We start from the raw sequence: 72,089 nt of genomic DNA, 5'->3' as shown, positions 1-72,089 counted from the left end.
GTGGACATTCGCCACCAGGGCAGCAACCTCTTGTTCTAACCGGACTAAACCTCCACAGTTCAGGCAGCGTGCCGTGAGTTCCGACCGGCCAAACGGATCCTACAGAAGCCCCAGATCTCCTACTTGCTAGCGTATCTGGCAAAACTGCAGATAAAAGAAGGCACAAAGACTCTCACTTTTCCTGCTAACTCCCAAGTTGCTGTAGCTGAAAACCATAGTGACAATGACTGACTTATACTTTGAGCCTTATCTCTGTATCCTTTAAATTGTTTATTCTTTTGGTCTACTGTTACCCTCTTTTGTGTGGCTGCTATTTGCATATCATGAGGCCGTTGCTCTGGCTCCTTTACAGCCCTCTTAGGTTTTTACAGTTTCTCTGGGCTTTTTATTGTGAAATATTCAAACTGGGCATACAGTTATGGTGTTTTTGTAATCTTTTTGTTTTGGGCGTCTGCCTGTGCCACTGGCTTGGCCACCCTGTCTTCCCGACAGGGGTGTACGCTGGGCGACGCCATGCCTCCACGGGATGATTCCCACTTTGGACATTGACTTTTCTCTTCCTAGTTGTGGGCCCCTGGGGGCTGAGGGCGGTATCTCAACCTGATTGAGGGGTTGGTGTTGGTGGTGGGTGGGGGGTTGGTTTTCAGGATTTGCTGACTCCTTCGGAGGCGTGTTTGTTTTTGTTGGAACCTACTGTTTTTTATTTGGCTATTTCATTGACATTTTGCTTGCATCACAACACCCTCACGCACAGTCTCCGCACTTCCACAGTGCTTCACTTAGCGCATTGTCCTGGGATCATCCTCTAGTGAATGACACGTATTGCCGTTCCCCCCTCCTTTGATCTGTGCTCCCCTCGTACAGCTGCGCCACTTACCTGGCTGGCCCTCTTCCTTCCTCTACGCTGCTGTATTGCTTGCTCTCATTTCCGTTGGCTTGCCCCACCACACACATTGACTCAAGAGCCCTGGACATACTTCCTGCACTGCACTTCACTCCTCCCCACACTTTAAAGACATGACAGACATGACAGACACAGTACTCTGGACATGGAACGTCTGTGGTCTTGATGACCACCGAAAAGATTGGCTAATACACGCACACTTCCTCCGGCACAAAGTGGGCATCTGTTTGTTACAAGAGACCCACCTGCTACCTGAATCGGCCGCCAGACTGCATCCCCGAATTTGGGGGGAATCTCACTCCTCTTTTTACTCCAACTACTCTTGGGGTGTCTATTCTAATACGTAGGGGACTCCCTTGGCAAACTACCCAGGTGATCATCAGCCCTGATGGGCGCTGTTTCATCCTCCATGGCACCCTTCAGATCCAACCGATAACGATAGAGGCAATATACTGTTCTCATATCAATGACCCAGATTTTTTTATCAAATTTGGCATCACATGGCAACCCTAGGCCCTGCCGCGCTCCTCTGAGTTGGGGACTTCAATGTGACACTTTCTAAAGTCTTGGACCACTCCGGTCCCTGTGTCGCCCACCCACGCTCTGCGGCGCTCCTTCGCTCCATTCTTGCTGACAACTCTCTATACGATGCTTGGCGCCACACGTGGCCGGATGCCCGCGAGGTCACTTGCGTCACCGGGACACATGGTTGTTGGTCTCGGCTGGATCTTTGGATCACCTCTCCTGATATCCTATCCTGGCTTACCTCTGTCAACCATATGACGCACACTCTGACGGACCACGCGCCGGTGCAGCTTAATCTTCGTCTTCCTCTGTCCCCTCAGCGTGCTTTTACCTGGCGACTCCCCCCCGAATGCATTGCGAGACACCGTTTTTTGTGACGAGATCCGGACCGCGATCACAAACTATTTTGAGCTCAATGAGGGCTCTGTTGACACTATGGGAGGGATTCAAGGTTGTTGTTCGTGGTGAATGCATCTCTAAACAATCCGGGGTCTTACTTTCCATTCGCAGTACTCTTGACAAAGTTGAGTCAGAAATTAAATCCTTGAACTCCCTCTATTCTCTTCTCCCCAGCTCTGATACACTTGCTCGCCTTTGCGAGAAACACACTGAATTTGCAGAGGAGGGTGCCAGAGAGATCTAATTTCTTGGCAGGGAAGCTCCCGGCACGCCACTTCGGTGAGGGTGATCGGCCTGGTAAAACCCTGGCCAATTTACTTCACCCACCCTGTGCCGCATCCTATATCACAGCGCTTCAATATGGTGGTCCGACTCGTACTACCTCCCCTGACAAAATCAAGGCACGCTTTACGGAGTACTATGTGCAATTATACACTGCGGGTTCCTCCCCCTCGCGCAAGGTCTTTACCCAGTACTTTGATACACTCGAGCTCTTATGGCTCAAAAACTATCACTGAAAATTCCTCGACGAGCCTTTCTCGAAAGAGGAAATACTTGCCGCCATTAATGGCATGCCTGGCGATAAAGCCCCTGGTTCGGACGGCTTGCCTGTCTCTTGCTACAAAATATTTGCTCCAATTTTGGTACCGCACCTGGCTGCCATGTATAATGATTCTTTCGAGAGCTGTAACCTCACACGGTCACTACGCACGGCTATGCTGACTCTTCTTCTCAAGCTGGACAAGGATCCTGAATATCGCGATTCCTACCGTTCTCTGTCCCTTATTAATACGGACAATAAAATATTTGCAACGCTCATTGCTTTGTGGCTCCTTCTTCTCATGCCACTTATTACTCGTCCTGATCAGTCTGGCTTCATTCCTGGCCGCACTACTTCACATAATCTTCGGACCATCTTTTCTATCCTCCATCAAATGAATCCAGCTCTCCCCACAGTAGCCACCCTTCTTGACACCACTAAAGCATTTGATACCCTTGAGTGGCCCTTCTTGTTTTGTCTCCTTCCATGTCTCGGTTTCAGTCCACTATTTATATGCACCATCTCACTCATATACACTTTAACTTTAACCACCCGTCCTTGTTTTAATGGACTAATATCTGATCCCATTTCTATCAGCCGCAGTACCCGCCAGGTGTGCTCGCTCTCAACCATGCTCTTTGCCATCGCAATGGAGCCACTGGCAGCCAGACTCCGGCAATACGACACCAGAGGGGCATTGGCTTCGCAGCCCGTGCCCTCTTAGTCTCCATGTATGCGGACGATAATACGCTTTATGTCCACCATCCCCAGTAATATCTTGGTCCTCTGGTATGCGAGATCATACGGTTCAGAGGCTACTCTGGAATCCAGGTGAACTGGAGTAAGTCAGTCCTCTTTCCTCTCACCGAAGCCACCACGCCCTTCACTCCAGACTTCCCTTTTGTGTGGGCTTCCGTCCCTACTCACTATTTGGGAATCTGGCTCAGCAGGGACATTGATGACCTCTGGAGGGCTAACTTTGGCCGTGCGGTGGACTAGCTCGAATCTAATATTCCCCAATGGAGCCGGCTACCCTTGTCGTTGGTCAGTAGCATAGCTATTGCCAAGATGGTGGTCCTCACTACATTTTTATATCTCTTTTTGAATATCCCTGTTCCCCTCACTGCCCTCTTTTGTTGTAGGATTCGCTCGCTGATTATTTATTTAATCTGGGCCGGTAGGAAATCCAGGATTGTGTATGACACTCTTACTCTCCCGATGTTGTGTGGTGGCCTCAGTGCCCCAACTTTAAGCTTTATGCATTGTGTGCTCTGGCCAGTTTTTTGCACTTTTGGATTCATCCTACTCTGTTCCAGCTGCACATAGCGGTCCAGGCAGACCTCGCTACCTGTGGCCGCTTGCCACCTCCCTGTTTGCCCCTGCCAAACCCCCACGCTCCGAAATAGAACGATTGAGACCTTGCGCTGGGCCTGGGATGGTCTATGCCTCCTGTCTGGTGCTCCAGCGCTTTCAGCAAATAGGATGCCAATTGTTCAGCATCCGGCTTTTCCTCCTCTTCAGCCCTCCGGTATGGCTAAACATGCCACTCACCTGACTACATTTGACGGATCTTTACCCGGAGAACACATTGTATTCTCCCGCTGACGATTCTGGTCCCATGAACACTCTACTTTTTTATCAACTACGGGTTGTCTGCACGGAGCTGCACCCTTCGTTCCCCCCACCTCTACCCTCGATGACCACTCTTGACTTTTTGTTTTCATCTCCTTCCCCCCGGAAGTTGGTTACCCATCTGTACGCCCTTACACTGGCCGCCACCTCTTTCTCTACTGATCGGGCTTGAGTGGCATGGGCCGAGGATCTCGGTGTTTATATCTCCCAAGCTGACTGGCTTCATTGTTGCAACTAGATGAAGCGATTATCCCCGAATTATCGCCTGCGCCTAATTCATTTTAAATATTTGCACAGGCTTTACCGCACCCCCGTTCAGTTATATAAGCTGGGACTTACTTCCAGCGACAGATGCCTGCGCTGTTCTGCTCCTGTGGCGGATTTCTCCCATCTCGCCTGGTTTTGCCCAAAGGTCTCTGACTATTGGTGTGAGGTCTCTACTTCTTCACCGGTTCTGCACGACCCCCCGCTTGGCCTCTTAGGCTTTGTTAAAAATTGCTCAGAAGCCTCCCGTCACCTGATTGATATGCTGCTTGTCCTCGCGCGGCATAGGGTGTCCATGTACTGGGGGTTCAAACCTGCACCTAAGTTCGCCCAATGGCTCGATGATGCCTCACAATGCCAAAACCTCTTATCTGAATTCTGGGACCTTATGCCAGCCAGGTCTTGTCCACTTTAAATATGGGGCCCCTAGTGTCATACCTTCACGCTCATACCCCCACAGCCAGACTGCCTCTCCCATGCTCCCCGCGGGCACTCTGCCCACAGCGACCGCCGGTGAAGGTCAGTAACCACCCTCTGTCCCGTTCTTACTCCCTCTCCGATCCGGCCCGCTCCCTCTCCCACAATTTGTCAGATGTGTATCCACAGTTGTTCACTGTCCTGATGTGCATAAGTAGTATCTACTTCAGTCAGTGCACTCTGCTGGTCTGTGTTACTGACATTTCTTTATATCCTCAATCGTGGCTCTGTATACGGTGCTCTGATTTAATGCAATGTTGTAATGTGTAGAAGCTATTTTGTCAATACAGGTTTTTGAAGAAAAAAAAAGTAGCAGCTACTGCTGTTAAACAGCCAGGCAATGCTGCAGCCACTGAATCCAAAGTAGCAGAAAAGTATGCCACTGGACGTCTTAACAATCCATGTCTCTGGGTTAACATTGAAAGTGCACATCTTTCCATTTCACAACAGAAAAAGGCAAATTATTTCGTATAGCTTGGCTTTCCCAATGCAGGCACTTGACACAAACAGTCTTTCAATTTTATGAATGCTTCCGTACTCTCATCATCCCACTCAATTGGATCTATCACATCTTTTCGTATCAATCTCTGTAAAGGCTTTGCAATCAGTGAGAAACCACTAATCCACTGGTGACAGTATCCAACACCACCCAAAAACATTTGCACTTCTTTCTTAGTTTTAGGCAGGCTCATTTGTCTAATCACTTTTATTCTTTCTGGTGTCACTTTTCTGACTCCCTTTTCTATTTTGTGTCCCAAATATTGGACTTCTTGTTAACAAAACTGTAATTTTTCTGGTGACACTTCATGTCCTCCTGCCAAATGGTTCAGTAAATCAATTGTAAGAGTGACACAAGCTTTTCGTGTTTTTGATGCCACCTATAGGTCATCAATATGCTGACCCAAAACTGAATGTCCTGGCATAACCAATGTCTCCAAACACTTTTTCAGAACTGTATGAAATTCGAGGAGCTTTCTGTGAATGGTTCGCACAAATCAATCACTGTATACCAATGTGTATCCCAAGGTATCTGATAAAGGATTATAGCTGGATTTGGTACTACTGGACAACAGGGCACTACTATCTTATTAATCTTCCTCAAATATTGCACTATTCTATACTTGCCACTAGGCTTTTTAAGTCCCATGATTGGCGAGTTACAAGGTCTATTCATTATTTCCTTCAAAACTGTTCAATCATTTGATCACTTACCGGAGCAACTCTGGACTTTACTGCAGGACTCATTTTGTATTAAGGTATGTTCAGATAAGTCACACCCTTTTTCACAATGATTTTAATTGGGTCTACTTTCACCATCAAACCAATTTCTTTTCCTGAAAAGTCCCACACATCCGATCTCACTGTGTTTTTCAGGTCATCCGGCATATTGTTTTCTTTAAGAAGTGAAAACATCTCATCTACTTCTGTCCCTCGCTTCGCTAGCATCATCTTAAAATCAACATCCTCATCAGGTATTTGAAAAGCAATACCATCAGGTGTACAGTAAATAGTGCAATTCATCTTGCACAACAAATCTCTTCCTAACAGATTTACTGGACTTGTGCCACATACCATAAAGCTATGCATGTCTCTGAAATTTTGGATATTTACTTCAATTGGTTTTGTGACTGGGGTCTTCATGTGCTACAACTTGGATAGTTTCTCCGAAGAGGAGTAGGTTTGGAATTTCTGCTGCTCTCACAGTAGAATCGGTAGCACCAGTGCCCACTAGGAAAGTGATGTCATTACCTTCCACTTTTCCATCAACAAATGGACCTGATTGATCTACCGCCAAGGATACGCCTATCACCCACTCATCCTACCCCCTCAGGCACCGTCATTGACATGAATCTGATTCACTCTCACTACTTTGCAGCCAATATTGTGGAACCGTTTGTGTATTCTTACCACTCTCTCCTTGAAATCCAACATTTGCCCTTTATATCTGCATCTGAGTGTTCACATAGTTTGGCATAGGGGATTGTGGCACCTGTAATTGAGGAGTAACTACCTGCTGCTGTTGCTGTTGGTTCACAACCACCTCATTCTTCATCTGTGGATGTAAAGTTTGATTTACCCCATTATTCTGTTGAATAGATCTACACTCATTCTTCCAATGTCCATGCTTTGCACACGCGTGACAAGGGTATTTCTTTTTCGCTTCCTCTCTATTCATGTCAAGGCGATGCTCACGAGGTTCCTGTTGTCTCCTTCTTGGCGACGCAAGTTCCCAACTCCCTCGTGAACTAATCAATTAGCAAGATTTTTAGAAACTCTTAACCAATTGACTAATCCTCAAGGGGAAGGGGAAGTGGACAGAGAAAACAATGCACACACTGGATCTCTTCTAGAGATGGCAGCGAAATTCTCTCTCTTGAAGTGTTCAGGGCCTCTTCTTCTGGACTCTTATGTTGTCACTGTATTACATACAATCACTTTTTAAATATATACCTTTTACCAATAAGAGTGACATCAAATATCAAAGATTACTTGACACGTACCATTCAAGAAATGGCCCTTTCGGACACTTGCTACAATTGACAGGGGGTTTCTAAATGCTTCAAATCTTTTAAACAAATACAAGATATCATCAGTTCAAGAATTATTGGAATAGTATGAAATAGCATTAACTTAGGTTAATTATTAGTGATTAGTTAGTAAACGTGACACTATCACACTTGTCTTACCTTGTCAATGTAAGATGAAATCTTTAAAAAGGGATTCTGTATTTTAAAATAAGAAGAAAAAAAAAGAACATACAAACTCCTAATTCAAGGAATTTTCTATATACACTCTGTATCTTTCAAGAATACAATTCCAAATACTAGGCTTTGTGAAACCCTCATACAAACTTGTACATCAACATGCACATTTGCCAATGATGGTCTCTATAATGTCTCAGAAATCGTAAGCTGCAGTTTCCTATCACTGCTCTTAATTTGATTTGTCTTTGCCAGTGCTTTTTAGTTCGAATTGTCTTTATCAATGTTCTTTAAAAGCATCTAATAGATACGAACAATTGTCTTTGCCCAATTCTCCTTAAATACGCTGAGAACTGAACCTAAAAAACGTACTGTTTTACCAATGTTTGTGTGTTGTTATCTTCGTTGCTTAGTTACTAAGAACGATCTTACTTTTGTCTTGCAGGACGGACACCGGAAGCCACTGGGAGGAAGCTGGGCCTGGAGCCGATGCGGGGAACAGTGCCGGTGAGAAGACTGGAATCGAAGCACGAAACCGGACGAACACCGAAAACTCAGCAGAGGTCACGATGCAGGTAGGGTAAAAACACGAAGAAGGAAGGGAGAGGTTCCAGGTAGCCGGGGGATGGATCGGGAGGCAGGCGGGATCTTCAGAAGACTCGGGAGGTAGGCGGGAGGCAGGCGGGAACTTCAGAACTCAATTCAGGAACTCTCGCTGAGACGCTGAAAACGACGAAGCGAAGCGTCTTGGCAGGGAGCGAGGACGCTTTTATAGTCTATGAGCAGGGCGTTGGTTTCTCAAGACACGTGTAGGTTGAACACAGTTAGAAACGTGCGCTAAAGGTTATGCCCAACGTGACTGAAGACTTAACATGTGTTAACATGAGAATCAACAAGCATTGGCTTCAGAATTACCTGAAAGCAACAAGCATTGCCACAACCAAATCACACTATACTTTTACAATGTTTCAAATGAATATTACTCCAATTCTACACATGCGATTGTACCTATAGTAACACAGATCATGTTGTCACAAGTGAATTCTTGACAATTCAATCATCTTTTTACTTTAGTTCCATTCAATACCTGACCATTCTTATTCTGACCTTTTATCTGGTTATCATTTTAGAACCAGAGTTTGCCACTTGTTGCTCTGTCATCTTCAGTTTTGCCAACGTCATTTTCTCTTTCAGCTTTCTGTGCTTGGCATCAATATCATCACTACAATACTTTGCATACATTAAAATATCATCTATGGTTTTGCTCTGCCTCCAGAGCATGTGTTGCTGAATCATCTGACTAATTTCTGGTCTCAATCCATACACAAACCTATATACAAAATGTCCCATATCCTTATCTCCGATATTTAGAAATCCACACTACTGTTTGAACACCTGCAATAACCTTTCATAATACATGTGCACTGACTCCTTTGGTTCCTGAGTTATTCTGTCTATTTTAACCCAATCTGTTTCTTTAGGGGGAACTTTTGCCTTCAAGAAAGTGATCACCTGTTGATATTTTTTCATCAAATCCTCTGAAGGCGCACTGTTTTTTGCGTCTCTAGGATACTCTTCAGTCAGCCAATCAACAGTAATTTTACACTCGTTCCATAGATCAGCTGGTACCACTATGTCAAACAGACCATCCAAATCTATCAGTAGAACCTATGAAACGTTTGCAAACTTCTCTACCTACTTGTACCACTCAACCTGTTTCTCTCGAAATCTAGGAAAATCATTTGTAAAGGATAAAATATCCTGTCTAGTTCAAGGAACATGAACATATCCACCACCAGGAACTTCTCTCATTGGACATACTCTCTAAACTTGTTCTGTCTCTCTCACTGGAAATGTAGATGCTTCCTTTGCAGCTGCTTCATTCTGCTTTCTTGTCCACCTACCTCTCCATCGGTCTTCATCTCCCCACCTCTACAAAATATACATTAATTCTTTTATCTTTAATATTCTTCATGATGCATTCAAACTTTCCAAATCCTTCTCAGTAAATTCTAATCTGTATGTTTTTTGCAATAGTTTGGACTTTTCTACATCTATTCCAAACTTTGAAGCTACCTCTACTATTTTCTTGTGAAGATTCTTTGGTCTCCATGTTATACTTTTGCACAAAAACAACAATTCCTCTTCTCCATAAGAACCCAATCTGTCTGAATGTATTGTGTCAATAATCATTTACTCCAAATCCACTCTCAACTTGCAAACATCTAGATTTTGGGTTGGGTTTTTTTCTTTTCTATTCCTCTTGCACACTCCTCTAGGTCTTCTGGTGAAAACCCCGTAGAACTCCCTGCCACTAGAGTGATAGTTGATTCTTTCCTCCTTGTGTCCACGGGTGAAATTCTCTTAGGGGTTTCAGTCACTGTCTCAAGATTTGGAAGATCTATTAACAAGACATGTGAATCACTTTCTCTACATTGATCATCTAACATCACTATTTCTTTTCTGTGAAACTGTGGGACTGTCACTGTTTGTAATTTCGATGTGTCTTGTTTATCACCATGCAATGGAATAACAGGACTGATTGTTACTGGTACTGTCAATGCTTCGGCATTCAAACCTAACTGATTTATTTTCTGAATGATTTCTTCTTTTGTCTTATTCAATGCATCCCTTTCTTTTTCTTGTAATACTCGGGTGACTGTTGGATCATAAAGAACCTGTGGAACTAGTAGAGTTCTCAGCATTGGTGCACTTAGAGTATCTCTGGCATTCTCTTGATAAGGTGGAGGTCTTTTAACCACAATGCCCTCCAATAACTCATCATCAGATTCATCACACCATGCTCTTGTCATACCTATGTGTTTAGTTTTTTCTTTACATTTACTTCATTTTTGATCCTCAGCCATTAACACTGGATACAAGCCCTCTCTTACGACAGCTCTTCTCCATCTTTTCATCTGAGTCTCTTCAGTTTCAAATGGATATCTGGGCAAAAATCCTCTATTAATTCTTCTACCCACTTTTTATTTCTCTCATTCAAATGCCTCAACCTCCCATTGTTCCCAAGCTTCATACTGTGTTAACCTAGGATTTGGTTCTAATGAATTCATCCGATTACCCAAATTCTGAAGAATCCTTACAATGAATGTATCATGCTCTGGAAAAGCTAGAACACCATCACCTTTCATATATTCTACCCAATTTTCCAACCATACACAGGTATGATATCCTCATTCCATCATCATAAAAGAAGTAGCGGTTTTAGGAGGAGGAATAGGAATTCCTTCCCTAGTTGTTACACGCTTGTCCTTCCTAAATACATTTTTTGATTTTATCAATTACCTTCATTTTCTCGACCCCGTGACTTAATTAATTCAGCAGACAAAATCCAGAAACTCTTCCGTATTCTCACATATTCTATTCACTAACACTCGTCCTATACCAACGCGACTCACACCAACAGTTCAATTAGAGCTTACTACATATTTTCTTCCACAACCAATAACAGCGTGGTTCTTGTCCACTGTCCAATCAGACCTTATAGCACACCAATTTGTCTGACCAATGCCAGCTCGGTTCTTTGTGACGTCATTAATACTCCTACCATATCAGCGTGGCTCTTTGTGCAGTCAGTATAACTCCTGCTACTGACCCTCCCTTCACAAGGTAATATGGGATTTTTTTTTCTAACTTTTCTTTATCAATTTCTGTTAGTAACAACGTAAAAACAGTGCTACTCCTTCTGCTCCGCTAAACCAAAGATAGTTTTCTTCACTTCTTCAAAGAGAGTTTTTTCTACGAGTAAAAACCACTGTTTACCCTTCAATCAAGCTCGTGATGACCTATTACTCTTCTGGGGATGAGACCATAGTTTTGCAAGCGGACTTTTTTGGCGTTAAAAAGAAGTCTTGGAACTCCTCTGGGATAAGGCCAAAGGTTCACAGGCGGACCCTTCGCTATCACTCACACGCTATTCTTATATGATATAGGCTTCAATATAACACCAACAGCCCTCCGTAGCTTTTAGGTATTATTACAACAGGCGAGTAACCTTCTGCAGTTTCATTTCCTTACCACACTCTTCTAAATTCCTATCCTGGGAACACGACAATAACTCTTAATGTTAAACATATAGTTGATAATCAATAATTATCACTAAACTTATCAATAATAACCATAACTCTGCTACCAGAAAAACTGATCCAGCGGGTGTGCCAAGGATAAAATACTTCATACAATTCAATAAGGCCCATACACATTTACCCACATTTCCAACTCTTTTCTCTGGTACCCGCCGGGAGTCAAGTTTTATAGTTCACTCAGATGCCGATTAGTTACTTTCCTGTAGTCTTGAATTTTTCAAAAACAAAATATATAGCCTAACTAATCTTTCACGAATCAACACTCTTTTCTCTGGTCGATGGACCATTAGTTGAGATAGTTGATGGTGATATTAACAAGCTTCTAACTAATTCATATATTTTAGTGAAATACCCACAGACTCTGGGTACGAATTATAAGTTTATCTAAATTTCAGTCATAAAGGTGAACGCTCTTTAAATTCAAATTCACAGTGCAAACGCCATCATTCTCATAAGGGAGAGATAAAACATTTAGCCGATACAGCCAATGACACAAACTCATTCAATAGATAAATGCAAAAGACTGGATAAATGAAGAGACAAAAGAGTTCAGAGGCAAAAATACATTAGCCTCATCATCATTCAACACCATTTTCTCTCCCTGTTATATGCGAAACAGGCCCATATGCACACTATTGATAAAAGAATCATAAACAGGTGTTATTTTCTCAAATATATAATTTACACTGTTCACCACCCGCATTTACTCTATCCCATGTTATTATTTTTTTTGTGGGCAAAAGCATTAACTTCAACTTCTTTTCTTTTAGTTCAGGCAAGCAGATGCCGGGCATGCAGTTCTGCAAGACCACATGTTAGTCCTTCTTGCGCATGCACAAATGTTTTCCTCCAAAATCGAGTTAGTTATGTTATCTCTACGTAATTCTAGCTTGCTCATGCACAAATAATTTTTACAAATTAAAAGTAGTTTAGTCGCGTCACACTTTATTCCACATTAATTAAGCATGCTTAAGCTTTCCTTTCCCCGTGTCGGTGTTTGGTGTATATTAGTTCCGTCTCATTAACAAACGTTTACGGTTAGTAAAGTTAATAGAGGGTTTGTTTTGAGCAAGTTTTGTTTTCTTGAATCCTTGCTCCATCACATGTGTTGTCAATTGTGGCAGTTCATATCAATGAAGTGAACAATGTGTGTGCAGATTCATTGAGTTGGTGTTTCACTCAGGAGATGACCTTGTATCTTCTGGGTAATCGTCAGGAATTTCTGTTGACCTTAGACAGTTCTCTTTGCTTTGTACGTCAGTGCTCAGCCTCTCAGATTCATGTCATAAACTTTTCAGGAGAGGATTTGTGGGGTAGATGCGCTGACCTGCCCTTGGCCAGATCACCAGCTTAAGCATTTGATCCACTTCCATTGATTTCCAGACTTCTATCCAGGCTTTTATCTAGGGACAGGAAGATGGTTGTTCCTTTCTGTCCCAGGAGATATTGGTTTCTGTTCCTGAAATTTCTCTCACTCCAGGATTATTGACTCATTAGTTACTTTCCATCACCTCTTAGGTTCCCTCCCATGTTTCTGTCCTGCAGCTTACACATTTCGGTGTGAAGGTTGAAAGGAGGGGCTTGCAAAACAAGGGATTAATGCCAACCCATTTATCATTGGATATTCAGCAGTCCCCGAAACCCCCTGCCTTAAAGTTGTGTGATAGACAGTAGGGGAGATTTCAAAGGGGGTGTTCTCTTCATGATCTCTCTGCTGTGGATTGTCACCTTAATGCCATTTTGCAATTCCTTTGGGAGAGGTATAAAAATCGCCTCACTGTATCCACTATAGGCTCTCAATGCACTGCAATTGGGGATTTCAAAAGCCATTGGGTTAATCGCTCATATATAGAGGATTCACTATCTTGTTTATAGAAGAGTTTTTCCCTGGCCAGACCAATGGTCAAACCCCTTTTTATTTTGTGGAACTTACCATTGGTTGTGAGGGCTTTAACTTCATCTTCCTTTGAACCATTGTCCATTGCGAATATTACGTTTTTGACTGTCAAGGTTGTTTTCCAGATAGCTGTTACTTTTGCCAGGAGTATTGGAAGCTCTTATTGCTAGAGAATCTTTTCTTTCTTTTTCCTTTCTTTCTTTCTTTCTGTCTTTCTTTCTTTCTTCTTTCTTTCTTTCTTTCTTTCTTTCTTTCTTTCTTTCTTTCTTTCTTGGATCATTCTTAAGTTGGAGTCTTCCTTTGTACCAAAGCTGGCTTCTTCTTTCCATGTGAATCAGGAAATTGTTCTTTCTTCGCTTAAGGAGGTGTCTGAATCTCCCCCTGAGAGTCTACTGCATATTTCAGATCTAAAGGTGGCTCTCAGGGTAATCTTTTGTTTATTTTTATCCTCATTCGCCACCAATCTCACTTCATTTTGCACCCAAGATGTCTATACCATACTCAGCAAGCTGGGAGAAGGTAGGCAATTGGAAATAGAGACCCGCCTACAGGTACCAGAAACTACATAGGTGCTGATGAAGAACCAGCTGAGATAACTCTTCCACCAATCTCCAGGAGCTAGGAGACCCTCACCGTGAAACTAGGGGTAAACGGCATAGCCTGAAGAGTATTAAGGTAGCATAATCATAGGACTCAGGAGAAAAAAGAATCATACAATTCCTGAGCCCAATCTAAGTTGCAACAAGTCCCAAAATGCCAACTTCTTCTTTCCACAAGCTCTAGCTAGGCCTAGCTTAGAAACCGCCACGACTGAGGACAGCCAATCTAAAAAGGTAGAAGAGAAAGATTCTGGTTATCTTTTGCAGATTTCTCTCCTGGCTAACAAGATAGCATAAAAAAGCAGTTATCTTGGAGGGCCCGATACCTCATCTGTAAAGCCGAAGATAATCAGGGGGAGGTCGATATGAATTGGACAGCCCAAGACACTTGTCAGGAAACTGCCGACTTAGTCCCAAAATATCTCCAAAGCGGGGCATTCTTTAAACATGTGAGTGTCAGAAGATGAGGCCAGCCCACAATTCTTGCAACACACCGGAGGGCCGGTAGAAATTTTAGAACCTTTTAGTGGGGAGAAATAGGCCCAATAAATAGTAAACAGGTGGTTTATTTTCAACCATGCAGGGTTTACTGTCTCATATAAGTTCTTACATGAAATCCGCCAAACTTGATTGCAATCTTGTGCAGGTAAGGACCCCCCACAGCTCCTCGGCCAGCTTAAATTTGCCATCTACAAATTCGATTATGGCTTGGTACCAAAATTAGACCTCCCTTTACCCCGGGGGTTTGGCCACCTGCTGATGTTCTAATAAACTGCCACTCCCTACCGAGTTCTTTTGTTTTCATTTTGATTGCGCCCAGCTTTTCAACCGGAGATGTTTAAACCTGGAGAGGTCTTCTCTGACTTTATCTTTAAGTTGATCCCATGAGATCAAAGTGCCATCGGGGACCAGGTCCCCCCAAACCACAAGACCCGCTTCTCTCAGGGGTACTGCAAACACGTCCCTTAGATACTTTGGGGCACCAGGGGAGTCCCAAAGAGGTGCCAGGCTGGAAAAGTAACTAAGTGCTGTCGCTCCCCTAAGTTTCACCCATGTTTTAGAAAATCCTTGTAGGACCTTCAACTTAATCTTTTAAAAAAATTCTGGTTCCCAAATTTAAACAAAAAACCCTCCTCAGAAAGATTGCTGCCTCTAAGCATAGCTAGAAACATAGCCCCTGCTCTGGTATTAACCAGCATTTTCAACAGCATACGCGAGTGCGTAAGTTGAAAGGCCCAAGCATAAACCTGGAAATCTGGCAGAGAAAGGCCACTCTTCTCTCTCCTCCACCTCAAATTTTTCCAAGCTATTCTTGGTGATTTCTATGCCCAGACAAATGAGTTTATAGCTCACTGTAATTTATCAATAGCAGATTTTTAAAAATGAAGGGGAATACAGTGAAAAAGAAAAGTTACCTTAGGGAGTATTGAAATCTTAACCAGGTTAACCCTACCTAGAATGGATAAAAGAAGTATGGCCCAGGATTTCAACAGCCTCTGACACTCCTTGTCCACCCCGGCCAAGTTGGTCTTGGCAATCTTAGTGATGTTTTGCCGACGTTGACCCCAAATATCTCATTTTAGAGCCAATCTGATGCTGGTGCTGTGCCCCCCCCCCCCCAAGATTCCAAATCATAATTTCTGTCTGTCTTTGAAGCATTGATTTCATAGCCTGAGACCAGACCAAACTCCTGTGCCTGGCTAATCACTGCTGGGAAAGCTGTTAAAAAATGAGCATACAGAATTAAAATATCATCAGCGTACAGGGCAACCTTCCTCTCCCACTCTCCAAATTTAAACTACTGGATGTTGGGATCATCCCTGAGCCATTGAGCAAATGGCTCAATATATAAGTCAAAAATGAGAGGGGAGAGTGGGCAGCCATGACTTGTGCCCTTTGAGATTTTAAAAGGCTCAGTGGTGTTACCATTCACGAAGAGTCTAGCCATTGGGTTCTGGTAGATCAACTGGACTGTTCAACAGAACTTTGGCCCTAAGTTGAATTTCCCCAAAACTTCGACCGGGTAAATACAGGTCAACAATCGAAAGCTTTGGTAGTGTCGAGGGTCAGGGCTACTAATGGGAGAGAATATGTGGATGCCAAGTCAATGGCCCCCATAAAGTCATAAGTGAGGTCCGATAATTGCTGTCCCCTGACAAAGCCCTTCTGATCCAGGTGGAGAATGTAGCCCGCCACACGTGCCAACCTGGCAGCCAAGATTGAAGCTAAGATTTTATAGTCCGCATTCAAGAGTGAAATTAGCCTATATGGCCCACAACATGAGGGAACTTTCCCAGGTTTCAGAATCAGAATTATTGTGGCGTTGTTCCACGAAGCAGGGAGCTTTAACCCCTCTTGTAGTATCTGGTTGAAGAGCGTTGTCAGGGTAGGGACAATCGTATCTCTCATTGATCTATAAATCTCTGCTGGGAGCCCATCAGGACCCGCAGCTTTCCCGGTCTTACAGCTTACTATAGTTTCCCTAACCTCCGTTTGGGTGACTTCCCTGTCTAATTGTTGCTGCTGTTCAAAATTCAAGGAAAGAAGAGGGATATCCTCAAGCCAGCTCTGGACATTTGAGTTAGCCACCCTTTTGTCCTCACAATAGATATTTTGAAAAAAGATCTGAAAAGCCTCACCAATTTCTCATCCGAGGAAAGAGTAGTACCCCCGCTAACAATGTATTTGATGTGGTTCCTAACCCGATCTAATTTGGTTTTACACTAAAGGACTTTCCCTGCCCCTTCTCCACACTCTAAATGGGCGATCTTACTAGCTTCCTATCTTCGAGTAAGCCTAGTATGCAGAATATTCTCCAACTGGCCATTCAAGTTGTCAAACTTAATCTTAGATCGGCCTCCACAGCCTTGAGCTTAGCTTCAATTGACAAGACTTAATCTTTATCTTTATATTTCCTATTCCTAAAGCTTGACCTGCTTGTGATTTGAACCTGCAGGTAAGCTTTAAAAGAGTCCCAGACTTCTGATATAGAAGCCGAATCTAAATTCACCCCCCCAAAAATTCTGTTTTCTGAGATAGAAGGGAAATCTCCTCTACCTCCAGCAGAAGGGTAAAGTCAAAAGGCCATGACCTGGAGATACTAGGTGGTGGACACTCTAACACCAGCAAAATACCAGAGTGGTCCGAGAGATATGATGCCAAGTAAGAGATCTTTTTAACTCTACCTCTTAACAATTGACTAACCAGCACGTAATCTATCCTGAATTGGTGCTGATACTTAAAATTCCTAAACAAGACTCTTAACTGCTGACCAGATCTTTCCCTCCATATGTCCCAGAGGGTGAATTGCTTCCTAGCTCCCAGTAAAAATTCCTGTGATTTGGACGGGGTCATGGCTCTATTATTTGGAAACTTATCTAGTAGAGGATTCAAAACAATATTAAAATCGCCTGCTAAAACTACTGGGTCAGAGAGATCCAACAAGTGGAAAATAATTGACTTAAGAAAAGAAGGGTCATCTTGGTTGGGCCCGTAATAGTCAACCAGGGTAAGCTGGAACCCCATAATAACAGCTTTCATAATGACCCATCTGCCACCAGGGTCAGCTAACTAAAAGAGGATTCGAACTATGGCTGATTTTTAAAAAATTATTAAGACCACTCTAATATTAGCTGACTGGCTAGTGCAGGCATATGGGCCAACCCATCTTTTATTTTTTAAGAGTGTGGCGACCTCTACATTAAGTAGATGTGTTTCCTGGAGGACAATGTCCTGCTTGGGGGAATCCCCGGGATATTGCATAATCTTGTCTCTCCTTGGTCTAGTGCGCAGGCCATTGACATTCCAAGACAGAATCTGGATAGAACTCATGGTGGATCTAACCAAGAAAACCGAAGGGGCCAGCACCAGCACCAAAACAAACACCAAAGCCAACAAAATTCCATAATTGTTACTCCCAAAAGTAAAATTGGTACTATCGAAAGAAGGAGAATGAGGATGTTTTTATTACTTTTTTTACTCTGCAGCACTCAATCCTCCCCTATGCCCCATCCACCACCCATGTAGAACCCCTACCCTGAAAATCTGGACAAAAGGAGTCCAGAATTGCATCCCGCAGGTTCCCGCCCCAGCCGCCCTCTAACTAGTGTGAAAATTAGCAAACGAAAAACAGAGAAACACCTTCCAACCCCAAATAGCAATCATGAATGCTAAAAAATATTGTGAACCCTCTATACCCCTTTTTTTACTTGATTTTACGTGTCCTACCCAAAAAACTACACTCTATCGGATTTTTTTTCTTTCTCTTCTTTCCATTTTTTCCCCTTATCTTCCCTTATTGTTGAAAGTAGGTATTAATTGGGTGAGTTCAAATTCAGCTCAATTCGATTCTTTTATCTGTCATCTGCTGCCCTAATCCCTTGGTCCATATACCACTGCAGAAGGGGGTAGTTGCAATAGCCCGACTTGAACTAAGACCCTGACCAGGATCCTTCCTTATAAAGCCCTCTTGCTGATAGTATCCAACAACTCATCGGCTTCCTGAACTGATCTTAGATTGTACATTTTATTATTGTGCATCACTTTCAGGAAGGCCGGAAAGTTCAACTGAGCTGCTGCGTTCCCACTGCTTATCCAGAGTATACCTGGAAAAGTCAGAGCGGACTTCAAATGAAAACTCTTTAGTCTTCAAAGACTTCATTTTCAGTGCTAAGTTTAGGATCTTTTCTTTTAAGGTATAGGTAAGGACATTTATTAGTATTTTCCTATATTTGGATCTGTTTGGGTTCCTACGAAGGGGTCTCTATGTTCCCTCTGTATATCAAGGTTTATTACGTCTTCAGAGTCTTCAAGCTGTAGGGAAGATTTAAGCAGCAAGATGATTTTGGGTCTTGATCAGATCCCTTGCTCCCTTTGGGTACATTCAAACTGTGTAGTTTGTTCCTGCGCGCATTATTCTCCAAACTCTCCTATCTGTCCAGCAGAACTACCTCTTCTTTCTATAGCAATATAATGTCTGATTTTACCATCCCAAGATCTTCTTTTAATTCACCCATGTTATTCTCAAGGGTTACAGTTCTGTAATTCAATAAATCTACTTTTTTCTCCAGAGATTCACAGAAACTTCTGATTTCCCCCAGTTGACAGCAGAGACCGCATAGCACTTCTTTATGTCTTCTGACAGTGTGGCAAAGAGCGCTTCCAAGGCTGAGGGTGAAGTACCAGCTGCCGCTAAACCCGCCTTCGATCCGCTATTGAGGCTGGCCGATAGCGTCCACTGGGACTGCGTTTGAATGTGGGTCTGAGTGGGAGAACACTCCGGAGGGCTACTAGGAGAGCTAGAGGAACTGATGGAAAGAACGATCGTGAGTGCGAGGGGATCTAAAACCATGCTGGGATTAACCGACTGAGAACTCAAGTCTGTTTCTGGCTCCATGGCTTTCACAGATAGGACTGAAGTTGTTGATGTGTTTAATACAGCAGTGCTTTCCCTACGGGCTCCTCCCTGTGTGGTTACATGCAGAACATCATGTAGCACCCTAAAGTATGAACGCAGGGAGGGGGTGATCTTGCCTGTGGTACTTGTAGGAATGTGCTTAGACCTCCTGGGTTTAACAGATCTAGCTTTAACTGGAAATCGGAGACACTAGTTAAAACATGCGCTGATAGAGAAGCGGGGGAAGCAAGGGAAACTCGTGATACTGATGTAGCATTAACGTTGTCAGCGTTCAAATCAGGATTTTGATAGGGCTCAGGGATCTTATGAAAATGTTAAGAGCCTTTGTCACCGCTGATTTTTTGTAACATTTTAGGCAGATTTAAAGTGCCCCGCGCCCTTCCTACGCCTCTTAGAACTCCTTTTAATAACAGAGGCAGGCTGCAAGACTATCAAAATAGGAGCGGAGACCACCTGAGAAGCTTGGGAGCTTTTAGGTTCCGAAAGAGACGACTCCTGGAATGGCCTTGTTTCCAGTCGGTCGGGCCCCCCTGCTGCCCCTGTAAGTGGGTGTGATGGCTCCGAAATCTCACCACTGCTACCCTGCTGGCTCCTTGCCTCACGGGTCTGGAAGAGACCACCGATGCTGTCTCTGCCGCTGCTTCCCCGGAGATGACCAAGGGCGGCCGCTGTGCGATCCTTGCAGAGCTCCAGAGCGGCCTCAGACCAACGAGGGAGAAAGGAGAGAGTGGAGAGACGCCCCCTCTCCTCGACACGTCCCCGGCTGTGAAATCCGCAACAGAGCTGGTACTTTTTACCCAAAAATCCACAGTGAGCTGGAGAAAGGAAAAAAACTGGAAAAAAGCTCAAAATGACATGGAGGCATGGAGCCTGAAGGTAATCTAGGAGTTAGAATACCCCATTAGATCCAGCAGCGGGAGCGGGAGCTCCGGGAGCAAGCGGCTGCTAGCACGCAGACGCCATGTTCTCCTCCATTCATTTTTCAGATGCTCAGGGTAATCTTGAGAGATCATTGAGTTTCAGAAAAACCCTGTGTCACTTTTGATACTTTTAATAGGCAGTTGAAGGAATTTTTTGTGGTCATCATCTGATGGATTAAACAGGTTATTTCCTCGGCATATGACATTTGGAACTCCTCCTACGGTTAGAGTCCAAGGTTTTTCCACCAGGGAGCTTTCCTCATCTTGGGCCAAAATTGGGGGTGTTTCCTTTTCACAGGTTTGTAAGGGGACCACTTAGGGGCTCCCAATACTTTTATCTGTCACTTAAGACTTCAGAATCTTTTGACTGATGGTACACATTTTGGTGTTGGTTTACAGGATAATTGTTTGCCTTTAATGACCTAAAATCTCGATACATCACTTTGTGGTGTGCAGTCTTTGGTAGTATAAGATTTGTTTTGTTCTATATGAAGGACGAATAGATGTTGCTTTGATATATCTCACTAAAAATGAAGGGGACAAGGCATATGGAACGTGGGGGTAGTGTTCAATTACTAACCAGTAATGTTCATTACTCCTAGTCCCATTGTCCTTATTCCATTCATTACGGCCCTGCCTCCCCCCGTATTAAAGGCCTTAATGTTGAGTATGGTGTACTTGGTATTTCAGAAGGAATGCTGGGTAAGTGCTACCTATCTAACAGCCTTTAGGTCGTGCACATTTGTATTCTTGTGCATGTACCCAAAACAATCAGAATGCTATTTGTTGTTTTGTATTTTTTTTTAACAATATTCATTCCAGGATTGCCACTGTACGTCTTGGAATCAGTTTTATTATAAACAAAATGCATTACAAAAAAGCATTAACAACGTCAATAGATACACCCAGTTTCATGGGTGAAATACACCCAGTTTCATGGGTGAAACTCATTGGCTTTGTCAGTGCTTGTTATATGTGCAAATGCACTTATTGTTAGCAGTTGTATGCCTTTAACAGTTAAAAGATTTGGAATGCACAAATTTGCTTTGATCCCTGGGCCAATGACAGTATTAAGGGCCAAGACTGAAATACATTACATTTGAAGGCAAAAAAGAGACTTAAAGGAAGAAGGCATTAATCTACTTTGTATTTGAGGGACTCTCTTTTCGTCTGTATTCAGTACTTTATGGGAGGGAATGTATTTCCTTGCTTTCTCTCTTTGCTTTTTACTCTGCTCCTCCAACACATGCTCTCTCATCACTTTCCTCCCCAATGTTCTCCATCCTGCTCCCAATCCATGTTATTTTTTAAATTATTTTTGGGGGCACTGCAACTATAAAATGGTGCTTGGTTGTTCTTTCCTCTTTTCTGCAGTTACACACTATGGGACTCATTTACAATAATTTGCTGAAGGGCAGACCCACAAGCAAGAAAAGGGCAGGAATGTGCCGTATATATCAACTAGAGCACATTCCTGTCCTCTTTCCCTGCACTGGCACTCAATTTGCTGCCATGTACCAACGCAGGCACTCCGTGCTTTACGGATGATTATTTCTGGGTATGAAGGGACACCTTCCTGCACAAAAAAAATCAATGGGGGTTATTTCCTCTTTCTATGTGTTCTGCAGTGTGCAGCACACATAGAAAGAGGAAAAAACACGGAAAAATTGTGTTATTTCTTCTTGTTATGCCTCCCCTACACCACGCCTGGGAGGCATAGTCTTTTGACGCATTCCCAGGTTCACAACTTGTTGTAAATCTGGGAACGTGTCAAATGCCATAGGTGTTACATGGAAACACCCACCCATGTTATGGGCTGCATTGTCTCACTCCATATTTACAAGGCCATGAAAAGCCCTGCAGGAGGGTTTACGTGGCCTTGTAGATATAGCTAAGCCTTGTGTACCATTGGAATATCACAAAAAATTACATTCCTGTGGAGCCCCCTTGTTTTCACTTTTTCTGACTTTTCAATACTGTTATAACATTTTCCTTTTGCATGTTAGACCAGTAAAGTAAAAATGTCACTGTGTAACATAATGAATGCATGCAAGCATCTTAATGGGCCCATCGTACATGCTCCAGAACCAGTATTCAGGTGCCTTAATACACATATCAATTTATCAGCGCCCATCTTCAATTGAGATTTTTATAACAGAAAACCATTTGCAAACTTCAAATTCAGCAGGCTTTGGAATCCTTCATTAACATCATGGAAGATACACTCATAAGATTTGAGAAATGAATTGTGATAATTGCGGGAGATTTAAATACAAGGGGTCTAGAGCAAGTTCAAGTGTTACCCAGCATCTGGAAGAAGGCAGGCTTGCTGCTTTCCCTTCTCAAAACTTCAAACTTAGATCCACCCACAAAAACAAAAACAGCTGTACCGCATGGAGCCCACTGCGGATTTTCAGGAATATATCTATCATAGATTATATTTTAAACAAAAAAGAGAAGTCACTTAAACTGAACGATTTCACAGTGGATGACAGAGATAAAGGCGACCAGAGGTCACTCCATGCCATTTTCAATCTGGCCCTGGAATCTGAGGACGTCCTGGAATTATTTGGTGCATCCATTGGCAAAGAACGACTACTGATACTCAAAAGATTAAAATGGACCGCTAACCTAAGCACCAACCTCATGGAATATGTAGCTGGAAGGGAACTGGCATTCCAGACTCTGCAAAATTAAGAACATCATTGATCTTTGGGAAATGCTGCAATGGACCTACAGCATTATCTGGGAAATGCCAATGGACCAAACAGGAACCAAAACCCTACTCGATTGGCACCGGAATATAGTGCACCGAAATGTTTGAAACAATGAAAAAGTGACTTCAGAAAAGCTGTTGTGGCAAAACGGAATGGAGCCCCGCTGCCTCAGTCGACTTCAATCTCGGCCCTGCAAACAATATATAAAAAGAAAGTGTGGGAGCTGAAGAGATCCCACATGGAAAGAAACTGGCTCAAAGTGTTTTTACTAATTAAAAGTAAAGACAACAGCGAGCTATGGAGTTTTATTAACAGCCTGAGTTCTTACAGCCCACCTAAAGGGAACAACATTGCGTGCGGGAAGGAGCTGTGTATAGGCGCACCGACCAAGGAGGGCCCCTCCAGTACAGAATGGGCCCAAACCGCAGCCACAGCTAACAAGTCACAAAAGGCGCAGGGAGAACCCATAGCACCCAGTTACTTTGAAGTATATACAGTGGCCAGGACCATCAAGGCTACCAGAACCAACGGGCCCCAGGACAAAACAGTATCCCAGCCCAAAGTTTTAAATCAGTTCCCGTACCCCCGCTTTCTCTACATTCTACAGAAATGCCCACAAACAGTCCCTGAATCCTATTTCAGAAACTTAGAGAGTGAGATTGAAATGCTGCTATGGTACAGGAGGGTGCCTCGTATTGCGTTACATAAATTAACAAAGGGTTGGTATGATGGTTGTATAACTCTCCCAGATATGCCTCTATACTACTGGGCATCACAGTTGATAGTGGTGAATCAATGGATTTATCGCTCCCCCCTGCATAATTGCTGGACAAATATCAAATGAGTAGGGAGGGATACCTGGGAGCCCTCTATTCGAAAGCTCAGAAAGGTCGATACCTGGGCCCAACAGCCCAGACGGTGGAGATTTTGCACCAAGCAAACAGATGACTTGGCTGGTCGGGTGTACTGACGCAAGCCACCTCACTTTGATCCACCCAAAAGCTTGGATTACTCTGTAACCAGCCTGGCTTTGGTAGATAGGACACTATAGGACTCTCCACAAAAGGCCACCTCGTGAAAAAGGGGAAGATACTTACATTCACTGACCAGAAGGAACAATACGAACTAGTACCAGGAGATGCCTTCCGTAATCTACAGATACTACATGCCCTTCAGGCTGCAATTCCAAAACAAACAAACATACTGGAATCATCCCCACTGGACAGCCGACTGCTTTCGGAACCTATATTGGAAAAGGCGATATCCTTAACATAAGAAACTAGGTAATAACTTGCCAGATTTGTTTCATACTCTGAGAGAGAGATGGCAAGCCGAGGTTGGGCAACTTGAAGATGACGACTGGCAAACAGCACTGATGTCCCCACTGGAAGCAGCTATAACCCTTATGTTTTGCATGATCCAATTGAAAATCCTACACAGAACTTATTTCACTGGGACTATGCTAGCAAAAATAGAGAAGAGACAAGATCCACAATGTCTCCACAAGTGCAGCCATGATGCTACATTCTACCACACACTATGGGAATGCCCCCACATACACACTCTATGGGAGAATGCCACAACACACATGCAGAGAGTAATAGGAAAAAAGATTACCTTAATACAAAGACTGGGGCTCCTTAATATATGGGAAGCTACAGACCTTACAGAAGTTGAGCAACAAATGACTACCCTGGGGTACACACTAGTGAAGCGCGCAATTGCAATGAAGTGGGGAGTGGAAGAGACGCCATCGCCGAAGGGTTGGGCTATGGAATTTGACCGATGCATGATATCTGAAAAATAGGTTTTTAAATCCAGAGTTTGTCCTAAGAAATGGGACAAAAAATGGACTAAATGGAAGGAGTGCTGAGGTGAACTGTGTATCTCGCCTTCCAAGTAGATGGAGATGAGGAAAAATTCCGGGAATATTATGGAACTGACTATCTGATATACTACTGATTCTTACTAAAGATATGAAGCATGTAACTGTAATGCAATTTATACAAACCTAAATGTGACTTACCTGTTTTATATTAATTAAAAGAGTTTAAAAAAAAAAGAAAAAAAATCAGTACCAGCTTTTTTTGGATCCACCCTCACTCCACTATTCAATCACTCATATCTCACAGCAACGCTTCCTCAATCCTGGAAAAGCTCTATTCTGTGTCCAATATTCAAGAAGGGTAACCACTCGAAGACAGCCAACTACAGGCTTACAGCCCTGATTGACAGTGAAGCAAAGATCTACTCCCACTTTCTATTAAGGGACCTGGAAGACTGGATGGACAAGAATGACATCCTCCCGCCTTATCAAACTGGCTTCAGGCAAAGCAGCTCAACTATGAAAAACATCCTAGTGCTATCCTACCCCTCGAAGCAAGCGGCAACAAGCAACAAGCTGCCTCTGTTTTGCTACTACATAGACTGCTCCATGGCCTTTCACAGAGTTAATCGCGGTCGATTATGGGGAAAACTTGAGGCCTGGGGGATCCTGTTCATCCTTTTTAAGGTCATAAAAGCCCTCTATGAGGGGGCATGGGTTCGGGTCAAACTAACCCCAACATCGGTAGCCTCAAGAATCTACACCAACATCGGGCTAAAGCAGGGATGTGTTCTGGCCCCTCGACTATTTAATCTGTAGACTACAGACCTGGGTCCCACTCTGAAAGATGCTTGCTTAGTTCCTCTAAGATTGGGCCAGACGACTCTGGGCACTCTCCAATATGCAGATGACACAGTGATCATGGATCATACCAGGGTGGGGCTCCAAAGAAAATTAAAAAGTCTGGCAGCCTACAACCAGGAAAATATTCTGCAAATCAGCGTAATCAAAACATAGATAATTATCTTTGGCAAATACCCCAATAAAAAGCAAGCAACATTGTCCCTCGGCAGGATCGAATCAGAACAACTACTGCCTACAATTATTTGGGGGTTGGTTAACAGAGCGGGCCACTGCGCCCAAACATATAAGGGAGCTAAGGCCGCGAATCAACAAAATAATTCTGGCTCTTAGACGACTAAGCTTTTGCCTAGCTAGTCCATTGATATAGCAAATGTTGACTTTATTTAGGGCCAAACTAATGCCCGCTATTACCTACGGCCACTTAGCCTTTCCAGGCGCCTTAACTAAAGTTATCAATGTAGCTCAGGTAAAAGCATACAAAATAGGGCTGCAGGCGCCTAGACATGCTCAAAACACCAACCTAAGGTTGGACATAGGCCTTAACAGACCAAACTTGGTTCTTCAGGGGGACCTAATAAAATATTACATTGGAGGACTGAAAGCACCAGAAAAGAATCTTAAACGCTGATCTTTTAAGCTGATCTTCAGAACAGAGGGTTGCCCGTGGCACGTGAAGCTAGACCAAGCCATACATCATTTGAAAATAGAGGCAGGGAGCTTGCCCCGCCATGAAATCTCCTATTACGCTTGGGCTTAAGCTGTGAGGTGCCAAGTTCAGACTGTCTCCTTCAAACTGGATCAATCCTCACTCTGATACAATTCTCTCACTTTGCCGCTAAATAACTCATACACCCCTGGGAAAGCTCAACCTTACAGGTATGATCCTCTCTCAGCCCAAGCTAGAAGTAAAATTTTGTTTTTCTGCCTCACCGCCCTTAGGATTCTGGACTTCAACCCAAAATGGGCACGAAAAGACAACAACGTCTCTTGTCGGTTATGCAATTACCACAGGGAATCCTTGTTACACCTTCTATGCTGTTGCCCAAAACTAGCCACGGACCGCCATCGTCTGTTGCGCCCAGCCCTAAAGGACAAGGGCCTGAGAACGTGTAGGGACGCCTCGGACTGGTGCTTTACGGAAAGAAGTACTTGCCTTCTTGCTAGAGTCGGCAAATTTGTTCATCAAATAAGAATCACTCTTGACCCCAGCTATCGGTCGCAGATCCTGGGGCTTCTACTTCCCAGTAACCAAATCAGCTGGTGATCTAGCCCTGATGGAAGTCATCCAACTTAGGGGCCCACAGTGTGGTTAAATAGACTATAAGTAAAAGCGGGTCCACATAGGTGGCTCGACCAGAACTGGCAAACAATGACTGATGACTTTCAATGTAAAAAGGGATTTTTACATGACAAACTAATCATTGGTGTGTTCAGAAGTGTCTTTGTAATTTTAGCCTATTGTAACATAGTCTCTTCCAGGAGTATACTGCTAAAAACTGCGCCTATGCAGGCATAGTGCACTCTATTTTATTTATTTAATGTGTTTTTACTGTAAAGATTTTAAGTAATCATAGGGTAAATAAATAATTCATTCATTTGTCCTTTGCAAGATTACTAGTTATGCATGTACATGCATTATAATCCATCCATTTGCATGTGACTGGCAATCAAACAAGCATTGGTAATTTGGCCTTTAAGAGTCAAAACATATTGTTTTTTGCCAGTGCTTGTTTTTTTGCTTATATCATGATATATTTTTTCTGTTGCACCATCTCGATTGGCATTTCATTTTCCAAAATAAGCTGTCAAATCTGCTGTTTTCTGTAAAAGGATAGAATAAGGGTACTGATTAACAAAGGTAAACTTGCACGGTTGTTTAAGTTTACAATTGTTTGCTGTTCTCAAAGGTATTTTACTAGTAGCATATTTGCGACGGCAGGGTCGAACAGTCCTATCTTTTTATGTCTGGAGACTCCACAGTCGTAAATATACTACTATTACAATAGCTTTATGACTATCAAACAATCGTAAACTTACCCAAAAGAGTAAGTTTACCTCTGTAAATCAGGCCATCGTGTTTTTATAATTCACACCGACCTGTGCATGATAGTAAATGAGCTTAGAACTGAAGTACATTTTACATTCTTTGTCCCTTGTTATGAGTGGCCTAGTAGTTCCAATGGGACGGTCCCACCTGGAATTCTGGAATCTGCAGGATGCGAACAACAACTAATTTGCGGGGAAATCGAACCCAGAATAAATGAGTTACACGGGATACCCTCATTCCTTCGGGGGGATCACTGACATAATATCGACGGACAGAATATCGACTATCAAAAATATCGATGCCAACATATCGACAGACAGAATATCGAGTTTGTATCTACAAAGAGGTAAGTACAAAAATATTGAGTACAAAATATCGTTTACAAAAATATAGTTTAAAAAAATATCGACTTTAATAAAAACAGTGTTAAATTAAATTAATAGTAAAAATTAATTACTAAAATATACTTAAAAATACTAAAATTATCTTATAAAAATTAAATAATTAATGAAAGTAAAAAAATTATAATTTTACAACCATATTTGTAAAAACATATATAGAAAGTAACATAATATAATTAAATAATATCCTATATTATTACCGTACAATAGCAGAAGTGTAAAAAATACTATTCCCACTCCAGAGAGTGCAACAGTAGGGAAAGCGTTGGATAGCGTAGGGGTAAAAATTACTATTCCCACTCCAGTGGGTGCAACAGTAGGGAAAGTGTTGGATAGCGTAGGGGTAAAAATTACTATTCCCACTCCAGTGGGTGCAACAGTAGGGAAAGCGTTGGATAGCGTAGGGGGAAAAATTACTATTCCCACTACAGTGGGTGCAACAGTAGGGAAAGCGTTGGCTAGCGTAGGGGTTAAAAATACTATTCCCACTCCAGTGGGTGCAACAGTAGGGAAAGCGTTGGATAGAGTAGGGGTAAAAATGACTATTCCCACTCCAGTGGGTGCAACAGCAGGGAAAGCGTTGGATAGCGTAGGGGTAAAAATTACTATTCCCACTTCAGTGGGTGCAACAGTAGAGAAAGCGTTGGATAGCGTAGGGGTAAAAATTACTATTCCCACTCCAGTGGGTGCAACAGTAGGGAAAGCGTTGGATAGCGTAGGGGTAAAAATTACTATTCCCACTCCAGTGGGTGCTACAGTAGGGAAAGCGTTGGATAGCGTAGGGGTTAAAATTACTATTCCCACTCCAAAGCGTTCAACAGTAGGGAAAGCGTTGGAAAGCGTATGGGTAAAAATTACTATTCCCACTCCAGTGGGTGCAACAGTAGGGAAAGCGTTGGATAGCGTAGGGGTAAAAATTACTGTTCCCACTCCAGTGGGTGCAACAGTAGGGAAAGCGTTGGATAGCGTATGGGTAAAAATTACTATTCCCACTCCAGTGGGTGCAACAGTAGGGAAAGCGTTGGATAGCATAGGGGTAAAAATTACTATTCCCACTCCAGTGGGTGCAACAGTAGGGAAAGCGTTGGTTAGCGTAGGGGTAACAATTACTATTCCCACTCCAGTGGGTGCAACGGTAGAGAAAGCGTTGGATAGCGTAGGGGTAAAAATTACTATTCCCACTCCAGTGGGTGCAACAGTAGGGAAAGCATTGGATAGCGTAGGGGTAAAAATTACTATTCCCACTCCAGTGGGTGCTACATTAGGGAAAGCGTTGGATAGCGTAGGGGTTAAAATTACTATTCCCACTCCAAAGAGTGCAACAGTAGGGAAAATGTTGGATAGTGTAGGGGTAAAAATTACTATTCCCACTCCAGTGGGTGCAACAGTAGGGAAAGTGTTGGATAGCGTAGGGGTTAAAATTACTATTCCCACTCCAGTGGGTGCAACAGTAGGGAAAGTGTTGGATAGCGTAGGCATTAAAATTACTATTCCCACTCCAAAGAGTGCAAAAGTAGGGATATGAAATACTTCATATAATATTTCTAATAATATAAATAAATATCTAGAAAAAATTAATTAAAAGTAATTACCAAGTTAATATAATATAATAATTAATCAATTAAAATTACAAATTAAAAGTTAATATTTACAATTATTTACCTATTAATAAGAATTAATTTCAAATTAACAATTAATAATTTTACATTTAAAAAATAATTAACAAATAATTCAAATTAACTACAATTAAATAAATTGATTAATTTAATTAATTATAAATAAATTACTTCCCACCCAATTCCCCTATAAACCCACAACTCGCTACATAAATAAAATTAGTAAAATTAACATAATTAGCAATTAAACAATTAATTTAAATTAATTGCCAATTAAAATGTAAATAATTACCAAATATCAAATAATTAACAATTAATAAAAATGAATAACAATAATTAAATTTACATATTTTATTAATTAGAATTAAATTACTTCCCACCCTACCCCCTATACACCCACAACCCACTACATAAAATACATTAGTAAAATTAACATAATTAACAATTAATCAATTAAATAAAATTAATTGCCATTTCAATTTTAATTAATTATCAATTATAAATTAATTAACAATTAATTAAAAATGAATACCAATAAATAAATTTACATATTTAAATAATTATATTTAAATTACTTCCCACCCTATTGCCCTATAAACCCACAACCTGCTACAGAATTAAATTACGCAAAAAATAAAACAACAAATTTCAGTAATTAAAATAAATTATAACATAAATACACACTTTTCACACATATATTAACATAAAAATCTCTATAAAATATTTGATATTATTAAAAATTCGATAATTTTAATAATCTATATTATATACTTCGATATTTTAACTGTTTATATTTTTAACATTCGATATTAAATCACTTACCTTAAAAACTATATTTTTGATGTCTTTATTCTGTCATGTCGATATTTTGTCCATTCGATATTTAAAACTCGATATAATGTCCATTCGATATTTTGAAGTCGATATTTTGACTGTTTACCCCTTAGGGGACCACACAGTCAACTTCTAATGTACCCACCTCTCCAGGAGTGGAGAAATATAGGGGCTTATTTACAGGGCCCTTTTTTGATTTTCTGGCCAGTTGTAATGAGGCCCTGTGCGTTCCTCGATTCTTAATGCAGCATCGTATCCTTTATGTTTCCTATTTAGATAGCTTATTCTATTGCTTTGCTTTTTGTGTTCACTATATTTTCCTCCATTGTGCCGACCAACCTCAGAGACTTCAGCCGCCCACCTGACTTACTGCATTACACCCAAGCACCTGTATAACTCAGTAATGCTATTCCATGAACGGCTTCTTCTTGCTTATGACACCAATTTTTTCAAAATCAAAGTTGGTGTACGACTAATCACCAGTAAAAATAATAGTACAAAGTAGTGCCACGGCCTAACAAAGTCATCGAGAAACCTGTTAAAACAACTGTCTAGCATCATGGTTATTCATTGCACTGACTATGAGGTCACTCTCTTGTAACACACTATAGATGTCTGTCTGTCGGAAACGTTATGTTTGGAACTAAGGGGCAGATGTATCAAACTATTTTTTTGTCACAAACGCTGTAAATCGCTAAAAAGCAGCGTTTGCGACAAAAAAAAGGAAAATGGAATGTATCAAGAAAAAAGCCTCGCAATATTAAGGAATCGCAAATTTTGAGATTCCTTATTATTGCGTAAGCATTTAAGGAATCGCAAATTGCTATTCCCTAAATGCTATGTATGAAGCATTTAAGCTTTGCGAATTTAGGCTAAGAAATCGCAAATTACCACCAACTTGTAGTTGGTGGTAATTTGCAAATTCTTTTACAAATGCACTTTTTGCAATTTGTAAAGGTGCCATGTGACGCTCATACGTGCCCTTAGCATGCGCACACATGTCAATTTCAGGGGGTGCAGCAGGGTGTCCTTAAGCCACCCTTGCACCCTTGAAATTATTCTCAATTTGCGATTAGCAAACTGTGAATCGCAAATTGTGAATAATTTCACATTCATTCCTATAGGCCTCCTGGCCCATAGAAATGAATAGGAAATTATTCCTTAATTGCAATTATGATACTGAACTTCCACAAAGCCATAACTACTTTGCTCCTAAATGCCTGCCTCACAGTTTGCAGCTTTACTCAAATAGCAAGGCTTTTCTCAGAGAAGTGCATTTGTTACATATGCCACAACAGGAATACGATAGTACTGTTTAAAAGGAAAGGCCAAATTTATAATCGTAATGACACACAAAACAAGAAAAGTAGATGTTAGGATCCAGAAGTGTTACAAACACAAAACGTCTTCAAAGAATGTTTTATAAAAACTATTGGAAATCAAAAATCAATGTAATTCTATTTGTGATGTAGACCAAAAACCAAGTTGGCTCATTATGGATCCATAATAAATGTTAAACATTGTTGGTTGTAAATTACTGCTTCGTGTCAGTGTATAGATTTACATTGGAACGTAGAACATTTTTGGAGATTCTAAATACATATTTAGCTGAGAGGGTCTCCACAATAATGGATGCCTCTCTTTTGGGGTCCTGCTGTAGCCTCAAACTTTGTGGTCAAACGTTAGATCAAGAAAGCACTTACATATTGCTACCAAGGTTGCTTCTTCTTCAGGGAGTCTTCGCTCCTTTTCTCTGTACAACAGAGATTTTTTGTTTCTCAGAATGTAGGTATCAAGGACAGAAGCCCTGAAGTGGCTCCCTCCTTTCTTAAGGACCGGTCCGTTCAGGGCCTTGATAAATCATAGTACTCAGCTAGTTTTCCCTTTGGTTCCAGAGTGCCCCAGGGCTCCCTCCTGAGCCCCACTCTTTTTAATGTGTATATGCTCACTCTTGCCAAACTGGTGCAATTATTTGGACTTTCACTGGTGTCCTATGCTGATAACACCCAGCTGGTCTTGTCTATTTCACCGGATCAGGCAATCAACCTCCTAGCCCTCACCCCATGCCTTCCAGAAGTAGCCAGGTGGATGGCCAGCTGCAAACTAAAACTCAATGAAGAAAAAACTAAAAGTCATGGTCTTGGACAATAACCCTTTGGGAAATCTCCCAAGAGTAATCCGGGACTGCCTAAGCAAGATACCGACCCCCACCAGCCCAATAAAGAGCTGGGAGTATGGCTAGACCTCAAACTCATGATGGAACACCAGGCCAGGAAAACATCAGCCAGCTGTTATGGCACCTTGTGGGTACTAAGAAAAGTTTGTAAGCTCCTTCCTGTCTCAGCCAGTAGAATTATTATCCAGGCTCTGGTACTATGACGCCTATATTATGGCAATGCCCTATTTCTCGGCTCACCATCCTATGTGGTAAAGAGGGTGCAGACTGTACAGAATGTGGTGGCTTGCCTTCTCACAGACACACCTAGGTACCACCCAGCCAATACAGCTCTTAGGGATCTCCACTGGCTTCCGTGGAGCCTAGGGTGAATTTCAAGTCTCTATGCATCTGCCACAGGGAAATCTATAGCAGAGGTCCTCCACTACTACGCTCATTGGTCTCTCCTTATGTACCCAACAGGCACCTCAGATCAGCCTCTGCCCACATATTAAAGGTCCCCAGATTTTGAGATCATGATGAAGTGAACAATCTATGTCCTATCTGGCACCCAAACTCTTGAACTCTATCCCTCAGGGGTTACATCATCTGGAGCAGGAACTTCTATTCTGCTAAGCCTTGAAGACCTGACTATTCAAGCACTAGTGTCACACCGGGCTCATTATTCAGTAGCTGTGAACAGCATTGGGATTCCTCCGGGTTGAATCAGCCCAGAGAACATCTTACACATAATAGGGCAAAAGGTTATCGACTCTTTATCCAGCTTCTTTTGATCCAGCATTTCAGGAACTTACAATTTTATCATCGGGGCCCAAATTCAATACCCTACAGTCCCTTTTTCATGCTGGATCAGTTTAAACCAAACTTACCAATTGGTTCATCTTTGTTTATCCTTTCTTTGGCGATGAAATCTTTATAAGTCAATCAGGGTTTGGGAAAATAATATCAGAATCTAAAAACAATATCACCATAGAAAAATCATCATAAATGACTCTAAAATAGGGGATACCTGTAATTTTCGTTTTGCTCTCATGCCTGCTGCAACCCCGGTGGAACAGGAGTCCCGGGGTACCCAGGAAGCGCTCTTCCATCAAGCGCTGCATGAACTGCCTCACGGCCATCGTCCTCCAATACAAGGGACTGCATTGCCCAGAACGCCGTCTGTTCCCTGATCCCGCACAGCTGCCGCGAGGGGGAGGCGCTACACACACCCGCTACTTAGTGCTGCCTCTCCACCTGCAGCTCGGGATACCTGTAATTTTCTTTTCACCCTCACGCCTGCTGCAACCCCGGTGGGACAGGAGTCCCGGGGTAACCAGGAAGCGCTCTGCCATCAAGCGCTGCATGAACTGCCTCACGGCCATCGTCCTCCACTACAAGGAACTGCATTGCCCACAACACGGTTTGTTCCCTGATCCCGCACAGCTGCAGTAACGGGGAGGCGCTACACACACCCGCTACTTAGCGCTGCCTCTCCACCCGCAACACGGGACGCGCGCGGGCAGCACCCGGTCAAAGCCCGGGACAAGGGCCGTCAGGGGCCAAAAGAGGCTGGGTCGGGTCATTTCTCTAACTTTGCAAGCACCGGAAACAGCACAAAGACCAATTGAGCTGTGGAAAGGAGATTGGTGAGTGCCCCGAGGAACAAGAGAGCAAGGATATTGTATTTATACATATTCCAAAGCAGTGAAACTTTGTAATCTGACGGGGAAGCTGATTTGTTGTCGACTGGGACAAACGAACGATGAGAGGTTGAAGAGACACTCAGTATTAAGTCCGTGAGCATCTTGGTTGGACTCTAGAGTCATGAACTAACTCAGGGACACATGTACTGTGAGCCCTAGTTGATTGAAAACGTGCCTGGCTATTGTTTAATCTGCATTTTTGTAAAATATTATTGTGGTACCTGATGACACCGTTCATCCTATTAGATAGAAATCTATCATAAGACATGGGAAAGCGGAAATCGATGGATGGGGGTACGGGCGGAAATGACTGTGTTAAGCCACCCGAACAGAGTAAACAGAGTAAAGGGAAGAAGGTGAAAAGGGTGCCAATGCATGCAGCTGCTAATTGTGTGCTTGATCGGATAGGCGAGATTGTTGATGAGTGTCACAGGATACTATCTAGCGATAGTGGGAAGCATATAAAGGAGACCACTGTTCAAACGAGGGAAGGGAAGAAGGAAGCTTTGGTTCAACCTGAGGAGATTTTATTATCTACGATCCCTGAAATGTTCCGATCAAGGAAAAAATCGGTAGGCTTGATTAAATCTACTGGGCCTAAGGGAAGTAATGATAATGATAATCCTCTTACTCAGAGCACTGGAATTAATGGTATACATACTCCACCCCCAATTGGTGATAATTTATTATTGTGTGCCAATACGTGTGCAGTGTTAGCAGATGTAGGGGGGGTTCTACTCCCGACTTACAAGAAAATACCAGCCTTGTAGTTACCCCGCCACTAAATCTCGGAATGACTAATGTCCTGGAATATAGCAATTTCATGGGAGCGGCATTCTGTCCATTATACCAAGACCCCAGTAGAAATCAAGGTCCGTTAAGGCTATCTGATCTGAGTGAACCTACAGGTGTAAGTGTTCAATTGATACAGAATTCTAGCTCGAGAGAGGGGAAGTTAATTTCCTGAAACATTGCTGGACTGAGCGCTAGAATCCAATCGCCAGAGTGGCTTGGTTTCATTGATAAACACGACGTTTGCCTCTTCCAAGAGACATGGTCATGTGAACCCCAGTGTTTTTTAGGTTATCTGAATTTTCATATCCCAGCACTAAAAGGGGCTAAAGGACGTCCGAAAGGTGTTTTAACTATTTGGGATAGGCAGGAAATGCTTTCTATAGTTAAAGAGCTACCTACCAAAAACAATGATATTCAAATGATTAGACTGGCTGGGGGCCCTTGGGGTAGTCTGGACATCTATAACATATATGTTAGAGGATCCAGGGGGGAGAAGTCCCGGGTTTTAGCGGCCCTGGACTCCATGCTTGGACTGTATTCAAATGGAAAAAGTGTGATAGTAGCCGGCGATCTAAATATGACGTTTGAACCCCTCGCAATAGGTGATGGGCATTTTGGAGAAGAACAAGACAGCCAGTGGGAGGTACCAAAACTAGATCTAAAACCGGTAGATAAATGAACAGACAGTATAATTCAGATTAACGCAATATGCTGTGAAAGAGGGGTCAGAGTATTGAATGGCAGAACTCGAAGTGATGAACTTGGGGCTAACACTTTTGATAATGGGCGCTACAAGAGTAGGATTGATTATGTCCTATGTACCATGGCGCTTTGGCCGTTATTAGTGGACATGAAGGTGGAGATATGACAAGAAAGTGATCATAATCCTTTGTGTATAAAGTATTGGTGGAGTCAAAGGGTAGTAGGGATTAAAGGGGCAGAACAGTCCCTTCCTGAAAGTATCCCAGCAAATGATATGAGGCGTCTTAAATCGTCGCAAGTTGTGACTAATGAGAGGGTGATGAGCAATATCAGTAAAGAGTTAGACCAAGCGATGCTTGACTTGGATAACATAGACACCCCTGAAGTAAGTCAGGGATCAATTACTCAGGTACATGAAAATTTATTTGGTAATATCAAGGGTTTCTTTTTTAAACCAGTATTAAAGAATGCAGGGAAAAAAGCTCCTCAGGGACGACTGAGGTGGTGTAATGGTGCATGCAGGTCTGCTAGAATTGCCCTTGGCATTGCTACCAAAGAAAGAGAACCCAACGCTGTCAAGCTGGCTATACAGGCTTATAAAAAAATTATTTATGAGGCAAAGAAAGCATGGGATGACCAATATTGGCAGGATCTGAAAGAAGCAAGTGTGGCGAAAGATATGAGACTTTTTTGGAATATAGTTAAAGAGGGGGAGGGGAGGTTATCCTGAACCACCGGCAATTCACGTGTCCCAGGAAGACTGGGTAGGTTATTTTACCCCCCAATATGCAAGCACTCCAATAGAAGGTTCCGTAGAAAACTGCACACATATTTTGTATGTAGACCAGGCCTTTGATAATAATGATGTAATGGTGGCCCTTAAGTCCGTGGCCAGCGGAAGAGCTCCTGGGCCTGATGGGGTGCCGGCAGATGTCTTTCTTCATGACAAAATGCACTGGTGCAAGTGCATCATGAAATTAGCTAACGCTGTGGCGCAGGGTGCACCAGTGCCTTTGTCATGGAAGGGGGGTACAAAAGGGGGTGGTAATGGACGGAGCATCTGAACCAATCAAACACTCACACCCAGTCAAAAGATCTGGGTTTAATCCATCACCGTTCTTTAGCCCACTCTGCCACCCCAGTTCAGACATGGCCATATGCAAATCAGTCTGACCCTATGCCTCATGGGAACAGTCCAGCCTGAATTGCCAAGTCATGCCTTCCCTGGACCGGAAACAAGCTTCAGAGGACCGGTTTCTGGCATTAAAGTCGTCTTCAGCCCGACTTGCTTGAATCCAGTGGCAAAGTGAGCAAGGGACTCACGTCTGAGCACACCCTCCAACACTTATGGTGGCCAAAAGCGGTACAAAAGGGGGTGGTAATGGATGGAGCATCTGAACCAATCAAACACTCACACCCAGTCAAAAGATCTGGGTTTAATCCATCACCGTTCTTTAGCCCACTCTGCCACCCCAGTTCAGACATGGCCATATGCAAATCAGTCTGACCCTGTGCCTCATGGGAACAGTCCAGCCCGAACTGCCAAGCCATGCCTTCCCTGGACCGGAAACAAGCTTCCGAGGACCGGTTTCTGGCATTACAGCCGTCTTCAGCCCGGATTGCTTGAATCCAGTGGCAAAGTGAGCAAGGGACTCACGTCTGAGCATACCCATGTCATGGAAGGGGGCGGTGATAATCCCCTTGTTCAAAAAGGGCAACAGAGCAAAGCCTGGGAATTACAGGCCCATTAACCTAATAGACACTGTGCAGAAGGTGATTGGGAGACTGACCCTGAACAAAATTCTTGATTGGGTTGAAGAGGAAGATATCTTGTCTCCGTTTCAGGCAGGTTTTCGTAAATCAACAAGTACTATTGACCAGGTCTTCCATTTTACCCTGCTGCAATGGAAGACCGTCTTACTGGGTAAAGGCAGTATTTATGCTGCTTTTATTGATCTCCGTGCTGCCTTTGATCTTGTACCGCGGTCCCTGATATGGGCAGTTTTAAATAGGCTAGGTATGCCGGCAGAAGTTTTAACTTTAGTCATGAGGCTGCATGAGGCTGCATGAGGGGAATTATGCGAGAATCCAATGGGGAGGGCACGGGGATGTTACAACTGAATTCCCGGTAGAGCGGGGTGTGCGCCAAGGATGCGCTATGGCACCAACACTTTTCACATTGTACATTAATGGAGTAGTCAACCGCATGACATTGGCAAGTATAGATGCTCCAACTTTGGCTGGTGTCAAGACCCCAATTTTAATGTTTGCGGACGACAAGCTTATTATATCTAAAACTCCTAGTGGCTTACAGCGTGCTCTGAAGATTTTTGAGGAGTTTTGTGTTGACCATGGGCTAGAGGTTAATGTAATGAAAACCAAGCTCATGGCATTTAAACCGCAGCCTAGTTTTAAAGGAAAGTTTTTTATGAATGGACAATGTGTGGAAATGGTCAGGGATTTAACTTATTTAGGCATCCATGTAGCAAAGGGCTATAGGTGGGAAAAGCATATTGAGATGGCAGCTTTAAAACATCGCCAAATAGCAGGAGCATTAAACTTAGAACACAAGAAATCTATAACAAAGCTGATAAAGCCAGCCCTCCAAGTTTATGAGGCAAAAGCCCTCGGTCCGGCGCTATATGGCGCAGAGTTGTGGGGATTTGAAAAACTAACACCATTAGCACTTGCTGAGAACAAAATTAATGCATAGCATTATTGGTCTCCCAAAGAGTACCCCGATGAAACCATTAAAGTATGACCTGGGCAGGAAGGCCATTACTGATGTGGCAAGGCTGCGCCCTATCTTATATTGGCGCAGACTTTGGACAACTCCAGAGCTTGCACATTATGCTCAAGGTTTCATGGACGTCATTGAATTTGACGAATTCCATAAAATAAGTTGGCTAAGGGAACTCTCCAAGACTTAGGTGGGAATGGGGATGCAAGGGTTGTGGAGAAACCCAAATTAAGCCGTTTTCCCTTCCAAAGACATATTACAAGAAAAGTATTGGGAGTGGGTTGCACAGTGTACATGGAATAGTGCTAATACTTCCACCATGGAAGGACGTTTTTTTTAGGTCAAATTTATTCCCAAGTTAGAGCTATATTGGGATATTATTACAATACCCAGAGATAGGAAACTTTATTTCCAGTTGAGAGCTGGATCTTTGCCTCTAAGATCACTCACTGGAAGGTGGGCTAGTTGTTATAGTGACCTCTGTCCGGCATGTGGGAGCCAAAAGGAAACTACAGCTCATTTCCTTTTTGTCTGTATCATGTATAAAGCTCCAAGATGAGTTAGGCTAAACGCAATGTGTAAATCACTGGGTACAAGACAAAGTGATGTGGCACTAAGGTTGATTTGCACTAGCACTTTTCTGTTTATCTCAACAGCTGTGGCTAAATACTTGGGTTGGGCATGGACCCTGAGAGAAAAAGCACTGAAATAGCCCTATAAATCTGTTTTACGGTTTTATTAACTACCAAAGCTGAGCTACCATGAAATTGGCAAATGATGTCTTATACTATGTATCATTCCTGATCATAAGCCTCCTATTGGAATCTTTTGTAGCATAGTTGAAAGATGTTTTTATTCTTTTTTTTGTTTTTTAGATTTTAAGTGATAAACAAATTATATGGGTGTTTATAACTTGTCCCATGTTGAGATATTTGTATAAAGCTATGGCTTTTGTATTTTCAATGAGATGTTTATTTATATGCTTTTAAGAGGTTTTTTTCTTGAATAAAGCTATATTGAATTGAATTGACTCTAATAAAGACAAACTCATTCATAAGTTATAATTCTCAATCCAAATATTGTGACTGTTCATCAAGTACAATGCAGTTTGAATCACAGATCAACTTATAAGAGAAAATCATTAGCAAATATAATGGCAGGTATACATCACAACTGTCAGCGCAATGAGTGAGTAAATAGGCGTAGAGACAAAATAACAAGGAATAAATCATTTGCAAATAAGTTATGCAAATTCAGAATACCATACTAACCGATCATACAAAATTCACGAAAATCTGAAAGCTACCCTCTAGCCATGAGAGTAAGCTAGGCCCCTCAAGTAGATTTACGGACCAAAGTCAAAGAGTCAGGATCAGCAGAACAGCCAGTCCATAGAATATAGGAAACAGCATCACAGCTCTCTCCATTCTCAAAGTAGGAAAACCCCTAAAAAAAACCACCCCTTAGTACATTTAGTTATACCCCAAATTCACTAAAAGTCCAACCCTCATTGTGTATCTCACATAATTTCGCACTCCATGATTGGTCACAGGGTGTTCAATCACACCACTCTCGATGTGCCTAACTCATAATATGCCTATTGTTCTAACTACGCACACTGTAATCACTTCCAACGGAGGAAACTCTTATGTTGAGATTCCATGTTTGTACGTCTCTCCATCTCACTCATGTTACATTGTATTATGACAAATATTTTCATGCTCCGCTCGGCAAGGAAATTCTGTCTTATCGTTTCCTTCTCTGCGCAACCTTGGCCATTTATCACGAGCTTCCGAAGGACAGCTCACAGTGTTCTTTCGCGCATTTCTAGTATTTTTATGTTAACTCTAAAATGTCTCTCGGGTCTTTCTTGCAGGGCAGCAAACTATACTTCTAGGAAAGATGAATACATGCATTAATCATCACTTTATGAAAATTCTACTAGAAAGGGAACTTTGTATGCTTTTCATTTGCTTTCCTTTTCTTTACGCACTGCACATTTATTTTCTATATATTAGTGAAAAAGAAACTCTTGACCATTGACTTATATTCTACATTAGTTGTGAGCATTTGCGGCCTACTCTTAACACTCCCAGCACATGCTTGCACAGTTTTCATCTTTCCCCTTTAGTCTTATTTTATTAGACTCACGCGTTTTTTGATTAGTACTTGACACACAGAAGGGTTTAATCTGAGCAGGTTTTATTTTGGGAAAACCTTGCACCGTCACTTTCTTCACAGTGTCACTCATGTTTAGATCTAATCCTGCCATTTCTAATGAGCTTCGAACACTCTTTTGTTGTTGATATATATATATATTTTTTTTAGATTTACACATGGTCCGCCATGTCGCTTCAAGCTGCCTTCCACTTGAAATGAAAGCATGTTGCCTTAAAATTGCATCATTTTTACATTGGCAGTGGGTAAGCACTTGGTGACAAAATGGCCAGCCACCACTGCTCTGCACTATATCAGTGGTGGCTCCTCCGCTAAGGCACGGGAGCATCGCCCCACTGAACAAAAGGAAAAATAATAAATATCTGTATTATCATTTTAGTTTTCCTATTTTGTCAATGGCGCTCAGGGAGGGGCGGGCCAGGCCAGAGCAGGGGAAGGAGTGGCAAACAGTTCTGCACCCTTTGCATCTTCCCCAATAGTCTGCATTACACAGCATGGTGAGGAACATGCATAGCCTCCCATTCCCCTTCTGAGCGCCAAACCACGGTGCTCAGACCAACCACAATGCTGCATTTCAGTGTTCTGATTGGCTCAGTGGAACTTGGGAGCTTGGGTGCTTCCTGATGCCGGCTTGGACTGTAGGAAGAGAAGGGATCTGACGAAGGATGGAGGAGAGGCGGCGGCCGGCTGTTACAGGGAAGTGTTTTTATTTTTTGCCATCCCTCCGTTCTCCCCCACCTGCCTCACCCTAGGGTCTGGTAGCAGCCACCACTGCACTATGTGCTGACCCTCCATGAGGCTCTTGTGTTCTGTGAAGGTCATGAGACTGTAGACAACACCATGTTCTCAGAGGAATGAAGAGTAAAACAGAAACATTGATAGTACTTGGCTCTGCAGCAGCATTTGGGATGTGGTCTTGGAATGATCACCCTGGTGTATTTACAACTTTTGATGATAAGTGTAATCCCTTCAAATTATTGGATATATTTACTAAAAGTCATGCAGCAATGCATTACATAGCATTTCATCATAACTTTTTACGTTGTGTCATGTTGCTTTTCAGCCTCATGTGTGAACCTTATTTACTGTACAAGGCATCATGATGCAAGTATGATGCGGTGATGAGACAAGGCAATGCAAATTTTTCATTGTGGAGCAGAGCACGGGCACACAATGTGCTCTTGCGTGTCATAAAAAAGGGTGTGAGACATGTACAATTTTTTAGTTCCTTCTGCAGATTTGGAAGAATTTAGTAATTCCGCGTTACTCCTGTAATTCAGAATTAGTAATAAAATCCACCATTATGCCAATGGAATTAATTAATCAATACTCAACTGTAAACTAAACATTTGTACGGTGGTCCTCTCTATGTAGCTTGAGACCGTACAACCCTTCTTCTATATCAATGCATGCCTTAGAATCACAACAAGGCTTGAAATGTGCAAATGGTGGTGGATAATCTAACACCCTAGCGGCACCTGCTCCCCTGCTTGGCAGACCAGGAGAACCCTCAGGCACACATCAGTAACTCAATAAATACACCACAAAAGAGACTCCACATAATATTATTAAAATTGTTTAATATATTGCATAGGATTCAGAAAAGGGGGTGGTGATGAACAGAGTGCCTGAATTAAGCAGACCACTCCTACCCAGTCCAAAGATCAGGGCTTGATCCATCACCGTTTTTTAGCTCACTGCACCATCCCAGATCAGAACTTGGCTATATGCAAATTAGTGTGGAAGGGTATGCTCAGACATGAGTCCCTTGCTCACTGCACCATCAGGATTCAAGCAAGCCGGGCCGAAGACGGCTGTAATGCCAGAAACCGGTCCCCGGAAGCTTGTTTCCTTTCCAGTGAAGAATTGGCTTGGTAGTTTGGTCTGCCCTGTTCCCATGATGCACTGGGCCAGGGACAGACTAATTTGCATGTAGCCAGGTTCTGAACTGGGATGGTGCAGTGAGCTAAAAAACGGTGATGGATCAAGCCCTGATCTGTTGACTGGGTAGGAGTGTTCTGATGAACTCAGATACTCTGTCCATCACCACCCCCTTTTTGAAATTATTTTGGCCACCATAAGTGTGGAAGGGTATGCTCAGACATGAGTCCCTTGCTCACTGCACCATCAGGATTCAAGCAAGCCGGGCTGAAGACGGCTGTAATGCCAGAAACCGGTACCCGGAAGCTTGTTTCCTTTCCAGTGAAGAATTGGCTTGGTAGTTTGGTCTGCCCTGTTCCCATGATGCACTGGGTCAGGGACAGACTAATTTGCATGTAGCCAGGTTCTGAACTGGGATGGTGCAGTGAGCTAAAAAACGGTGATGGATCAAGCCCTGATCTGTTGACTGGGTAGGAGTGTTCTGATGAACTCAGATACTCTGTCCATCACCACCCCCTTTTTGAAATTATTTTGGCCACCATAAGTGTGGAAGGGTATGCTCAGACATGAGTCCCTTGCTCACTGCACCATCAGGATTCAAGCAAGCCGGGCCGAAGACGGCTGTAATGCCAGAAACCGGTCCCCGGAAGCTTGTTTCCTTTCCAGTGAAGAATTGGCTTGGTAGTTTGGTCTGCCCTGTTCCCATGATGCACTGGGCCAGGGACAGACTAATTTGCATGTAGCCAGGTTCTGAACTGGGATGGTGCAGTGAGCTAAAAAACGGTGATGGATCAAGCCCTGATCTGTTGACTGGGTAGGAGTGTTCTGATGAACTCAGATACTCTGTCCATCACCACCCCCTTTTTGAAATTATTTTGGCCACCATAAGTGTGGAAGGGTATGCTCAGACATGAGTCCCTTGCTCACTGCACCATCAGGATTCAAGCAAGCCGGGCCGAAGACGGCTGTAATGCCAGAAACCGGTCCCCGGAAGCTTGTTTCCTTTCCAGTGAAGAATTGGCTTGGTAGTTTGGTCTGCCCTGTTCCCATGATGCACTGGGCCAGGGACAGACTAATTTGCATGTAGCCAGGTTCTGAACTGGGATGGTGCAGTGAGCTAAAAAACGGTGATGGATCAAGCCCTGATCTGTTGACTGGGTAGGAGTGTTCTGATGAACTCAGATACTCTGTCCATCACCACCCCCTTTTTGAAATTAATATATTGCATAAACACATAAGTCAAATCACATAAACCATAAATCACTTTGCCAACTGGGCAATTGTCATAGTTAGTGCAATAAAGTGAATACTTTATCAAAACACCATCACTGTGTACACCAGGAGAATCCTGAAATAATGCTCTTTATCCGTCATGGCAAGGCATAGTCAACATACATTAGAATGCATCAGGGCTTGAAATGCAGGATATATCATCAAGAAATCATATCTGCTGAGCATACTATGCAAATCCTGGCAAAGAGAGGGAAACAAAACATACATCAGGGCATAAATATGAAGCATTTAGGTTAGATGCAAACACATGAATCATTACAGGATCACTATATTGCCAGATACAGGGTGCATCTCCCTTGCATTCCTATTAATCAGTTTACAGCCATTTCCATACAAGGTGTAGGGTGCAGAAGCCTTGGTGTGCTTACTATAAGGGATTCAGTAATTCTGGTTTTCCTACCTGAAGCAGGGGAACCCGGTCAAGGTTTCACTCTGTACTGCCGAATCAAGGGACAGGTGTCCCCCCGGTGTACAATTTACCAAGAAAGAGGGGGCACCCACACACTGCAAGTAGCAGGGGGAAGACCTCACTGGGTCTCCCGGGTAAGAAACAACCTCATAGAGCTACCCGCGAACATTCAGTGCAGCTGCCGAAAGCACAGGCCACAGTGCCCATGCGCTTTTATTAGGCCTGTTACGGTAGCTTCGTTGAGAAGAAACAACACGGTAGTAGCTCTCGATGACCACAGGTCTGCAGTACTGTCTGGGTCTCTGTGAGGGAGGACAATTTCCCCACCAAACTGAGGCAAAAAGGTAGATGGTTAATCCGGAAAGGCCTGACAAATGAAGTCAGGCAGCATGTGTCAGTTGGCAATGGAGATGGTCCTCATGGGGCGGGCCCCTTCCAAGCTGCGTTGTTCCTCCGCAGGGCACAGACAGGCTGAGGCAGCCTGCAGCGTGATATCTCCTCGAGGGTCAGGCCCTTCCCACCCATGAAGACAGTGGAGGCCCCTGCTCTGCTAAATGGACTTCTCACCTATGAGGTCGGGCTTCTCTGGTGACTGCAGTGCTACTCGCTCACTTCAGAGAGTGCGCTGCCGGGTTACTATTGTGAAGTGCGTGACACACATGGCAAAGATTCCTGGGCTTTCCTCACGCTCTAAGGGCCACACACTATGTCTTCAGTGAGTTTGGAGTCGAGGAACATGTTACCTACTTCGGGCCCAAGAGCAGCAGGAAAGTGCACACTTCTCTTGTGGGCAAGAACCAAAGGAATAAAGTGCTCACCAGACTCTTAGCATTCAAAAACATAAGGCAGGCCACTATGCCCTGGGAGATCACTTGGGGCACCAAGCAGGAATAGATACAGCAGACCAGCACACATAGTCCTTATAGGGGTATAGGCAGTACTTCTGGGTACTTCTTGCAGCCCAGAAGGCCACAGGTCAGAACAATAAACAAGGGAGTCCAATGGCAGTTCCTCCTGACAGCATAACAGTTTCTTCTAGCAAGGTGCAGTCTGTAGATCCAGCAGCATCTGGATACAAGTCCCACACAGTGTCTAAAATCATAGGGGCATAACCCCTGTACTTATACTGAAAATGTCTTTGATCAGGAGGTAATTTCAAACAAACTCTAGAAGTGCACTGCACCTCCTGTCAATCCCAGCCCTGGCTCCAAATGCACTACAGCTGGGTGGAAACAGCATTGTGAGAGGCAAGCACAGCCCTATTCAGGTGCAGGTGACAACACCTCCCACCACTTTAGCTCAAGAAGACCCATCAGGACATGTAGGTCACACTTCTGCTCCTTTTGTGACTGTCTAGAGTAAATTCACAAAACAGGCCCCTGTTGGTCTAAACCAGATGTTGATTGCAATCAGGCTTCAAATCACAAAGAGTCATACGCACATAGAAATGAACATTTTCTAAAAGTGGTCCTTTTAAAATAGTAATAAAAAATCCACTTTCACCAATAAGCAGAATGTATAACTTTTGTTCCAAACATACCAAACATAGCAACTCTGCTCCTTCCAAGTCAGAAATTACCACTGAAACACGTATCAGGAAATTACCAATGCAAACGTAAGAGGGGAGCAGCCTTACAGCAGTGAGAAAACAAATATGATATTTGTCACTACCAGGACATGCAACACAAAAGAAGACACATGTCCTAGCTTTTACCTACACAGCACCATGCTCATAGGTCTACCCAAGGCCTGCCTTAGGGGTGGCCTACATGTAGTAAAAGGGGAGTTCCAGACTTTGCAAGTAACTTTAAATGTCAAGTCACTGTGGCAGTAAGTTGCACATGCACGCCGTGCCGTGGCAGAGGCCTGAGATAGATTTGAAAGGCTACTTCTGTGGGTGTCAATGCAGCTCTGCAGGCCCACTAGTAGCATTTGATTTACAGGCCCTGGGTATATGGTATTTCACTGTAGAAGGGACTTACAGGTAAATTAAATATGCCAAACAGGTGTAGACCAATCATACAAAGTTTACATTGACATAGATGTTTGATCTGACTTTGCGGGAGCATTGACGGCTCCCACCAAGTTGGAGCAAACATAAACTCCACACTCTGCAAGAAAGAGCTGTGAAACCACTCTCATTTGCTGATAGCAGAGTTTTGTCTGTTTTCCTGCCCGCTTTCAAGCAGACAGAGAAACAGACAAAAGGATTGCTCTCACAGACTGGAAGCTGCATGTTTAGCACTTCCCTGTCCATGAGAGCAATGCCGGCTCCACGGGAGGCGGGGAAATAGCTGGGACCACAGGAGCCTTCAGGTTCCCCCTGCGGTCACAGAGGGAAAAGACAAGAAAGAGGCAAAAGAAAGGTCTGATCGTACAGAATGAGGCAGAATAAAGGTCAGAAACAAGCAGAAAGAGGCAGAATAAAGGTCCGAAACAAGCAGAAAGAAGCAGAATAAAGGTAAGCAACAAGCAGAAAAAGGCAAAATAGAGGTGGGAAACGAGCAAAAAGAGGCAGGATAAAGGTCAGCCACGAGCAAAAATAGGCAAAAGAAAGGTGAGAAACAAGTCAAATGAGGCAGAATAAAGTTCAGGATAGAGCAAAAAGGAAAAATAAAGGTTAGAAACACAGAAAGAGGAAGAATAAAGGTCAGCAGTGAGAAGAAAGAGGCAAAATAAAGCTAAGAAATGAACAGAAAGAGGCAGAATAAAAGTCATCAACGAGCAGAAAGAAGCCAAATAAAGGTGGGAAATGAGAATGAAGGCAGAAAAAAGGTCAGTAACAAGCATAAAAAAGCATGATAAAGGTGATAAATGAGCAGAAATAGGCAGAATACAGGTCAGAAACAAGCAGAAAGAGGCAGAAGAGAGATCAGAAATGAGCAGCAAGAGACAAAATAAAAGTGAAAAACTAGCAGAAAGAGTCAGAATAAAGGTCAGCAACCAGCTGAAAGAGGCAAGATAAAGGTGAGAAAGGAGCAGAGAGGCACAATAAAGGCCAACAACAAGCAGAAAGGTCAAGAGAAAGGTGAGAAATGACAGAAAGAGGCAGAATTCAGTTCAGAAACAAGCAGAAAGAGGCAGAATAGGTGTCAAAATTGAGCATCAAGAGGCAGAATAAAGGTTACAAACAAGAGGAAAGAGGCGAACTAGAGATCAGAAATGAGCAGAAAGAGACAACATAAAGGTCAGAAATTAACACAAAGAGGCACAATCAAGGACAGAATTGAGCAGCAAGAGGCAAAATAAAAATCAGAGATGAGCAGAAAGAGGCAAAATAAATGTCAGACATGAGCAGGAAGAGGCTAAATAAAGGTCACAAATGAGCAGTAAAGATCAACATAAAGATCAGAAACAAGCAGAAAGAGGCAAAATAAAGGTCAGAAATGAGCAGAAAGAGGTAAAATGGAGACCACAAACAAGCAGATAGAGTCAAAATAAAGGTCAGAAATGATCCCAAAGGAGCACAATAAAGGACTGAAATGAGCAGCAAGAGGCAAAATAAAAGTCACAAACAAGCTGAAAGAGGCACAAATAGGTCAGAAATGAGCAGAAAGAGTCAAAATAGAGACCAGAAATGAGCAGACAGAAGTAAAATAGTTACCATAAATGAGCAGAAAGAGACAAAATAAAGGTCAGAATCTAGCAGAAAGAGGCAAAACAGAGATCAGAAACGAGCAGAGATGAAGAAAACACAGGTCAGAAACAAGCAGAAATAGGGAAAATAAAGGTCAGCAACAAGCAGTAAGAGGCAAAATAAAGGTAAGAAGTGAGCAGAAAAGGCAAAAAGCTTTAGTTGGGCGATAAACTCCCCTCTGCATGCGGATGTTGTGCTGTTTTGTCACTCTGTGCCCCGCCTGGAATGCGGAGTTCGGCAAAACCTCTGCCAACTGCCGGCAGAGTAGAGTTTACCACCCAAACCCTTTGTTTTTGCCTTTTTTCTGCTCACTTCTGAACTTTATTTTATCTCACCCCTAGACTTCATCCCCCAACCAGTAGTGTGCCAGGAGGACCATTTACAGAGTGGTTGGGAAAGGGTGTGGACCTCCAGAGAGGTCACAGCAATAAGGAAGAGGTCTCAGCAATAATGATGTGAGGTACTTACTTGTGGCAAAAATTTTGTTTTTTGGGCCCCAAAGAGGAGTTAGTCCCCAACCGGGAGTGAGCCACAAGGCACATTTGCAGAAAAAAGGCAGAAAAGAAGCAGGAAATTAGCAGAACCACTGAGGCACTCTTGCACCTACTCACAGAATAACTCAGTCACGCTCAGACATGTTTACTCATGCATCTACTCACAGATGAACTCAGACACGTACAACCACTCACAGATACGGACACCCATATACATTATCACCTATACTCTCTCTCACCCACTCACAGATATACTCAGAGACTCATGCACCAACTCACAGACCCTCTCAGAGACTCACTCACTCACTCAGACGCCCATATATTGACTATCAGCACCACTTATACACTCTCACGCCCACTTAAAAACCTACTCATACATGCATTGAGACATGCATGCACTCACACACTCAGGGGCATATGTACAGCCCCTATCACCACAGGAATGTCACTTTTTGTGAAGTTTCCGTGGCGATAGGGACTTCGCCTTATTTACAAGGCAACGTTAAGCCACTTAACATGGCTGAATGCTACCTTGTAAATAAGGCCCCCTTTCATGCTATGCTTAGCGTGAAAGAGCGGGCAGTGTGTGTTGTGGTGGGCGTTCCACTGCAACACCCATTGATTTTGAGGCTGCACCCGTATTTACAAGGGCAGCGTAAATAGGTTGTAGAGCCAGAATTAGGACCAGGGAAAACCTGTCAAAATGAGAAGAAATGCTATATTTCTCCTACTTTTTGCTTTTTCTATGTGTGCTGCCTTGTGCATCACACATGGAAAAAGCAAAACGCCTTTTAATGTTTATGTACAGGAAGGTCCCTCTTCCTGCACATAAAAAATCTTTTAAATGACATGTTGTGACTTCCATGTGTGCTGCATTAAGCAGCACACATAAAAGTGACAAAATGGCATTACAAGATTGTTGATGTACAGGAAGTGGGACCTTCCTTTACATAAACGATCTTTGCCCTGCATGCAGACACGCTTGCACTATGGTGCAAGGGTGCCTGCCTTGGCTCTACACTGCGAAGTGTAGCACCAGCACAGGGGGAAATACAAGGCTGCACCATAATATTGTACATATGATGCAGCCATGCGTTTCTGAAGTGGCGGAGTGAAGCGTTAAGCCATGACAGTGAACACCTCACTATGCTACTTCTGTTGTACATATCCCCCCCAGTGTCAAAGGCTAGTGGTTACAGTTAGGAAATAAAAATGTTTTAAAACTTACAAGTTCACTTAAGAAAAGGTTACAGGGATGTTATAGTTTAGAAATAGAAATAATGTAGAAATTCACTTTGAAACAAAAGGTTAACGGACGTTTATATTGTCCAACAAACACTATGTCCCTACTAGGAAATGGGGAACTACACGACAATTCATGAGTGTTGTAATATATGAGGTCATAAGCTGTGCATTGCAAGGGCATACGTTATAGTTCTCTCAGGTAAGTATAACTGCTGAATTGCTATGGTTTTGTATGAGTGACATATGAGCCTAAGTATTACATCCCTGTAACCTTTGTTTTTTTCAGTGAATTTCTTTTTCCAAACTATAACGTCCTTCTAAGCGTTGATACTTTCAGTAAATTTCTAAGGTTTCTTAAATGATGTTACTTATCTATAACGTCCCTGCAACCTAAGATTTTTGAGTGAACATCTACGTTTTAAAAAAAATGTATTTCCTAACTGTAACCTATAACCTTTGAGAGTGAATGTGTGAGTTTCTCAATGTGTGTGTGTGAGAGGGTGTGAGTGTTTCATTGGGTGTGTGAGTATGTGAATGAGTATCTGTATGGGTCTTGGAGTGGCTGCATAAGAGTATTACTGGTTATGTGAGTGTCTGAGTGGGTGTGTGATTTGGTGCTTGAGTGTCTGAGTGGACCATTAGTGTCTGAGTGTCTCTTGTGTGGGTAAATATATGGAACTGTGTGTGGATGCATGAGTGTCTGATTGGGTCTGAGTGGGTCTGTGAGTGGGTGCATGTCTGAGTGGGTCTGTGAGAGGGTGAATGAGTATCTGGATGGTTCTATAAGTAGCTGTATGGGTCTGTGAGTGTGTGCATGAGTATCTGAGTACATCTGTGAGTTGGTGTGCGAGTGTTTCAATTGGTTTGTCGCTTGGTGAGTGAGTTACTCGGACACAAAGGAGCTGCACCTGATCTTTTAACCAAAAAGAGACCAGGTTTTGCACAAAATATCTACATCGCTGGAATGTTTTCTACTGGTTAATTACTAAGTTCTACCTGCTTTGGTAAATGTCCAGTACGCATTCTACACTACAGCTGCATAATTGAGCATGAGAGAATGTCACCAGTTACCTTATGTTCATTTTGGCAATGTGATTGTACCTGGTGCGTCTTTATCCAGAATTATGTGATAACACAAATCCTCCTACAGAGAAAATGACATGACTACAAAAGGTCAATCCTTCTAACTATATGAAGGAGTTGTTTGTTTGCTTGGTGGAGATGTCCTCATATTCCTTGGCATCAAGAACTCCCCACCAAAATTGGCAAGAAACGTGCTGGTGGGCTGCTCATTAAGCTGCCTGTGTACAGTAAGGTATCCCCCAATTAATTCAAGGCCTAAGAGGAGAGGGAAGAAAATAAATGCTATACAAACAACCTCTTATCTGGCCTATCTCATTTATACAACGGTGTTACTCAAAGAAGACATTTCCCTGAAAAAGACAAGTTCTCACTACAGAGGGTATATTCTTTCCAGTTTTGTATATTTATCAAAAATATGTTTTTAAATTTTCTGCATTTTCATATTTTTTTGTAAATTTATAATAAACACTTATACTCATAAACACAGTTGCAAATGAAAAACAATTATATCACATTTCAATTAGGAAAAAAACCTTTAGATTGGAATCTATCAGTTTAAGAAAACTTTGGATACTACTAACATGGCCATTGCCAAATCAGGAAGCATCCACGTGATTTCCACATTTGCATACTTCTAGCAATTTGAATGGAGAACCATGGACTCTGCTCTCACCAATAGAGGCCAAGAAAGAATCCACTTGTAACAGTCACATACTGATTGCACTCCAACAGATCACTGATGCAGTCCACTCCACAAAGGATGTCAGATAATTTTCAATATGGAATTGTCAAGAAAACACCCTTGCTTTGCCTTTGACAAGCTCAGGACTTAGGATAATGTGTCCTTTACAAAATGGAGCTTCAATGGGGCACCTGCTGTGTTTATCTGTGTAATTGCTTCCTGTTGAGGTCTAATTATTGTGAAATGAACATCAGAGCCCAGTAAAGCCTCGGAGACCCCATCTCCTGGGGCCAGCCACAAACTAATTGAGGGCTGCACAGCCCCCCGTCACCGGACCAAATTCAGTCGCAGGGAACCCATCCCCTAGGGCCCGGAAATATTATAATGGGGTGGGGGGCTGCATGGACACCCTGCGGGACGATTTCAGCTCCAGAGACTCCATCCCCTGGGACTCGCCCATGTCTCCTGGGTGCCTTGGAGTCCACCTAGGGAACCCATCAGGCAGGATGGGGATTGCAATGAGAGCTTCAAGGCCCATATGGTCCCAGCCAGCTCCCTGCCTCTTGCGGGAGCCGCAATTGCTGTCACACTCAGGGAACAATCTTTCATCTCTTTCCCTGCCTGAAATTCTGAGGGCAGAGAAATAGATACAAAATTACTTTCCAGCAAGTGGGAGTGGTTTTACAGCTCCTTCTTGCTGGAAGCTGAGTTTTTGCTTATGCTTTGTGGCAGTTAAGGCTTCATGAACCTTCCCGATCTTGTGCTGAGATCTGATTGGCTGCCAACACTTTAAACCAGGAAGTTTTGGCAGCCATTGAGGGATTGGGCTTAAGGCGATTCCCAGAAAAAAATATTACCAAAAAGGAAAGTGGGCAGGGAAGGAAGACCCTGACCCCCTAGGCCTCTCTGAGGGGTCCCACAGGGCACTGCAGGGCCAAAAAAGCATTTTTCTGTTTATTTTTCAGCAGAACCTGCATTGGATCCCCAGTTCCCACAGACAGAAGAAGAAGAATCCCAGGCTCCACTGCTTCTCTACAATTTACCTCATGGGTGGGCCAGGTCCCAGGGGCATGCAGGGATTAATTTAAAAATGGACAGGCCGCCCTTGGTCCTTGCTGTCCTGGTGCATCTGGGATTACAGAGCACTGTATATCAGGGAAAACGGAGCTCCCGCCCGTCTAGCATGCTGCTGCTCCTGCAGGTCCTGCGTGATGAACGTTGGGGTCGTAAGTCCCCTGAGGGGGCCAAAGAGATGGTGGTCTCCCAATAAAGCAGCCAAAGGCACCCCCACTGCAGGACTGAAGAGTGCTGTATTATGGGAGTCCACACTCTTCTAGCAAGCTGCTGCTCCTGCGCCTCCTGGCACAATGAACGTTGAGGGAGTGAGTCCTCTGAGGTGCCTGGGGGCTAAAGAGATGGTGGTCCCCCATGAATGCATCCAAAGTCACCCTCTCTGTGAGATTTCAGAGGGCTGTGAAAAGAAAGAAGGGAGGCCCTGTCCACACCTCCTGGCACAATGAACGTTAGGAGAGTGAGTCCCTTGAGGTCTTTGGGGACGGACCAAAGAGATGGTTGAACCCAAAGAACACAGTCAAAGTTACCTGCGCTGTGGGATTGCAGAGTGCTATATATCGGGGGAAAAGGAGGCCCAACCTTCTTCAGCAAGCTGCTGCTCCTGCGCCTCCTGGCGAGGTGAACATTGGGGGAGTGAGTCCACTGAGGTACTTGGGGGTCAAAGAGAAGGTGGAACCCCAAGAATGAAGCCAAATTCACCCTCTCTGCGGGATTGCAGAGTGCTGTATATGGGAGGAAGGGAGGCCACACCCTCTCTAGCAAGCTGCTGTTCCTGCACTTCCTGGCACAATGAACGTTGGGGGAGGGAATCCCCTGAGGTCCTTGGAGCCCAAAGAGACGGTTGACCTCAAGAATGCAGCCACAGGCATCTGCGCTGTGGGATTGCAGAGCGCTGTATATTGTAAGGAAAGGAATCCCCTCCCCTCTACCAAGCTGCTGCTGCTGTGTATCCTGGCCCGATGAACATTGGGGGAATGAGTTATCTGAAGTCCTTGGGGTCCAAAGATATGATAAACCCTAAGAATGCAGCCAAAGTCACCTGCGCTGGGGGATTGCAGAGTGCTTTATATCGGGAGGAAGGAAGGCCCCACCCCCTTTAGCAAGCTGCTGCTCCTGTGCCTCCTGGGTGATGAGCTTTTGGTGACTGAGTCCCCTGTGGTCATTTGGGGCCAAAGAGATGGTGGACCCCTAAGAATGCAGTCAAAGTTACTTGAGCTGTGGGATTGCAGAGTGCTGTATATCAGAAGAAAAGGAGCCCCCACCCCCTTTAGCACGCTGCTGCTACTAAACCTCCTGGCATGATAAAAGTTGGGGGAGTGATTCCCCTGTGGTCCTTGGAGGCCAAAGAGATGGTGGACCCCAAGAATGCAGCCAAAGTCACCCCCTTTAAGGGATTGCAGAGTGCTGTATATGGGAGGAAGGGAGGCCTGCACCCTCTAGTGATATGCTGCACCTGTGCCTCCTGGCACAATGAACATTGAGGGAGTGAGTCCACGGTGGTTCCTGGGCCCAAAAGGATGGTGGACCCCCAAGAATGCAGACACCTGCAATGCGGGATTGCGAAGGGCTGTGCAGGGGAGGAAGGGAGGCCCGGCCCCTACTCCCTCTAACAAGCTGCTGCTCATGGGCCTCCTGACCCAAAGAACGTTGATGGGTGAGTCCCATGAGGTCTTTGGAGGTCAAAGAGATGCTGGACCCAAAGAATGCAGTCAAAGTCACCTGCGCTGGGGGATTGCAGAGTGCTTTATATCGGGAGGAAGGAAGGCCCCACCCCCTTTAGCAAGCTGCTGCTCCTGTGCCTCCTGGCACGATCAACATTGGGGGAGTGAGTCCTCTGAGGTACTTGGGGGCCAGAAAGATGGTGGGCCCCCAAGAATGCAGCCCAAGTCACCCCCTCTGCGGGATTGCAGAGTGCTATATATGGGAAAAAGTTAGGCCCTGCCCCTCTAGCAAACTGATGCTCCTGTGCATCTTGGCATGATGAACGTTGGGTAAGTGAGTCCCCTGAGGTCCTTGGGGGCCAAAGAGATGGTGGACCTCCAACAAAAATGCAGCCAAAAATACCCCCTCTGCAGGATTGCAGAGTGTTGTATATATGAGGAAGAGATACCGCACCCACTTAAGCAAGCTGCTGCTATGCCTCCTGGCACAATGAACATTGGGGAAGTGAGTCCCTGTGGTCCTTGGGGGCCAAAGAAATGGTGGATCCCCAAGAATGCAGCCAAAGTCACCTGTGCTGCGGATGTAGAGCACGGTATATTGGGAGGAAAGGGGGGCCCTATCTTCTCTAGAAAGCTGCTGCTCCTGCGCCTCCATTCATGGTGAATGTTGGAGAGTTAGTCCCCTGAGGTCCTTGAGGGCCAAAGAGATGGGGGACCCCCCAAGAATGTAGCCAACGTCATTAGCTGATGGCAGGTTACTAAAAGGTCCCAAAGCGCATTTCCTACTGAATTTGGAGATGGGGTATTGATGCCTATGCCTGAATATGAAACATTGCTTTTCTTTCTCCTGCTCAATTTGTATAGCTTACAGCGACTAGCAGAAAGAACATGAATATTTTTACCATTCATTAGATAATTATACAAAAATTAGAATCCTTCTGCACATTTCAACACATTTTGAATTACTGCATTATTTGAATATTTTTTTTAAACACACTTGTATGAAACTAATATCTTTTTGCAGCAAATATCAAAGGTTTTTGGTGTGTTTAATTTTGCACTAGCTGTTCTATTTGTGTTCTTCATGTTTACAAATATGCTATCTCTTTTTGAAAGAGCTACATGCAAAGGTTTTAAGTGGTCTGTGGTAAATGTGATGGTATGTCTATGTATTATATTGGATAAATTACCCTCTCCTATAGATGATAAGGATATTAAAAGTCACCTCGGATTTCCATTACTTTATAAAGGAACTCAGCCTTCAACTTTGTTCGTCTTTATAGTTATGGATCTCCTCTGTGACTTGCAATATCCTGATAATGTACACAAGGAGTACTTTATTCCTTATATAACCAGCAGCAGGGATAGCCTTCCTTAGCTTACCCTTGATCTAAAGACTGACCTAAATTGTAAATTTTTTGAGAAATGTGAAACAATTTCAGAGAGATTTTGTGAAATTACATAATAATAACGCTTTTAGTGCAAATGTAGTTTATTGCTGTCTCAGGTGAGTTTTTTCATATAGAGGCTTACTTTCTGTAAAAAGTCAAAACAGACACTAGGAGAAATTTTTTATGAGCCAGTTTCCAGATGTTGAAATCATGCGAAACTGCATAAAATACAATTTGGAGAAATTTCAAGAAATATTGCATAACTCAAAAATAATAAACAAAATCAAGAATTTTGCTGGCATAAGTTAATTTATACTAAAGACAATCCCATTGGGGATTAGTTAGCCTTTACAAAGAATCAGAACTGAATGTTTATCTAGAACATGAGGAGTCTCAATCATTTTCTGAAGGGCCAAAAAGTTTGGTCTGTGGTGTGTCCAAGGGCCAAATTGATGCCAGCAGTGCAGCGGTCAGGAGCCAAGGGAGGTGCAAGGTGGCCATAGAGGAAACAGCACATGTACATCTAGTGGTTCGATTGTATCTGGAATTAATCCTGGTTTACATACTTGACCAAATTGTGTGATTCTAAGCAATTTTTTTAATTTCACTTTCAGGTACATGCATCATTGTTGCCGTTTGCGATTCCTTAATTGCTAAAATTAAAGAATCGCAATTAAGGAATCGCAAACGGCAATGCATCAAAAAAATCGCAATTTTTTTAACGATTCCTTATTTTTCCTTAATTGCGATTCACAATTTGCGAATCGCAAATAAGGAATCCCTTCCCATTGATTCCTTTGGGCCAAAAGGCCCATAGAAATGAATGGGAAGACAATCTCAATTTGCGAATCGCAATTAGCTAATCGCAAATTGAGATTGCGATTTCAAGGGTGCAGGGGTGTCCAAAGGACACCCTGTTGCACCCCTGAAATCAATCTATGCACATATGTTGTGCACACACATGCCCTAAGGGCATGTGTGTGCACAACATGACAGTTTGAAAAATGCACAAAATTGCATGTTTCAGATTTTTCGCAAATTACCATGAGGTCCAACCTCATGGTAATTTTTTTTCTCCTAATTGCGAATTCGCAATTTTGTTAGGTGTCATGCGTTGCATTTAAGGAATCGCAAATTGCGATTCCTTAAATGCAATCGCATTTTCAGAAATCGCAAAAAATAGCGATTTCTTGTAGTTTTTGATTGATGCATCCCAAATAGTGATTTAGGCATCGCAAACGGCCGACTTTTGCGAATCGCACCGTTTGCGATTCCTAAATCACTTGATGCATGTGGCTGTTTGTTTCCTTTTTCCTAATAATTGCATATGAGAATCTCGACATTCATGACTTGAGGGTGTGTCTGTACAAAACCTTCTCTTTTGTTTGATTTAGTAAACTAGAACGTTGTCTATATATAATAGCTACCCAGGACAGCCAGATAGTGCACATAACATCTGAGTTGCCTCTAAGTTAACTATTGGCATCTTGTCAGAATTGGGGGGAGGCATGAATGTTTCTAAATTCATGTTTGAAAACTGTCAATTTACAAAAAAACGAAACATTTTGGAATGCACTGATTTACACCTGATGTACTAAGGTGAAACACTTTAGCATGTTAATGAAATACATTTTTAGAACTTTGAAGGGTGTGTCATAATTGTACACGCTTGTTGCAAGATTGTTTAAAAATGAAGGTGTTCTTGAAGTAAAGTGTTACAGGACACGTTCTGTGTGTTTTTAGTCATTTTTACTTCAGTTCATCTCTAAATAAATACTTGCCATTTATGTGATATCTTTATAAAAGTTAGTCCTTGGTAAAGTATACAGCAGCCTAGGGCTGCTGTTCAACTGGTGGCCACATGTTGCGGTCCTGCGGGCCGCGTGTGGCCCCGGGGCCGTACTTTGAGCATCCTGCCCTGATCTAGATGCTAATCAGTAAAATACAGTCCCAGTAAACTTTAATCTGATGTGTCAATGTAAAAGAGATTTCCTAATACAAAACATAATGCTGCGCTCCAAATCTTTTCGTGCACATTGAGTGTCACACTGAGGGACCACCTCAGGATGTCTCAAGGTCTTTCCTCATTTAGACCAGCACTACTCGGATCCTGTCTCATACATTCACCTTGCTTCTTCCTCATGAGATTCCCGAAGTTGCAGCTTATTTCTTCGAAACTTCTGTTTTGTCGACATTAGGAGTAACTGATTCTTTACTCCTACTCAGTAAAATCTTATAGTGTAAATAAGAGTTTGTTCTTCTTTTGTGTGTCTGGCCCAAGGAATATGCTAAACTATTCGACGTATATTGACTTATTGTTTGTTATAACAAGTATATGTTCTCCTTCTGTAAATGAAGCAATAATTTCTAATGCATCCGAACACACCTGGCTCGATATTTAAACGGCGGCATATAAACAAACAATTCGTGAGTACAAATGATTTACATGTGTTCCTCCTGGTAACTACGCCCTCTGAGGAAAAATAAAAAAGAAGTTCTTGAAATATCTAGTGTGACAGTAAAAAAAAAATCAATGCTTCCGTCTATGAGAGTCATTCACCGAAATCGAATGCCAAAATGGTTTGTGATAACGACGCTGGAGCTAATAGCACAAATCAATAGTTTCTTGTAGATCAGGTGTCTTCAGGGACAGTTAGCTGCAAGCCCTGAATAGATTACGAGATGTTCTTGTTTTCTTGGCAGGTAGGCTGGTGGCTGCTAATGCAGACTGTAATGTTTGCGCAAGAGTGTCAAATAACTCAACGTTCCAATGTTTTAAACTCCAATCAGATACATCTACGGCATTGTTTTTTTCTATTCAGTTGCTCACGGTTTTATTGCACGAGAGGTTTTTACATCTAGACGCATGATAGTGTTTTATTGTGTGTATGCTACAAAAATGTTCACAATCCTAATGGCATTAAATTACAAAGGCGGCTATGTCGTATGAAAACAGTTAATTCATAACTATACTATCCTGAAACGTGGTCGGAATTCACATCAACGTTAGTCTGTATGTCTGCAATCTACTGCTCAACTAGTGAGTCTTGGGTGCTGTGGATCTGATCTGATCCAATCAACTGCTCTATAATGAGCTCTCCTCGTCCCAAAATACAACTTAAATTTTTTTTTGCAATCCATGAAAACATTTATGGTCAGATTTATCAAGATTTTGTGCCACACTTGTCATGGGCGCAAGGGCAACGCATAATCTAAGTTAGATATTTCAAGCCACGCAAGGTCACTTTGTGAGGCCCTGCATGGCTTGAGGAACGCAAGGCAGTGCAAATCGCTACCTTGCGTTACTCTGCCCCAGGGAGGTGTTCCATGGGTAGAGCGTGATGTTTTCACGCATCCACCAGTGGATTTTGGTGCATTCTCAGATTTAACATTAGCGGGAGACCTGGAAATGCGTCAAAATGCTATGCTTCCCCAGGTGAGGTGTAACGAGGAGAAAGGCCTTTATTTCTCCAATTTATTCCTCTTTCTACTTCCTCTGCATTCCGCAGAACACATAAATGTAAATGTGTGTATACTTGTAAAGCACACTGTCGCCCGATCTCGGGGCATCCTGGCGCTGTATACCGCTGTGGAACCCTTCATGGCTTTCCCTGTGAGATGTCCCCTCCTGGGCACCCCCAAGGTGAAGCCAGGCATCCCAGCGCTGTTGGGGCTGTTGTGGAGATTAAGCAAGCTATTGCCCAGAGTTACAGAGTGGGACCCATGATTAGAGTAGGCACCGAGGCGAGAATTATCGAGTTCACGGACATTGAGCCCAAGACCCTGCCGCGTCGGGAATTGAACCCTGGTCCCGGCCTGACATCCGCATCAGGGTCTGCCACTTCTAACTAGTGAGCCACACTTCTTCACTTCTCCACATAGAAAGAGGAAAATGGCTCTCAGGATTGTTTTTGGCCAAGAATTTGGCCCTTCACCCACAAAAACAATCCTGCCTACAATGCAGGCACCCTTGCACCATGACGCAAGGGTGGCTATATTGGCGCTAGGCAGCCAAAAATATGGCAACTCTAGGAAAGAGCAGAAATGAGCTATATAATGTTAAAGACAGCACATCCCTGCCTTTTCACACAGCAATGCAAGTTGGCTTCCTGCGTTGCACTGCGAGAAAGTATGTTAAATCTGCCCCATACACTCTTCCCTTTTTTCTCTAAGAAGAATAAAATGGCTATAAAATGTACACTTCTTGTACACATATCTCCTAAGTAGCGAAAGTATTTCCAGTGCTCCCAATGCAAGATGCTGATAGCATGTGGTTCTTAGGTATATAACTGTAACATATCTCAAATCACAGAAAACCAATTTGTGTGTGATCTGATCTTCACTGAAGTATGGTATACAACATTTACACAAGAAGTTTCCTCTCTGACTATATCTCGCTAAGTCCGTTTTAGGACTGTAAGGAAGCACTGCTGACACCGAATTTCATGTGAGAAACAGAAAAAAAGCCCATCTCTCAGTAGGGCTATACTAAGCCCTATTGAAAGACGGGTTGTGGCTTCATCCACAAGTTGATCGTCCACTCTATGGGATTTTATCAGAAGATATTTTGTACTTTGTAGTACATAGTAATAGGTTATCATTCTAGCTTTTCATAGAATATTCATATTTAGTGTTCTGTGTTCTGTATTCCTTGTATGTGGATTCTTCTGTGTGGCAGTTGACTGTTTGCTGCCGCACTGGAAGGTCTGCTCTTTCATATCTGCTTAACTGGAATAAAGAACTTACTTGCAACCTTCACATCTCCGGCCTATTTACTACAATATTTTGGCGACACAACGACTTTCGGCCTATTTACTACATACTTCCTCTGAAAAAGTGCATTTGTATTGCACAGAATATGCTCAGTACGGTAGGCCTGGATTGGTTATGCTGAAAAGCAAATGATCAAGGCTGTACTCCTGATTGGTTCATTGGAAAACATTATATCAGATCACTCACGTCTGATCTTTATAAGATGACAAGTTATGTGAAAGGCAGTAGGATGGAATGATTTATTGCGAACAAATATACACATGTTAAATCCATTATGAAACTGTTTGACAAAAAACAATCAAGGGGGGTTTCACTGTGAATTCCTTTGCTAAACACCATGGTTTATAGTTTTCAATTGTGATCCCAATAACAAATGCAAAGGGAAGGGGTTTTGCACTGTGATCTCTCTGACAAATGCAACAAGAAAGAGTTTTATATTGTGAACTCTCTCATAAACCCCATTGGAAGACGCTTTACATTTACACTATTTGAAAAAATACAATACAAATTTGTTTTGAATTGTAAAAGGGGCCTAGTACGGACATCCCATTTTAGGTCTTGCTACAGTAAATGATTGGTGTCTCTAGAAAGAGAATTAACATTCATGTTGATATACAATTTCGGTCTGCATACATTTTTGTTTGATTGTTCTCTGTAGTTAAATACCACATGCCTATGTTCATATTAAAGTCAAAAGGCTTATTAAACTGATTTTTTTGGGCAGTAGGACATTCTTTTTATATTGTAAATGTCTTAAAAAACTATAGACATAAATTTCATGATTGTGGAAAACCTCCTGTTTTCCAATAGGCCCATGGAGGACATTGCTGCTGGTGTTCAAATTGTCAGATGCTACCTCGCAGATAATGAGAGCAGGCTGCAGTTACTAGGTTAGTGGACCCTGAGAGATTTCCTTAGGGATACCCTGATTAATCTGTTAATTATATGTAGGAGTGGTTTCAATTCGTAATTCCACCTGAAATCTTGCAAATATTTGCCTTTATTTCTTCTATAGGGAATGAGCATATATGCCCTTTACTTGGGATGTATAAGATGAAATGTTTTCTTATTCTAATCTTTGGAGCAGTTGTATGGGGATGTAAGAATGTGGACAGCATCCAAGTTGAAGAGACCCGAGTGTGCAAACTTATCCCTGGGTTTCATCGGACCAGTTCTAATATAGCCTTATAGCCCGCCGTAGAGGGCTATACCGGCTATTAAAGGCCCTCTCCAGCGTTAAAGACCCCGAGCCGAAGGCGAGGGCCTTTAACAAGGGAGAGGGACTTTAATAGCGGTATAGCCCATCTACGAAGGGCTATAAGGCTACTAGAACATTCTGTCACTAGAGGACAGAATGTTCTAACGAAAAAAAACAAAGCCTTTTGGAAGTGTGAGGGGATTGGAATCCCCTCAGGCTCCCTGAAACCTTTGTTCACAGCCAGAGCTGTGAACAAAGAAACATTGGAATGTTGGAGCTCCAGGCTTATACCAGCCATTATAAGACCAGAGCACTCCATTGTTTTCAATGGATCTCCCAACATTCCAATGTTCTAATTTGTTTTTCACAAAGAACTGGGGATGAAATATGTCAAGGACCTGATCAAACATCCCCCTCCCACACTTTTATGTGCTCAATTTGGTGTGAAAAAGAGATGATATTCGATTGTCTCTCATGTGCTTATGGGCATAACATACCTTTGCTGAACTACATTAAAGACACAGCTGTTGCTCTTGGCAGCCCCTCCATTTTTGAGAGCCCCTCTGATCTTTGCAACAGGGATAAAGGATGTCTAAGAGAATGAGTTACATCTTTTTGGAGGGCTCAGAGGGAAGGCATAGAAATAATGAAGCCCTCTGTTAAAGAATGTTGTCTGGAACAAACATTGATGGGGGTAACGCCCTATTTGGATTTGGTTCGGACTCATGGGAGCATATGTTGCTAACCTGGTTTGTGGTTCTGAAAATCTGGACCCTGTTGTTATCCCGATATCGAGGTCTAAATACCCGTGTCACAAAATATCAACGTACCATGACGAATTTGGTGTCAGTGAACCGATAATGATTAGGACATCATTCCCATGTATTTGCATCGTAATCGAGGGTTGCCAACACCCCTAAATCGTAGTTTCCGTCCCGACCCCTTAGACTCCATTTTGTAAACGGCATCCATCTTACGTCTTGCCCTCATGTTAAGTCAATTAAAGGTCGAGCTTGATCTAAAAGGACACGTCCACTTTCCCTGACTTCCCCCTGACCTGTCCCAACTGACTCCATTGCCTTTGGCCAACCCTGTTTGGGCAGCTCCTCGCCCAGTGGCCGAATACGATAGCATCGACACATAGCATTCCACAAACCATTCACTACATACAGACCATGCTTTCTACAAACACGCACCTGTCCATATTCCTTGTTTATGGTCAGTTTTATGACTGGGTGGTACCTTCCTTTATTGGTGTTTCGTCGATATCTGATGGGAGTTCCGGATTTTGCTGGGTAATCTATCACGAACTGGACATCTAAAATGTGGGCTTGCTTACATGACTTCGCTCTTTGTATTATTGTAGAAATATGTTTACAGCCATATCATAAACTCAAGAATTCTTGCTTGCAGCTATTATTTTTGTATATAAGGAGAAGGCTGGTTCTGTAAGAACGAACACGAACTCGAACAGTCTCCTGAGAACACATGACCCGTGTTTGTCGTGCTTCTAGGACACGTGTTACTTGGTAGCTACCAATAAAACTTGATCTCTGACTGCGACTAGAAGACTCAGTGTTTCTGTGGTCCGGAACAAGGGAGAACTCAGAGGTCTTCGGGTGTTATCCCCTGGCACCACCGGGTTCCTAAAAACCCGGCACCTCAGTTGGCGCCCAACTCGGGGCGATATCAAGCGGCGACGGTCCAAGCCAGATGTTCGTGAGGAGCTTCGTGTGAAAATTCCGGAGGACGGCCAGCCACTTCAGCGACCCCTGTATGTCGACGTGGTTCCGAAGGTCTTTGCTGCGAGGTTCCCCGCGTCCCGACGGCTACGAAGGACTGCTGCCCTGACTATCGCCTTGTTTTGGACCCAGTGATCCTTGGTAGAGCGAAACGATAGACGAGTCTTCTAGCGACGTCACCGATTTTCAAATACTTCAGTTAAGTATAAGTGGAGCGTCTCCCAGTCCTTAGTTTGTCCTTAGTTATTGGTATCCTTGAGATACGACTTGATTTGGTACTTGCAAGCCCCAAAGCCGAAGGACTCGTGTATTCACGAGAAATATCGTAATAGATAATCCTTTGAAGTTTGAAGCTAGACTAGTGAGCGAAGATGCCTGATTTTAGCAGACTTGGAAACTTGTTTTGTCTTGGTTGTAGTAAGGACTCCCGATTAGAGGATTCTTGTCCGGTTCCTCCAATTGGAACTCCAACGTATGAGCTCTATGTAAAGCATGGCGTGGGTCCTATCGCATATAATGAAGTGTGGATAAAATACACCCGTAAGGATGGTGTTTTAAAGTGGCCCCAATATGGTAGTTTTGACTCAGAAATTTTAGATAACCTAGAGGTCAAATTGTTCAAGAAGAAAGCCCGACCGGCGATGTTTGACTCTTTCCGCTTATGGCGTAAAGAGGCCAAACAAAAGGAAATTAAATTAGAAAAGAAGAATAAGAGAGAAAGAGGTATTTCAGTAATGCAAGCTGCGATAAAATTTAAAGACAATGAAGAGGATCAAATAAGTGAGCAGTTGCACAGGCAACGTAAAATGGCAATAGATAAATGCTATCCTGTTTTACCATCTCTCCAGCAAGAGACAATAAAAGAGCGTGAAAGGGATCCATTAGTGGCACCTTTGCTGGGTTCGCCACCGCCCTATGCACGAAATGCCACGGCACCTCCGCATCCTTTATTGCACCTCTGGTAGCTGTTATGCCGGCTCCTTTACAGCACTCACCAGCTGCTCTTCAGCTGGCTTCTATTTCTCTGGTGCAGCCTCCTCAAGGCTCACCGATCACATCTACTTCTCCTACTGTTCCTCCTACAACTTCGCCTAGCACGCCTTCTATTTCTTCTGATACTCGTTCTACGAATGCTTCTGTTTCTGCTTTGCGTGACTCTGTTCTGCCACCAGTTATTCCTCCGCTTTCACCTTCCGTCTGGCATAAAATGGCCAGCATTGTTACTAACATTCCTTCACCACTTTTTCGGTCGCCTAGAACGACCCCTAATACGGGACAAAGACAATTACGAAGCCAAATGCCTGATTATCAAGAGAGGGAATCACTGAATAAGTTAGCACGGAATTGGGCTTTGGATACAGCGAAATATGATGTAGAGTCTGTCATGAACGTCTTCCGTCAATGGGATGAGCCAACGCAAAGATATGTTTTTGAGCAGATATGTGTTTTTCTGTGTGAGGATTTGGAAGATAATGGTCAAGAGAGCAACGCTCGAGAGTTGTGTAATATACGATTTAAATTTGGGGAAGGTATGATCGTAGGTCCCGATGTCGAAAAAGCAGTTGAGATATTATTATCATATCGAAGTACGGGTGGTAATTCTGGGTCATCATCTGTATGTGGTACGTCCAGTGGGAAAAGAGCGAGACAGTACCCCATGAGAGAAGTTCCTCCAGTTTGGAGGGAAGGTGATGCGAATGCAAATCCACCAATTCTGCCTCATTTCCAGCGTGTATGGGTACATGTCCCCTGGAAAAGATCGGAAGTATTAGCACTCAAGCAGTCACTACCTGACCCTCGTAAAAACCCGACTGGGTATTATAAGGAATTATCGCAAACTGCAAGCTCATGTATAATGAATTTAGCGGATGTAGACATGTTGTTTGGGAACGTTGTTCCACATCCTTTATGGAGCAAAATCCGTCATACGGATCACGATCAGGAACTAGGTGACTCATGGGCGAACATTGCGACTACAGATGCTAGACAAGTCGGTGGTTTTAAACCTGAGCCGTTAATAGCTGAACTTCCCGGTAGGATTATAGCGTACATGAAAACAATAATGCCTGAAGTACGCGTAAACTGGGACAAGCTATCCGCGTGTAAGCAAAAGAAAGATGAGAATGTGTCTGACTTTTTCACGAGATTTGAGGAAACTTTCACCGACCATAGCGGTCAAGATATGGCTACCGAGGGTGGCCAAAGATTGTTTGTAGATAAGTTCGTACATAATCTGCTTCCTGAACTAAGTAATAAACTGAAAGATTTGGAGAGTGCTTTGGCTGTCTCTACGTCAGCACAGATTCTAGCTACAGCCCAGTACTATGAGAATAGGCGCAAAGACGAGCTAGACAAGGCAGATAAAAAGACAAAAGATTTGAAAACCAAGGTTCTTCTCCAGCAGGCCTATCCGCCTCGCACGGCTAGTCTGCCCAATTATCAACCACAACAGCAGTATTCGAGAAACGCGCAAGGAAACAAGTTTTCCCATCAGCGTCCTACATATGGCCCGAATCAATGTGCGTATTGCAAGGAAGAGGCTCATTTCAAAGGTAATTGTCCGGCTCTTGCGCGACGTTTAAACGGTTCGTCAGGTGTAAGGGGAAGAGTTGTTCAGCATGCCCCCAGAGGTAGAGGCCGTGGAAATTTCACTCAGAATACAACTTCTTTTCCGCCTCAGAATTCCATGAACAGCTTTGACCAACAGAATAATGCATCGTCCAAGTCAGATCAGTACTATGCTGACGACTATTACACCGAACACGAAAATGAGGGTAATGATTGCTAGGACAGCCGTGGACAAAGAGAGGGAGTCGTTTCAGTTCCAGTAGATCAGAATGGACCTTATGTCGAGGTGATTGCCTCAGGAGTGTCAGAGCCATTTCTGCTGGATACTGGTGCTACAAAAAGTTCTATTATGCACTCGAAACTTCCTGGCGCACCTTTGTCTGGCGAAATGAATGTCTCAGTAGGTTTCTCTGGCGCCCCTGTTAGAAACCCGATCTCTAGTCCTATATCGCTTTCTGTTGGACCATGCAAATTAGAAGCACCCCTCATTCTTACAACAGGTTGTGGTGAAAATTTGTTAGGTTTGGATTTACTAAAAAGGTTGTATGCGACTTTTGTACTGTTCTCCCTCGGGAGTACAACTTACTTTAGGTGAGAAGGTCATTTCTCCAATGTATTTGTCAAGGGAAAATATTCCAACTGAATTGTTATCACTCCCTGATATACTTTGGGCTAATGGTTCTAATGATGTAGGTCGTTTAGAGATAGCACCGTATGTCATAACTTTGAAAGCCAACGTTAGGTTGCCACGTATTCCCCAATATAAAATATCTGGTGAATGTGAAAGAGCGCTATTGAAAATTGTTTATGATTTGATTGATAAAGACGTCATCGAAGAAACGACAGGAAATGTTTGTAACAGTCCAGTTTTGCCCGTCTTAAAACGTACTGATCCTTCACAACCGCCTGTATACAGGTTCGTGATCGACCTCAGAGAAGTAAACAAGGTAGTTATCCCACAGTTTCCAGTTGTCCCCGACATTACTGCTTTATTGACAATGGTTCCAGCTACAGCAAATTGGTTCTCGGTGATTGACCTGAAGAACGCTTTCTTCAGCATCCCGATTGCTGAGGAGAGTAGAGATATTTTCGGATTCAATTTAGGAGGACGAAGCTTCCGCTTCAAGTGCGCTCCTCAAGGCTACTGCGAAAGCCCATCAATATTCAGTCAGGCCCTAAAAACACAACTGGACACGATCATTCTAGAAGATGGTTCAACTCTGATTCAGTATGTCGACGATCTGCTGATCGCCGCAGACACTGAAGAAATTTGCAAGCGAGCTACATTGTCATTATTGCGTCACTTATGTGACATGAAGCACAAAGTCTCTCTTTCGAAACTACAATCTTGTCGACAAGAAGTAACCTACTTAGGTCACATCTTATCGAAGGAGGGAAGGAGACTGACACCAGAAAGAATACAGGCAATAGCAGAGCTGAGTGCCCCAAAGACACAGAGAGAGGTTCGAGCATTCTTGGGCATTACATCATACTGTAGACAATGGATACCGAATTTCTCACTACTAGCTAAACCCTTGCTGGCACTACTCCGTAAAGACACGCCCAATCCTATGCCCTGGTCTGAAGATTGTCAGGCGAGTTTCCATGAGTTGCGTGATGCATTGTGTTCGGCTCCTGTGTTGGGAAACCCCAACTACAGTAAGCCTTTCACATTATATGTCCATGAGAAGGAAGGTTGTGCATTATCAGTCTTAACACAACACTTTGGGGACAAACAGCGCCCATGCGCGTATTTTTCGGCAACTCTAGACCCTGTAGCTAAAGCCCTACCAAGTTGTCTGAGGGCTACCGCCGCAGCAGCTGTCTGCATACGACAGTCTGCTGGATTAGTCATGAATAATACTCTGATCGTTATGGTTCCACATGCAGTAGACATTTTACTAAACAGGACGAAGACACAACATCTTACTAGCGCTCGACTATCCAGTTACGAACTTACACTGCTAGCGAGTCACATCCACATAAAGAGGTGTGATACACTCAACCCCGCTACGCTATTACCCATTCCGACAGAAACAGACGAGATTGATAAACATGACTGCTGCTTTAGGACAGAAGAAGAGACAAAAGGGAGAGTAGACTTACAGGACACTCCCCTTCTTGAATGCAATGATACTTTATGGGTCAATGGTTCATGTTTCAAGTTACCAAATGGTGATACGACTGCAGCGTATGCCGTAACAACATTGCACACCATTATAGAGACCGCGCGTATTTCCCACAATTCTGCACAAGCTGCGGAAATTATTGCACTTACCAGAGCATGTGTGTTGGCAAAAGGAAAGCGAGTGAATGTGTACACTGACAGCCAATACGCCTTTGGTGTGGCTCACAGTTTTGGGAGATTGTGGCGCAAACGTGGTTTCCTTACATCACACGGTGCAAAGATACAACATGGTCAGCTAGTTAATGAGCTCCTTGAGTCACTGACCTTGCCCCTACAAGTTGCCATTATGAAATGCAGTGCACACAAAAAGATTCAAGACGATGTTGGCCGCGGGAATGCATTTGCAGACGAGGTTGCGAAAGAAACTGCAAGGAACACAATAAGTCGAATGTATGTTCCGGGTCCCGCTAGATGGATTGCCGATGTGGGAATGTGTGAGGACACCATTGAAAGCGTGAAATCTATACAAGCTGAGGCAACTGAGAAAGAGTTGAATGAGTGGAGAGAAAGTAAGGGTAGACTAGATGCAAATGGTTGTTGGGTCGAATTATCGGAACACCAGCGATGGCTATTACCTAACGCATATGTACTTGCAGTAGTAACTATGGCTCATGGATTTGCGCACATCAGTTCGAAAGGAATATGTAAGCTATTGGCCCCAGTATGGCAGAATAGCAATATCCCAAAATATGCAGAGAATGTGGTCAGAAACTGTATGATATGTCTAAAACACAATCCCGGTAGGGGAACCCCAACTCCAGCTGGTCATTTTGCGCCTCCAACGTATCCGTTCGAGGTTTTGCAGCTCGATTTCATCCACATGGAGAGGTGCAACAATCTAAAATATATGCTTGTTGTTGTTTGCGCCTTTTCAAGGTGGGTGGAAGCGTACCCCCTCAAGGACAACACCGCTTTGACAACTGCCAAAGCCCTTGTCAAAGAGTTCTTCACTAGATTCGGTATGCCTAGAATTGTCTAGAGTGATAATGGAAGTGAATTCGTAGGACGCGTGATGAAGAGAGTGTGTGAGTGTCTAGGCATACACCAAAAGTTCCACGCTGCAAATCACCCCCAATCAGCTGGATTAGTAGAGTGCTACAATGGCACGTTGAAACTTAAGCTAGCCAAGATCCAAGCTAGTACAGGTCTTAAATGGCCTGACGCCTTGCCCCTAGCACTCTTGTCAACTAGGATGACTGTCCATTCCAGATTAGGACTTAGCCCTCACGAGATAGTGTTTGGCCGCCCAGCCAACGTCTGGGGCGTGCCAAGACCAAAGAAACTCAGTGAAATAGAGCACCCCGTACTGCTTGACTACTTGTGCGAATTGACAGCTAAATTGCGTGTTTTACACCAACAGGTTCACAGTTCCTCTCCGCCAGCCTCTGACGATCCAGGTCACACCATCAAACCAGGCACGTGGGTCCTGGTGCGGAATTTCCAGCGCACCAACAACGGACAGCCGAGGTGGACCGGACCTTACCTGGTACTTCTTTCCACGAGGTCGGCTGTTCGGGTGGAAGGCAAAAAGAACTGGGTACATGGGACCCATTGCAAACGGGTCCCTCTGCCCCTTCCATACGACCGGTGGGTCAATGAAGGACTTGCCGACTCAGAGACAGAACGCATACCTCGTTTCATCCCTTTCAGCGATGCACGTTTAAAAGAGACTGGTACCGAAAAGGAGAGTGATCGTATTTTACAAGGACTTGTGTCACCGTCTATGCAGTTGGACACTACCGAACCTGAGACATTGTTTAAAGACCACACCGTACCTGAGAAGCAACGGTACAACCTAAGATCCAGCCCCAGAGACTAACAAAAGTACGAACTAATCCGATTTCTTTTCCCTAAGAACTATTTTTTGATTTTTCAGCTCTCGCGTCCCAGGGAACTAGCTCATTTTTGATTTTCGAACCGCCATCCGGTTCCGCTGCTAGGGTCGCGGTTGAAATGTGGGGAGTGCAACCAAGGAAGTTTTAGGTCCACGGTTCTGGTTGGTCCAAGGGAGTTACCCTGGACTGAACGGAGCGCACTCCCTGGCAGAATCAACCTACCACCGCGGGCAGCAAGTAGAGGATGGAGTTTCCAAGGGAAGAGAGACCTGCCAGATTCACGAACTTTGAAAGACAATTGTGTACAATACTGTCCAGAAGAAGATTCTTAATAATATGTGTTTTAATGCTGTGTAGCATAGTAATGTTCTTGACCGGTTATGCTCTATTCGTATTTCAAGTTTCCTTATTCCAAAATGACACCCAGCCAACGCCTCCTCCCACTCTCTCTCCACACTCTTTTCACCCTCTACCTGAACACGAGTCTGCCAGAAGACTCGAATTTGTAAATAACTCATTTATCCAACACCTACACCAACACCAGTCTATAATGAACACATCAAACTGTTGGATATGCGGACTCATGCCACACACGACTGATAAGGGTATCCCATACTTCATCCTGCCATTCAGTTATTATGGTTCTCTGTGGGCTTTCCAGACTATGTTCCTGTTCGCCCTAGAACCGTACCCAACCGGTTACATTGAAATCGATTCCAGTAACAAGGCACTAATAGCAGGGATAAGAAATATGAGTAGGGATATCGACACATATCAAACGATCCCCAAAGATGAACTCACTCTATACACTCGGAACGTAACTAAATATGGGGTTTACCTGAGCAAAAGCCATACAGCGAAGAAATCTCGCCCAGTTTGGATAGTGCCCCACCGAGGTCACTTATGCTTACAAGGTATCGGTAGGGATCCCAAAGCACAACTAGGAAAGAGCATATGCACGGAAACGTATGTGTTCGCTTCCCAAACTTCCCCTATACTCTTAGCAGCCAAAGGCACGTATTTCGTCTGCCACGACCAAGCCTATACATGGTTGCCCCCTGATTTCTCAGGCACGTGTTTCATCTAATTTCTGCTGCCTCCCACCTACACGGCCCGAGCAGATTACCATCGGACAAGGACAGCTAGAGGTGTCGTGAGTAACGACGACACCGCGGGTCAGGAATTCGCTGACTTCGCAAAGGGTTTTCTGCCATTTTGGGGGCCTATGGTGAACAGCAGGAATATTCGACAGTTATCAAGGATAGTTGAATCCGCCGTGATTACAACGGCCGGCGCACTTGGCAATTTGACGACCGAGCTTCAGTCGGATCGACTTATGACCCTTCAGAACCGAGTTGCCCTAGATATCATACTCGCCAATCGTGGTGGTGTGTGTAGAGTGATCCAATCTAGTTGTTGCATTTTCATCCCTGATAATGCACCAACAGTGTACCAGGCCATCTCTAAACTACACGAAATATCTGGTTCCCTTCACATAGAAAAAGGAGATTGGTCCTTGCTAGGGTGGTTCTGGGGACTGATCACTGCCTGGGGATGGAAAACACTGATCTTCGTTGGGATGATCTTAGCACTTCTGTTTATGTTCTGCCTGTGTGTACAGTGCGCTCCTGCACTCTGTGGCCTCTGTGCTACTTCATGTGTACGGAAGCCTGTGTTAAAGGACGCACTGAGCAACAGAATGATGCTACAGCAACATCTCCACGAATTCCTTCATACAGATGTGGACTCAGATTAACATGAGTTATTGCCTTACATAAGGGCAAAAGGAGGGTCTGTGGTTCTGAAAATCTGGACCCTGTTGTTATCCCGATATCGAGGTCTAAATACCCGTGTCACAAAATATCAACGTACCATGACGAATTTGGTGTCAGTGAACCGATAATGATTAGGACATCATTCCCATGTATTTGCGTCGTAATCGAGGGTTGCCAACACCCCTAAATCGTAGTTTCCGT

This window comes from Lissotriton helveticus, chromosome 8 (assembly GCF_964261635.1).
Source record: "Lissotriton helveticus chromosome 8, aLisHel1.1, whole genome shotgun sequence".
Lineage (NCBI taxonomy): Eukaryota > Metazoa > Chordata > Amphibia > Caudata > Salamandridae > Lissotriton > Lissotriton helveticus.
The sequence above is the reverse complement of the archived record's forward strand: the minus strand, read 5'-3'. Positions refer to the sequence as shown.